General features: G+C 47.5%; 4 protein-coding genes across 4 annotated transcripts in view; 2 read left to right on the top strand and 2 right to left on the bottom strand.

Moving 5' to 3' along the window:
* The window catches only part of Znf12 (zinc finger protein 12), a 15,394-nt gene extending 13,974 nt beyond the window's left edge, over positions 1 to 1,420 (bottom strand). Inside the window, 2 exon segments of the mRNA XM_050124411.1 lie at positions 336 to 395; positions 1,176 to 1,420. Of these exon segments, the coding sequence (XP_049980368.1) occupies positions 336 to 350 (15 nt within the window). The 5' untranslated portion in view covers positions 351 to 395; positions 1,176 to 1,420.
* Positions 1,421 to 10,953: 9,533 nt separating this feature from the next.
* LOC126489835 (speedy protein E4A-like) lies at positions 10,954 to 16,755 on the top strand. The gene is made up of 7 exons (XM_050124408.1): positions 10,954 to 11,167; positions 11,611 to 11,829; positions 12,150 to 12,208; positions 12,731 to 12,816; positions 15,418 to 15,586; positions 15,764 to 15,866; positions 16,365 to 16,755. Exons 1-6 carry the CDS (start codon positions 10,954 to 10,956, stop codon positions 15,821 to 15,823), a joined length of 807 nt encoding a protein of 268 aa, XP_049980365.1. The 3' UTR covers positions 15,824 to 15,866; positions 16,365 to 16,755.
* A 6,801-nt stretch (positions 16,756 to 23,556) lies between these two features.
* Positions 23,557 to 39,763, bottom strand: LOC126489843 (speedy protein E4A-like). The gene is given in 11 exon segments (XM_050124415.1): positions 23,557 to 24,250; positions 26,829 to 26,930; positions 27,159 to 27,327; positions 29,789 to 29,874; positions 30,383 to 30,441; positions 31,161 to 31,379; positions 31,812 to 31,946; positions 31,949 to 32,021; positions 38,895 to 39,052; positions 39,224 to 39,543; positions 39,624 to 39,763. Coding segments are annotated over 10 exon segments (1,419 nt in total). The 3' UTR covers positions 23,557 to 24,250; positions 26,829 to 26,870.
* On the top strand, positions 39,107 to 56,745 carry Rbak (RB associated KRAB zinc finger). The gene is made up of 5 exons (XM_050124420.1): positions 39,107 to 39,338; positions 40,508 to 40,566; positions 49,259 to 49,385; positions 49,700 to 49,795; positions 50,294 to 56,745. The coding sequence occupies exons 2-5, from the start codon at positions 40,552 to 40,554 to the stop codon at positions 52,147 to 52,149; spliced, it is 2,094 nt and encodes a 697-aa protein (XP_049980377.1). The 5' UTR covers positions 39,107 to 39,338; positions 40,508 to 40,551; the 3' UTR covers positions 52,150 to 56,745.
* The last annotated feature ends 11,805 nt before the right edge of the window (positions 56,746 to 68,550 follow it).

The raw sequence follows: 68,550 nt of genomic DNA, 5'->3' as shown, positions 1-68,550 counted from the left end.
CACACACACACACACACACACGGGCACCCCCCCCACACACACAGGCACACACACACACACACGGGCACCCCCCCGCCCCTACACACAGAGGCATTCCCAGAGACCCATCTCCCACGTCTCTGAATCTGGTCAAGGTGACAACCATACCATCATAAGGACTCTTCAAGGGCCGTGCTACCTGCGCTATGAGCACAACAAAAACAGCTTACTACTGCTCAGTATGGTTTTGTCTGACTCTTTTATCTATTTTCCCTTTTAAAGCCTGAACTGTTCTTCGCCTCTCTGAGTGCATAGACCAAATGAGACCATAGAGAGGTGAAGAGAAAAAAACTCACCAAGGATGTCGTCATCTTCCGCTGCCGAAGGAAAAGTCTGGAGAAGTACTCGGATTGGGTCTGGGAAGGAGAAACAAAGCCATTATTAGTGGTATGACAAGAGGGAAGTCTATAGAGAAACCTACTAGAACATTCCAAGAAGGAAACTTTATGGGTGATGGTCTCGTGGGCTTTCAGAAGGAACTGGAGAGCTTTAACTATGTAGGGGGAATGGATGGACGGGACTGTCAAGGTGAACTAACACGAAATGCTGTTTAAATAATTTACATTGTTTAATAGGGATACAAAAGAATACTCACAGGCTGCTCTGAAAACAACACAGTTAACCTGGTGGTGACTATATTTGTATAAAATTAGGTGATATTGTGACTGCATCTTTAATACTGCAGAAGGAATGTCAGCCTGGGACTGAGCACTCCTACTGAAAACACCTCAGTGTGACCTCGGTTAAGTCACCACCATAGCAGACAGTCTCCCCACAAACTTTCTCAAAACTAAACCCTATGATGTTGCAGGGACAGACTCGGGGAAGCCAAGCAGACAGTGCACGGGTACCGATGGGTGCCGAATGACACCGTGAGAATCTGAAGCGGTGAGAGGAAGGGGTGTTGCGTGAGGCAGGAGTGTGGACAGCGCCTCTGCAGCTCAGGCCGCTACCCCCTGCTATGCCCGCACGCCTCGTCCTCTGACAACCCTGCCTTCAGCCTGACCATTGCGACCATCCCGGACCCCTAACACTGTGGAAGGAGGGAGCAGGGGCTTCGCGCAGGCGCTCACTGCTCAGCCCCTCGCCCCCCCCCCTCCGCCCCCAAGGCCCCGATCTGCATCCTCAGGCCTCACCTAGGAGGCCGCAGCGGGCCCGGGTCTTGACACCTCTGTCAGCCCGGCCCTCGGCCTCCCCGGCCTGCACAGCCGTGCCCGCCCGCTGCGGACCGGGACGCTCCGGCCTCGGACCCACAAGCTCCACTACTCCAACTCGCGCAAGGAAAAGCCGCGGGCTGCGGGAGCGAGGGCAGAAACACAGACCGTAGGAAGCCAGGGCGGAGCAGCGGTCGTGCGCACGCGCAAGCCCGCACGCAGGCCGAGGTGCGCACGCGCAGCCGCGTTCCCGAAGTGGCGGGGTCCCAGTGGTCTTCCTCTCACCCCGGCGTAGAGGGTGGACTCCCAGAAGTCTAGGCGCCCCTGGTTCTAGGGATCGTCGCACAAGTCTCTTCCTCATCTCACCAAGCTGGGAGCAACAGTAATTCGGGCCCCGCGGTCACTGTCGTTTTGGTCCCCACTCCCTTTGAGTCTCCAGAAATGGCCCGAGGGGTTATGTCTTCGAGGCACCACGCCCTCTCCTGGCCAGGGGCTTTTATATAAAAGGCGGATTCTGACAGATAACTGTGTGTCCTGCTCTGTTAACCGAAGTGCTAGAAGTTTCCATAAAGCACCAACTACAAGAAATGACCAGCAGTTCTTTCCAAAGAAGAGAGAGAAGACAAAAATAGTGATTTTTCTGGATCACACAACGAATGCATAAAAGTTCTAAAAGCAACCAGTGCGGACACACAGAAAGTCCTATTACAGATGCCTAGATGTTTGAAGTCAGCCGACAATAAATAACAATGTTCAAACATGATACCATATGGTCAATGATTTCCCCAATTCCACCCGCACTCCCTAACGCAACAGGGTTCTTGTCCTGTCTGTTTCCAAAGCTGTGTTCAGCGAGACCAGTTTTGACCCAGGCTTTTTCAGACCCAGGCCAGCTGGCCTTGGTGAGTTCCCAATCCCCATTGTCTCAGTGTATGGGTGCACCCCTCCCGGTCCTAAGTTCCTTGCTTGTGCTCTCTCTCCTTCTGCTCCTGATTTGGACCTTGAGATTTCAGTCCGGTGCTCCAATGTGGTTCTCTGTCTCTGTCTCCTTTCATCGCCTGATGAAGTTTAATATTCAGGAGAAATATTCAGGATTTTCTTTGGGTTCTCCTTCTTATGCTGATGGAGACTGAACGAAAGCTGCCAATGCAAAAATTCTCTACACAGTTGCAGAAAAGAAGTTTCACCATGAACGAAGCGCCCCAATCAACCTGCGGTGTCCATCGCAGGTGAAGCACTGGAGGCAGAAGCATCACGAAGCTAACCCGCTGCAGGGTGCCTGTGGTCTCAGGAGGAAGGGTGACTCTCTCTCCTCAGCTCTGCAAGACTGGCTGCCTCTCCTCCCAGGTCCCTTCTGACATCACCTGGTCACTGAAGTACTCATCTAAGCTGGCCTTATCTCACGAAGCTAAAGCTCCCACATCCCTGTGACAAGCAGGTAGTTACATCTCTGAACAGGGGCCCGGACTACACTCCCCGGGAGACAGGGAGATAGGAGCATTGCACAGAGGGGACTCGGGGCTTTCCGAAAAGGAATTCCTTCCTTGCATTGAGGATATTTCAAGCCTATATATTTTTGTATTAAGAAAAGATTTCCATGTGTACAGACAGAACAAGGGTCACCAGCCAGCAGGCCGAGGTCCTTCTACTCTGCTCAGTAGCATGGAGAAGCTTACCCAGTGCCTGCATCCCAGGTGTGCCCACGGGCTACTGGCTGGACCAGCAGGCCTACAGGCTTTCAGCTACAAGTTCTGACCTTGAGGTCTACTGTGTCCAGCTTTATAAACTAGAGACTTAATGTCCCAGTGGCCCTGGCCATGGCACGTGACAGCTGTTGTCATATATGGCCTCCAATAGCAGCAACAGGTAGCAGCTGTGCCTGCCGGTGCTACTGATCCTCAATGGACTTAGGTGTTATGTTACGGTTATTGAGTTCAAGGTGTTCCCTTAGCCTTAATGCTTGACAGCTCCCTGGTCCGCTGCCAGCTCCTGAGAGCTCACTGTCTGTCTGTGGCTCTCCATTGCCTTCTGTCCTGTTCAGCCTCAGCTCCCCTCATGCTGCTCATTTCTACTCCCATCCTCCCTTGGAGTCCGTGCTCGTTCTCTTAAGGCCGTCCTCCAATTGTCTCATGATCATATTCTCAGTTCAGCCCACTGAGCTGATGAGAAGGCTCACAAGTAGGCAAAGAGCCCTGGAGAGAAGCCCTTTATGGAGCCTCCTGTGGCGCCACGAGTTTCAGTGGCCGCCTCAGTTCGCCGAGGCTTGTGATCACAAAAGGGTTCCTTTAGAAAGCTGGGTAGGACGGTGGTGCACTGGAGAGGATGGACAAAAGGAGTGTGAGTTTGAGGCCAGCTTGGGCAGCACAGTGAAATCCTGGAGGGAGAGTAGGAGGGAAGAACAGGCAGATAAAGGGAGGGAGAGAGGGGAGGAGACAGAAGCTGTCTGGGGCAGTGGTGCCCAGGGAAGTGGAGACTCCTTTCAACAGCAACCATCGTGAATCTGTGCAGCTTCCTCAAGGGGGCTGGGGCACGCTCAAAGGAACTGAGCTTCTGAGCAGCCGTTCTGGCTGCCCCCCCCAGGCGGTCCACCAAACTGATTGGCTAATAGTCTTCTGCTTGGCACACCCAGGCAGAGACTAGCAGCTATCAATTAGGGGAGCAAATACTGAGCTTGTTTGAAGGAAAAATAAACATTAATATGGGTGCTTATAATAAAGGCTTATTGTTAACACTGACAATTATTCAATACTATTTAACAGTGTTCCATACTCTGCTAAGTACTCTTTAAGAGCTGGGCATTCTATTGACTCCAACTGTATTTCGAAGGTGTGTGTCTGTGTCCGTGTGTGTCTGTATTTGTGTCTGTGTGTTTAGGTATGTGTTTTTATGAGTATGTGCGTGCTCCAAGGTCTTCACTTGGAGTTCACCAGTTTGCTGACGGAAGTTGGCCAGTGAACTCTCTGAATCTGCCAGTCTCTGCCTCTCCGCACTGGGTACATACATACTGCACCCAGCTCTCACACGGGGGCCGGAGATCCAGACTCGGGGCTTCAGGCTTGTGCAGCAATCACTTTGCTTGTAGTCTAAGCCATTTCTCCAGCTCCCTGTTCCTCAAGTTATTAATTTCCCCACAAAAATGATAAAAACAGGAAGAGGGTCTGGAGAGATGTGTCAGCTGGTAAAAATGCTTGCCTAGCGAGCCCGACAACCTTGCTCTGAGCCACAGAACCTATGTAGATGGGAACGGAGAGAACCAACTCCACAAAGATGTTTTTTGAGCCACAGCGACATGCTGTGGCTTTTGCACGCTGTGGTCGTCACTCACCTGCATCCACACACGGACTTCACAGGCACACAAATGCAATTTTAATAGGTAAATCATTTGAAGATGTACTCACAAGACTATGTAAATAAGCGCTATCTGCTACGCCAAGGAAGGTAGAGAGATGTGCATGTGTGCATGTGTGTGTGTGTGTGTGTGTGTGTGTGTTAGTGGGGTTGAACTAGTTCTTTGCACATGCTAGGCAAGCCCTTGACCACTAAGCTACATCTAGCCCTTTTTTGTTTTCTTTCTGTTTTGAGGTGACTCACTCAGTAAGTTACCTGAGCTGGCTTGTGCCCACTCTGGAGTCCAGGCAGGCCTTGAGCCTGCAGTCCCGAGCGGCTGCCATGACAGTCTGACAGTCTTCACTAGCAGATCCAACTTCCTAAGGAATTTTCACAAACAGTTGACCTGGAGCAGGGTGGAGAGGTGGCTCAGCAGTTAAGAGCGGTGCACTGCTCTCCTTGAAGACCTGCGTGTGGCTCCCAGCTCTACTGTCTGTCAGATTGTCCCGCCTGGACCTCTCAGCTCAGGGTATCTGGTGCCTGTGTGTCCTTAAAGGTACACACACACACACACACACACACCAACACACACACAGGAGCCACATAATATTTTATCTTCAAAAAATTGCCCGGGAGGGTCAGCTAGATGCCTTGTAAGCCTGTAAACTTGACGTCAGTCCCAGAACACACAGTGGAAGGATAGAACTAACTCCCAAAAGTTGCCTTCTGATCTCCCAAGTGTGCCATGACATACTCACATAAAAAACAGCAGTCGTGAAACAAGGTAAAAAAATAAAACTACTAAAAAAAAATAAAACTACTGTGGACATCAATATAAACAAACACATCTGAAAGCCACATGTTCTTAAAGACAGGAAAAGCACAAATCTCACATACTCCAGCAGATTCGCTCAGTTGGTGCCTCTGTGTGCTACAAGGCCACTAAAGAAATCGTATAGTATTTATTTAGACTTCCTGTCCACCTAGAGACTCATGGCTCTAGGCTACAGGTAATGTTCACTCTCACCCCTTCCAGTTCAGCACCTGGCAGCCACCACTACCCACTCAGGTGGAATAAAGGTGAATCTTGTGTGTGTGTGTGTGTGTGTGTGTGTGTGTGTGTGTGTGTATGCTGTGTTGTTTTGTTTTGTTTTGGGGACAGGGTTTCTCTGTGTAGCCCTGGCTGTCCTGTAACTTGCTCTGTAGACCAGGCTAGCCTCAAAACTCAGAAATCTGCCTGCCTCTGCCTTGGAAGTGCCGGAATTAAAAGCGTACACCACGAAAAACCAGCTAAAATAGTAAGTGCACTTTTTATCATTAACAAGTGGAGAACGCTCCTCATGGTGGATCTGAATTGTCAACTTGATTAGATCTAGAGACACCTAAAATACTGCCTTAGTTTCTTTTCATGTCGCTTTGATAAAATACCCAACAAAAGCTACTTAAGAGAGAAAGGGCTTATTTTGGCTCACAGTTCAAAGAGGTCCATCATGGCAGGGAAGCCAAACAGACAGGAGCTTGAAGCAACTCGTCCTATCGCATCTACAGTTAGGAAGCAGAGAGGGCTGAGGAAACACTATGTTCAACTGTGCTTTCTCCTTTCATACAGTCTGTGATCTTAGCCCAGGGAAAGGGTGTCTGCGGAGTGGGACTCCCTCCCTTGCAAACCTAGTCGAGATAACTTTGCACAGGCTTGCCCAGAGGCCATTCCAACCTAGATAGTCCCTCATAGGTGTGCCTGTCTGACGGAGTTTCCTGAGAGGTTTTCTGAGGAAGACACACCTGAAATGGACAGTACCATCTCATGGGCATGGGGTCTTAGACTGAATAAAAAAGAAAAGGAGAACGTGAACTAAGCAACAGCCTCTCTCTCTCCCTCCCTCCCTTCCTCCTTCCCTTCCTCTCCTCTCTCTCTCTCTCCCTCCCTCTCTTTGTCACTTCCTTCCTCTTTCTTCTCTCTCCCTCCTTCTCTTTCTCCTCCCTCCTTCCCTCTCTCTCTCCCTCCCTCTTTCTCCCTACCTCCTTCTCTCTTTACCTCTCTCTCTCTCCTTCTTTCTCACCTTCCCCCCCTCCCCTTCTCTCTCCCCTCTCCCCCCCCTCTGCTTCCGGACTTGAGCAGCCTTCTCAGGCTCCTGCCACCACACCTGTCATGATGGACCGTAGCCTCTCCAACCGTGAGCTCAAATACCCATTCCCAGCCTGAAGCTGCTTTTGTCAAATGTTTTGTCCCTGCAGTGTTAAAGCCTATGTTCCTCACTAATGGCATTGTTTGGGGAGGTCCTGGAAACGTAAGGTATAGGACCTAGATGGAGGAAGCAGCTTCAGTGGTGGCAGGGAGGATTTATTGGGGCTATCTGGTCCCTTTCTGTCTCCCTGTTTACATTTCCTGTCTACCGTGCAAGCAGGAACAATCCTACCACTACGATGTCCTGCCTCACAGTGATCCCAGAACCACAGAGCCAAGGGACCCCTGAAATGATGAAGTCAAATAAAATGTCCATCTTTCAGGTGCCTGTTCTGAGAACAAAAGCAATTCATAAAGAGAACGGGTGCCAGGAAAATGGAAGCACGGTTGTGATAAAACTGACCTTATGGTTTCTAAACCTTCAGAGCTGACTTGAATGAAGAATTTGCAGATGTGTTTGGTTGCACAGTAGATAAGTTTTAGGATGTTGTAAACCTGACTTGGTGAGAGATCCCGGCGTGAGCTCAAGAGGTAAGAATCCCAGTAGACACTCAGACAGCGTAGACTGCACCCAGAGGTTTCATGCAAGAGTTGGAAATTGTGCGAGAGGCCATTTGTATTACATTCTGCCAAGGAATATTCAGCCAGGTAAATCCTTTGCCTGTGCCTTTGTTTCTCTTGTTTGTTTGGTTTGGTTTGGTTTTTGCATCTCTCAGAGGTCCTCACTCTGTGTCTTTGGTTTGGAACTCACTATACAGACCAGGCTGGCCTCCAGCTTGCAGAAGACTCTTTTGCTCTGCCATTTGAGTGCTAGGATGATAGACAGGAGCTACCATGCCCAGCTGCTCTGAGACTTCGCAGCTGCAGTGGTTATAGTTGTCACCTTGACTGAGTCTAGAATTATCTTACATTAATTGATGTCAGGAAACTCATCTTCATAGATGGAGAAAGGGAGCTGAACAGCCCTGTGTATCCGCCACTCTCTGCCTCCTCTGACTGTGGATGCAGTGTGACTAGCCACTTTCTTCAACCTCCTGCTACTGGACTTCCCTGCCACGATGGACTGTACCCTTGAACTGAAAGCCACAGTCAGTCCTTTCTCCCTTAAGTTGCTTTCTTTGAGGCATTTTTATTATAGCAACAGACAAAAAGACCAAGATAATAATATACTAACTAATGCTGTAAAGGAAGTTTTAGACAGTGTAGCATGTAAGATACGATATGGTTATTTCAGGCTGCTTTTAGTCAGGCTTAGAAGTAAGAATTAGTATCAAAAGCAGAGGGGGCTGGAGAGACAGCTCAGTGGTTAAAAGCACTGGCTGCCCTTCCAGAGGTGTTGAGTTCGATTCCCAGCTCACAACCATCTGTAATGATCTGGTGCCCTCTTCTGGCTGACGGGCACACATGGAGGCAGAATGTTGTATACATAAGAAATAAATAAATAAATCTTTAAAAAAAAAAAGAGCAGAAAGACTTGGGGAAAGTCTGTGCTTTGGTCAGAAACGCATGTATGAAGTTGAGAGCAAAGCAGAGGGGTTTCTGAAAAAGCAGCAGTGTGAGTGGGGACATCCTGCCCAGCGCTCGCTGCTGTTCAGCAGCTCCTACATTAGAATTCTCAGCAGTGGAGCCAAAGTGACAACGTCATGACCGTGCTCACACCCCCACATGTCACTGGAGTGTGCTTCCACATCAGCCAGAGGATGGGACTGTGATTGGACAGCTTGTGAGACAGGGTGGCATCAGCTGGGTCCCTGGCTACTAGCTGCACTGTACAATGGCTGCCCTCGGTCCAGGACTGGGTGTCCTTGGTACCGTCGTTCTTTTTAGTCCTCTATCCTGTGCCCTGCAGTAGGCTGCCCTCTCGGATACATCATTGGTTAACTTCAACTGTCAATTTGACACCATCTGGAATAATTCGAAAAGAGAGTTCCAGAGAGTGGATTGTCTGTGGGAGATCACCTTAACTGAGTTAATTGATGTGAGAAGAACCAGCCCACTGTGGGTGGTGCCCAAGTAGACGAGTGAGCGTGTGCGCAGTGGTCTCTCTGCAGGTGCGGTGTGACTAGCTGTTGGACACTGCCTTGACTTCTCCGCAATGACTGACTGTAACCTGAACTTACTTTTCTTTTTTTTAAAAATTTTTTTTAAAAATTTATTATGTATCTAATATTCTGTCTGTGTGTATCAGAAGAGGGTGCCAGACCTCATTACAGATGACTGTGAGCCACCATGTGGTTGCTGGGAATTGAACTCAGGACCTTTGGAAGAGCAGGCAATGCTCTTAACCGCTGAGCCATCTCTCCAGCCCCTTACTTTTCTTCACTCAGTTGTTCTTCATCAGGATATTTAATCACAGGCAGGGAAGACACTGAACGTCAACCCTTCTGTTAAGGGATGCTACCGTTCCACCCAGGATTATCCTTTCCTCCAGGGCCTGGGAGTGAGCCTCAGGGTTGGCCTCTCTCTCTCAGGGGTCTGAATCCAGAGACTGTCACTTCCTGTACTTTCCCCTCTTTGCAAACTTGATCCGCTGAAAGAGTCAATCTTGAATCCTGTGACTCAAACTGCATTGTGAGCACAGGTAGCAGAAACCCATCGTTAGCAGCCATCCTCTGCCCCCCACAGGTCTCACTAGATTTTAGGGGTCATAGCATTGGGAGATTGCTTCCAGGGTTAAAGACCATAGTCACCAGAGGACACAATGGGAAGATTAGAGGGGTGGGCCCAGCAAGGTTGTGGCAATGCTAAGGGTAGAAGCCCAGGTTCAATGTTGCTCTGAGGTCTTCCTCTTCATAGGGACACTCCATCTATGGGTACCACTCACCAGCCAGAAGCACTGGATCAAAGGTGCTGTCAGGTAAGCACCTTTGGCCTGACACCATCCTGCATGTCAGATCTCCATCACAAGTCCCCCACAGACTCTACCTTGCCGTGTTCATCAATAGTGGCCGTGCTTTCTGTAGAATCCCCATTGCATTCTTCAACTATGGATTTGCAAACCTGCACATCCGTCCTCGGAACTGGTAGACACGTCAATCCATCAGTTATGCATGTTGTCCTTCAAACCGGTTGCCGGGTTGGAAGGCTGATGACCTCACAGGCTTCCGCCCCTCCTGATTGGAAGGGCCAAACTCTGTGGAGCTAGGCAGCTTGGTGGTTAAAGTTACTTTTCTCCTCCACACTTAACTTCTCCAGAGACGACAGAAGAGAGAGTTAGGAGTGGATTCAGCCAGAGCCCAGGAGGATTGTGGGGGAGACAAGAGTCCAGGGTTTGTAGGAGAGAAGGAGGCGTCTCAGAGGATCATGGCTGCTGGTGACCCATCCTTGACACAGAAGGAGCAGTGTCCCCAGCTTAGCACCACGGTGTCATCACCAGTGGTGAGGTTACCAGGGTGAGAAGAGATGTGAGCAGGTGGCCATTAGGAGAAGGGGCATAGGAGAAAGAAAGGAGGGGCCCTGGAGGCCAGAGACTGGAGAAGGGGGGACGTGAATGTCACGTGGACATGAAATCTACAGAGCAAGGAAGGGGAATGAAGAATTATAAAAAGGAATTTCTCTCAGGAGGCAGAAGGGGCAGACATCTGAGTTGGAGCTAGCCTGGTCTACAGAACAAGTTCCAGGGTTGATAGAGAGAAACCCTGACTCAAAAATAAAATTTAAGGTCAGACAGTGGTGGTGTATGCCTGATTCAATCCCAGCACTCAGGAGGCAGAAGCAGGCAGATCTCTGTAAGTTCAAGGCCAGACTGGTCTACAGAGTGAGTTCCAGGACAGGCTCCAAGGTTATAGAAAAACTCTGTGTCAAAAAACAAAACAAAACCAAACCAAAAAGAATTTAATTATTAATTAATTAAAAATGAAATTGTTTCCTTTTTTACCAAGTGCAGAAAGAGTGTATAATGGGGAAGAAACTGAGTGAAGGGGAAGTTAAGATGTTTCCGGGAATATGAAAGGGCCGCACCCCCAGCATGTGCATTGCAAAGAGAACAGACATGGAAGATGGTTTTGAGATGGAATGAATGTAGGTCCACGGCAGGATGCAGAGGGGGCCCTAATCCTCAGAACAAGTAGACACATCAAGCTGTCAGTTACACATGTTTTATTTCAAACTGGTTGCCAGATTGGAAGGCTGATGACATCACAGGCGTCTGCCCCTCCTGATTGGAGGAGAAGCACTCCATGGTGGTGGGCAGCTCGGTGGACAACAGCATCTTCTTGGAGCTTTCCTCCACACCTCACCTCTCCTTCGATGGGGGAAGGGACGTCATGTGTGGATTCAGTGAAAGTCCAGGAGGAGGGCGGGATAGACCCAAGGCTGGGATTTGTGGAAGGAAGGAAACAGGTTGGGAGAATCGTGACCTCTGGCCAACTGTCATTGTGTTCTGAGCGACAGAGTCCTCAGCTTGGCATCACCAGGCCCTCACCTGGGGTGCTGACGCATGGGGAGATCTCAGGACCAGCAGGTGAGGGGACTGGGTGAGGAGAGATGAGAGGGTGATGGCAAGGAGGAAGGGCGCAGGAGGAAGGGCGCAGGAGGGAGGCCCGGGAGGCAGGACTGGGGGCCGGAGAACAGGGAGTCAGACACAGATGTCACATGGACTGAAAACCCGCAGTACAAGGAAGGGGTTAGGCACCAAGAGTCAGAGACAGGACAGAGAAGAGGGGACATAAGAAGAGACTTCCTTTGTATAGGGACAATTTGTCTCTGATGAGGAAGAGTCTTGAGGAACAGGGAGAGGGGATGGGGACAAGATGAGAGGCAGGTGGCCATCAGCCCAGAGGGAATCGGCACAATGGTTTGGGGAAAGGCAGTAGCTGAAGAGGTTTGGGGTGTTTGGGGTATCAAGGGGCAGGGTGAGATTCACCAAAGCATGAGCTTCACACTGGGTGTGGTTTCTTCACTTAGAACCAAGGGCAGAGGCCAACTTCCAGCCTCCGTTCACCAGCCTAAAGAGGAAGAGGAACTTGTCATCGGATTCTGAGGATGACCTGGCAGAGCTGCTGGACCCTGAGCCTGAGCTAGTGTGGTACGTGGAGACACTGTGTGGGCTCAGGATGACGCTGAGGAGGAGGCGCGCGTCTATGGTGAGGCCTGAACACCACAAGGTCTTCACCAGGCTGCTGGGTAGGTGACACCTGCATGGCTTAAGTGCTTCTGGCCTGTGTCGGTGTGCATTTGGTGCAATGAGAGGATGCTATGGTGTGTTGACACAGGCTGGGACAGGGATGGAGCTCAGAGGTGGGCTTCTGACCTGAGCCATTCCCCAGGGAGGCGGCTATCCTGGCTCTCCCCCAGGGAGGTGGTTCTCCTGGCTCTCCCCCAGGGAGGTGGTTCTCCTGGCTCTCTCCCAGGGATCTACACTGTCTCTCCCCCAGGGAGGCAGCTCTCCTGGCTCTTCCCAAGCTCTTCCCTTTCACACCATGACACATGCTCTTCCTTCACAGAGGATCCTGTGGTGAAAAAATTCCTGGCCTGGGACAAGACGCTGAGAGTGTCTGATAAGGTGCACCAAGCTGGGCTCCAGATCCTGTCCTGCCTAGGGAGGGACCTCCCTGACCACCATCCTCTGTCCCTCCCCAGAGCCACCAGAAGTCACACAGTCTTGACCCTCCATATCCTGCCAGTGCCTCTCTTCAGGGCCTGGCAGTGTCTTACAGAGTGGACAGGAGACCCTTGCCTCACTGGGGTCTGAGTCCCACAGTCACCATCTTACCCTGGGAATTGCTTCTTCTCTCCCACAGCTCTCTGGGACCCTTTGTTCCCACTGGGCAAAGACCTCCTTGTCCCGGTTGTCCTAAGTCCTCCCTCAGAACTGACCCGGAGCCAACCATGCTGGAACAAGGGCCTCCTGCCTCTGACCTGGCCTTCCTGAATGCCCCTCTCACCCTCCCTTCCCCACTCCAGCAGGCACCCAAACCTCGGGGCTCCTCTCTGAGCCTCACACCCCCTCAGCCCCTTTCCCCTGTGCCTATGGTCTTCCTCTCCAGGGTGTGACAGCTCCTCTCCTGTCTGCTCTCTCCTTCAGTACCTCCTGTCTATGGTCATAGCTTATTTCAGCCGCGCTGGGCTCTTCTCCTGGCAGTATAGGCCAATCCACTTCTTCCTGGCTCTGTGAGTATTTTGCCCCCTCCTGTTGGTCACTGTTCCTTCCCTTCATGTGGGGATCACAAAAAGTGGGCATCTGGTGTGTCCTTTTAGCAAAATGTCCTTAAACTTGTTTTGTGTGTGTGTGTGTTTGTGTGTGTGTGTGTATGTGTGTGTTTTGTTTTTCAAACTATTACCAGCTAGAAATTTAACAAGGGCCAGAGAGACGGCTCAGTTTGTAAAGCGCTTGCCATACAAGCACAAAGACTTGTTCAGATATTCAGAACTCACAGGAAATGGTGGGCCAGGTGCTTGCAACGTCGGTGCTAGCAGTCAGGTAAAGGAATATTACCTGGGGTTCAGTGCAGCCTCCTAACCTAACTGGTGTTACTGAGGTCTCAGTGAGGGACCCTGTCTCGTGAAACAAGGTAGACAGCTCCTAGGAAGAACCCAGGGTCGTGTTGGAACTGCATTTAAGTGCTCAATTGTGCACCCCCCTCCACACACGCATGGGCACACACACACACACACACACACACACACATGTGCCCTCACACACTCAAGGACACATGGAATAAACACCAGGAAGCGTAGAGCTCTTTGTAGAGTTTCAGTTCTTTCTACAAGCATTCAGGTGCGGCTGTGTCCCCTTCTTCACTCCCTCTCAGAGGCTTCTTTCCATGGTGGTTCTCGGGGGTGGCACATAAATAGTTAAAATTAGCCAGCCCTTACCTGCAGGCTCATTCCCAGGGTGAGCGCAGCCATCTTTCTACCCAGCCACCACCCGGTACTCCCTTCCTCCCTGTCTCCTTCCCAGGCAGTACCCTCTATTCTAATCATCTCGGGGTGCCTGGAGACAGTCACCTTCCTTCAAATTACTTCATCCTCTGAAATCTAACAGGACAAGGCAGAGCCTCCCTCTAGCCGAAATCCTTCAGGAAGCTGAGATATGATGATCCCTTGAGCCAAGTTTTTGAGGGCACCATAGCTACATAGCAGGGTGCCTCAAATCAACCTGATCACGAATGAAGCCTTTTATCTGCACTCTTTGATCTGCCAGCTTTTGCCTCCAGCAGAAGTGTGCTAAAATTCTATCAAGATGAAATTGTGGGTTTTGAGAGATGACTTATCAGCTAAGAGCTATAGGATTGAATTTCTGTTCTCAACATTCAAATCAGGCCGCTCACAGCACTGCAGGGGTCCAGCTCTCGCTATAGGCACCTGCACGCATTGTACATACTCACACATACCCATATCCATACCTAAAAGTGAAAAGTATATTTAAGGGACTGTAGACACAGCTCAGCAGTTAAGAAAGTACACTGGAGCCGGGCGGTGGTGGTGCATGCCTTTAATCCCAGCACTCGGGAGGCAGAGGCAGGCGGATCTCTGTGAGTTCGAGACCAGCCTGGTCTACAAGAGCTAGTTCCAGGACAGGCTCCAAAGCCACAGAGAAACCCTGTCTCGAAAAAAAACAAAAACAAAAACAAACAAACAAAAAAGTACACTGGACTCCTGTTCAAGGGGTATCTGATGCCCTCTTCTGGCCTCTGAGGCCACTTACATGCACGTGCACACACCCACATGCGTGTGCACACACCCACACTCACATGCACCCCCACATGCACGTGTACGCACCTACATGCATGTGCGCGCACACACCCACGTGCGCATGCACACATACACACACACAAATACTAGAAAACATGTAAGAGGTGGGTTGTAGCCTCTGGCGTCCTCTCCTCTTTCCCAGTTCCCTCACAGTGGACACTTGTAGAGAGCAGGATCTGGTCAAACACAGCCATTCTCCAGACACCTCGATTCTGTTTTATTCCAGAGGTGTTTCTGTTATAAACCCAGCCATGCACATCATCGGCGTATGTCCGCTTGTCTATCACTTCCATTCATTCATTCCCGCATCCAGCAATTCATCCAGCACATTCTGGACAGGGCCCTCTTCATGCCAAAATATGAGGTGACGCTGAGAGAGAGAGACCTCAGAAATGCTAGTTGACATTAAGGAGAGAAGTGATGTGGGAGTGTCATATCAATCTGTTGATTTCATTGGCTGAGCAATAAAGAAACTGCTTGGCTGGCCCTGATAGGTTAGAACATAGGTGGGAGGAATAAACAGAATAGGATGCTGGGCGGAAGAGGAAGTGAGGTCAGACTCTGCTCTGCTCCCGGAGACTCAACAGCTCTGCTCTCTGGAGCAGAGACACCATGATGGACGGAGGCTAGAATCTTCCCGGTAAGCGCACCTTGGGGTGCTTACACACATCATTAGAAATGGGCTAGTCCAGGTGAGAGAATTAGCCTGTAAGGGTTAGAGTTCATGGGCCCAGCAGTTCTTAAATGAATACAGTTTGTGTGTTGTTATTTCGGGCATAAGCTAGCCAAGCGGCCGGGGTGTTGGGGACGCAGCCCCGCCGCCGCTCTTATTTCAACAGAGAAGGAAGGGAGAGGGTAGTGGAGTCGGCTCACGGTGAGAGCTGCAGAGACAGCATCAGGTTCTGCCAGTGGCGTATCCTCATCTGCTCAGCTGATGTGATCCCGTGCTGAGGTGACTCCCGGGTCCTCTTCTGGGTCCTTCTGAGCCTTTCAGCAACACCCTGATTCCTTCCCCAGGTACCTGGCCAATGACATGGAGGAGGACAACCAGGCCCCTAAACAAGATATTTTTTACTTCCTCTACGGCAAGAGCTATGCCCAGCGCCCCATGTTCCACAAACTACGGTTCCAGTTCATTCGGTCCATGGGCTGGAGGATCTGGGTGTCCCGGGAGGAGTGTGAAGAGGTGGGTGGCTGTGGGGCACATGGGTGCAGAGGGATGGACTGGACAGACAGAGAGGAGTGTGGTTAAATGTGGGAGGTGGGGATTGGGGATTGAGAAACCTTGAGGATAAACAGGGCATGTAAGGATGTTGGGGGAGGGGCAGACTGGCATTGCTCAAGGATCTTATTCTCTCTGCAGATCCAGGCTTACAACCCAGAGCTGTGGGTGTGGGCACGAGATCGCACCAACCTCACCTAGAAACTTAGAACTGTAGAGGCCTGAGGTCATCGGCCTAAGGAAGGTTTGTTGATGTTCTCTGAGGTGTGGAGTCCCGTCTGTGGTCTGATAAGGAAAGCCACTAAGTCCCTGCCTAACCCACCCTCATCCCACACTCGACTCCATTCTTTGAAACAACCCATTTGCACAGCTTTATCAGTCCCATCACTGCACACACACGTATACACATGCATGCACACACACAATGCATACATGCGTGGCACATGCACACACAGGTACACACATATGCATGCACGCACACACACGTGTGCGCACACATACTTTTTTAAGAAAGGAATCTTATGTTAAATCCAGAGCTGCCCCATGATAGAGCCTCCATGTGTCAGCCTTAGCATCTGATCCTGAGCATCACAGAACAGACAGACAAATGAATGAAAGGTTCAAGATAAGTTCCCATTTGTCAAATGTTCTGACCTCTAGTTAGGATTAACGCGGACAAAGCTCTTGTTCATGCCTGAAGAACTGCATGTATAAAGTCTGGCATGGTTCCCTTTTCCCCCAGATCCCTGTGCCCGAGGGAAACACTCTATGCCAACATTAAGAACCGCTGGGAGAAATGAGAGAGGACGCCTTCCACAGGAACTAGAAGAACCCAGACTCTTCTAGAAGGATGGAATGGAATCACCACACCGTGCTCCTGAGCGGGAACATGTGTAGGGGCTCTGGTGGGGAAGCCAGACATCAGGATTCCTCCAGAGCCCACTCCACTCAGCGACACCATCTAAATGTCATCCGGATGTCCCCAGTCCCGTCTCCCCAAGGCAGCAACCCTGTGGGTCCCTATAACTGGTCTCCACAGGCTCGGGCCATTTGAAGGAGGCTCCTCAGGGCTCAGACGAGAAGGGAAATATCTACAAAGAACAGTATTTGATCTATATAATTGTAATAACTTTCACACGTCACAAATTTTATTATATTATTAGTACACATAGCAAGTTTTGTTGTATTATCAATAAATAAACGTTATTGTGTTATTCTATGCAGACTACAAAATAATTAGCATATTAGTTTTATGTTTTGAGAACACGCTGCTCCTATGTCTTATCATAGCTCTTATAATGTTTATACACACATGACTATTTTGACTCAATGGAGGGTTTTTAACCTTTAAAAATCTATTACACTTATGTGTGTATCTGTCTTCTATGTGAGTAGCAGAACCCTAGGTCTTTGTGAATACAAGTTTTCACTTATTTCATATTTATTCTCTTTGTTGAATGTCAACGTTTAGCTTTGATACTTTGACATGCTTGGACATGTTTTTATATTACTTTAAAAAGGGTGTGTGTTTGAAAGAGCATCCATGTCACAAGGTCCTTCCCCGGGGTCTCTCTCTATCTCTTTCTCTCTCTCCTTCTGTGTGAGTGTTATGAAGTCATGGATGTCTTCATGTTCACCTGTGTGTAAATCTGTGTATGTGTGAGGGCATATATGGGGGGGGTGCGGTTGATTTCTAATGTCTTCCTTGATGGCATACTACTTTATTCATTAAGGCAGAGTCTCTCTTGAGCCCAGAGCTCCCAATACACCGACTCTTTCCAGCTTGTTCTAAGGACACACATTGGCCCCCATCTCTGTTTTCCAAGAGCCAGAATTACAGGAGAGATGCTATGCCCACCCGACATTTACATGGCTTGGGGATCTGAACTCTGGTCTTCAAGCTTGAGGCTTGCATAGCAAATGCTTTAACCACTGAGCCACCTCCCATCCCGGCTACTACGATTTCTCAGATGCCTTTCTCTTGTGGACCGTCTGTCTGCGGTGACTGTGTCACATCACTGAAATTAGTGAAGAAAATGGAAAAGGACTGAAATTCCCTACAAGGGTGGAACAACACAGACATGCTAGCAAACGAAGAAAGATCTTGTGTGCACAACTGTGTGTGTGTTGTTTGCTTATGTTTATGTAGATTGTACACACGCCTGTGGGTGCAGGCACACACATGTGCATGTGTGTTGTTTGCTTATATTTATGCAGACTGTACACACGCCTGTGGGTGCAGGTACACACATGTGCATGTGTGTTGTTTGCTTATGATTATGTAGATTGTATACACGCCTGTGGGTGCAGGTACACACATGTGCATGTAGAGGGCAGAAGTTGGCATCACATCTTTTCCTCAGTTTTTCTACACATTATTCTTTAAAGGTATATTTATCTTTGTTTTATGTGTGTGAGTGTTTTGCCTGCACGAAAGTCTGAGCGCCATGGGTGGGCAGTGTCCAGAGAACTCAGAATTATACACTGGATCCCCTGGAGCTGGAGTTACAGATGGTGTGGACTGCCATGTGGGTGCTGGGAATCAAGTCCAGGTCCTCTGCAGGATCAGGAAGTGCTCTTAACTCCTGAGTCATCTCTCCATCTTTTTTTAAGACAGGGTTTTGTATTGAAGCTCGAGCTTATTAATTCAGCTAGACCAGCTGGGAACCAAATATTCAAACCTATGAGCCTATGGCGGCCATTCTCCTTCAAACACTGCAGGTTCCAAGGTTAAAGACAAGTATGAGGACTTCAGACAGCAGAAGCCATGGAAAGATCGGAACAATAGCGCACGTTTGTGACCCCGGGGCTCATATTGTGAGACCAGAGCTCACAGGCCTGGAATCACTGGTGTTAAGTAACAGAGAAAGCTTGCCTTGAGGGATGCTGGAGGTTACCCTCTGACCTCCATGCTTGCCATCACATGCGTGCGCCTGACCTTATACACACTAACTTGCGCACACACTCACATACATGTGCATCATATGCACAGATATTTAAAAATCAACTTGATTAAAGAATAAGTATTATCTGTACCAAAACTCATTCACTTTATTTTGATAATGCCTGGGAAATTTGTATGATCATTGTAATTAAATGTTAAGCTGGTACAACCTAGAATCGCATGGGAAGAGCGTCTCTATGAGGGATTGTCTACATGGAATTGTCTACATCGGCCTGTGAGCATGTCTGTAGGGGATTGTCTTAATTAAATTAATTGTTGTGGGAAGACCCAGCTCACTTTGAGCAGCGGCGCTCCCTAGGCAGGGCATTCTGAACTGTATGTTGCTATGGAACAATCTTTTTGTACACTATGAATATTTATTACTCTCCTTGGCTAATAAAGAGCTGATGGCCCATAGCCAGGCAGGATTTTGAGGGAGCAAGGACACTGGGAGGAGGGAGGGGATTCACAGGCGTCTCAGGAGTGGCAAGGAGATTCAGAGAAAACAGGAGATGAACACGCCCTACTGCGGTAAGGTACTGAGCCACATGATGGAAATTAGATAGAAATGTGGGTTAATTAAAGTTATAAGTGCTGGTTAGTAACAAGCCTAAGCTATTGATCCAGCATTTATAATTCATAATGACTCTCTGTATGGGTATTTGGGAGCTGGCTGGTGGGTCAGAGCTGACGGGTGGTCCTGAGGAAAAACTCTACCTGCATTAAATGAAAATACAGCTGAGCAGAAGCAAGCAGCTGAGCATGCGTGCATATACTCCTTTCTGTTGCGGACTGGCTGTGGGCTGATGCCATCTGAAGTTCCTACTGCTTGGACTTCCTTGCTATCAGTGACTGTCACTTGGAATTGTGGACTAAATGATACCCTTTTTCCCATAGTGGATTTTTTTTTTTTTTTGCCATGGTGGTTTATCTGCAACAGAAAACTAGAGAAGCCATGTAGTTGGCACTCTAATTGTGATGAACAGACCGTCCTGGGACTTTTCCCAAGCAATCCAACCCAAACCCATGCTCTAGGACACCTTTAATCCGATTTTGGATTAGAATTGTGTTTTCCTAGGTATCCTAAAATCAGAATTCTGTAGCATTAAATCTATAGTTTGTGGTCCACTTAAGTGCTCTGTTCAGATTTTTATTTTTTATTTCAAAATAATTACAGATTGCAAGAAAATTGCCAAGACAGTAACATAAGCTTCAGGTACCATTCATCCAAAACCTTTAATTATGATACCTTAATAAAATTTTAGATAAGCGCGTGTGTGTATGTGTGTGTGTGTATGTGTGTATATGTCTGTGCATGTGTATATGTCTGTGCAAGTGTGTGTATGTGTGTATATGTGTGTATGTGTGTGCATATGTGTCTGTGTGTGTATGTGTGCGCACATGCATGCACGTGTGTGTATATATGTGTGTGCATGTGTGTATGTATGTGTGCGTGTATGTATGGGTGTGTGTGTATGCAGAGCCCAGAGGTCAAGGTCGGGTGTCTGCTATAGATTTCTACTTTAATTTTTGAGGCAGGGTTTCTCCCTGAGTCTGAAGATGCTTTGACTAGGTCAGCTGGTCAGTGAGCTCCTGGGACCTCTGTCCCTCCACGCTGGGGTCACAGACACAATCGCCGTGCCTGGATTTATGAGGGGTCAGGAATTTGAACTCGGGTCCACTTGTTTCATGGCAAGTGCTGCTATCCATTAAACCATCCCTCCTCAGACCCAAACATGAGTGACCATGGCCCAGAAACATGGATTCCAGTTTCTCCAGATAATATATTCCAATATGGATCTGTCGTCAGTAGAAGGACAAGGTCACAGCTTCACACTGTTGCCTTCAGGAAACCTGAGTTAGGTAAAGCTGGGTCCTCGGCTTTGTGCAGTAAATGATTTCAGACTGAGTCTCTGTGGAGCAGAGTTGGAGGGTTTTTGTTTGATTTTTGTTTTGTTTTAAACACCAACTTTAGGGGCTAGAGAAACCGCTCGGAGGTTAAGAGCACTAGCTGCTCTTACAGAGGAGCACACAGTGGCTCACAGTCATCTATAACTGCAGGTCTAGGGGATCCGATGCCCTCTTCTGGCCTCCGTGGACACCTGGCACACATGTGGTGTGCAGAGCTACATGCAGCTGAAACAGTTATGCGCATACAATAAAACAAATCTAAAATAAAAACAACTTGAATTTTTATGTATTCTGAGTGTATGTGCATGAGTGTGTTTGTTTGTGTGTGTGTGTGTGTGTGTGTGCGCGCGCGCGCGCGCATGTACGCCCGTGTATGTTTTATTGGGAGCTGAAGCCAGGGCCTCCCACATGCCAAACAAGTCCTCTATCATTGAGCTAAACATCCAGCCTTGAGAAGGTTAATCTTGACTGACAATGTGATTCTATTTTATTGATTACATTATGTGTATGAGTGTGTTTGTGTGAGAGAACATGTACGTGACTGCAGGTATCCTTGGGATCCAGAAGGGGGCATCAGATCCTCTTGGCCTGGAGTTATAGACGGTTGTGGGATGCCATGTCAGTGCTAGGGACTGAATTTAGGTCCTCTGCAAGAGCAGCCAGTGCACTTAGCCTCGGGCATCTCTGTAGCCTGCACTTTCTGTTGTATAGGAGGTAGGGCTTTTCCCAGGATCCCATGGATTTTTTTTTTACTTTTCTTTTTTTTTAATATTAAAAACATACTTTGAGTTTTTTTTTGTTTTTGCACTCCTGAATTTCCTCCCTCGGTTGCTTCTTCTTATGTCTGGGTTCAAGTGACAGTCTCTTGCTGAACAGTGGTGGTGCACGCCTTTAATCCTAGCACTCGGAAGGCAGAGACAGGCAGATCTCTTGTGAGTTCAAGACCAGCCTGGTCTACAAGAGTTCAAGAACAGGCTCTAAAGCTACAGAGAAACCCTTCACAAAAAACCTACAGATAAACCCTGTCAAAAAATAAAAAGTTACAGTACCTTGTAGAACGTCTTCTGTTTTTCTTTTTTAAAAAAATATTGTTGCCAGGTGGTGGTGGCACACACCTTTAATCCCAGCACTGGGGGGGCAGAGGCAGGCAGATCCCTGTGAGTTCAAGGCCAGCCTGGTCTACAACAGCTAATTCCATGACAGGCTCCAAAGCTACAGAGAAACCTTGTCTAGAAAAAAAATAAAAAAATATTGTGTATATGTGTGTGTGTACCTGTGTATGTGACACTTGCTTGTGTACTGCATTTACATGTATGTACATATGTATGGTATTCACACGTGTGCCTGTGTATGAATGTACCTGTGCACTCGTGTGTGGGTGTGCTTGCAACTGTGCACCAAGGAGGATGTCAAGTACTGTCCCTTGACACCTGCCTTATTCCTATGAGACTGGATCCCCAAAGAACCCGCAGTTGTCTCCTGTTTCCACACATCACCCCCACCCCTGCACTGGGTTTGGGGTCATGCACAACCACACTCAACATCCATCTTTCTTCGGGGTGGTGGTGTTGAACGCATGTCTCTGTGCTGCTGTTTTAGCAGAAGCTCTGCTCACCGAGCCATCTCCCCAGCCTTCTTCAAAGCTTTTCGTCATGAAACAGTCTAATTCAGGGCAGAGGGGCCAGAAGTTCAAGGTTGTTCTCAGGTACATAGCCCATCTGAGGCCACCTTAGAATATCTGAGGACCCATCTCAGACAGATAGATAGATAGATAGATAGATAGATAGATAGATAGATAGATAGATAGATAGATAGATGGGGTAAATAAATTGGTCAGATGAGCAGAATTCTGCTAAACAGTATTGAGCAGCAAACAATTCAGACTGACAGGATTAGAAGGCTTGCAAACAGGAGATGGTCCATCCTTACTGTAGTCCCTTACAGAAAATGCTGCGTGGTTTCTTAAAACAAACAAACAAAAACATGACATAGAAAGGCTCACTGGGTAAGGGCACTTGCCACCAAGCCTGACAACCTGAGTTTGATCCCCGGGACTCACATGATGGGAGGAGGAAACCAACTCCTGATAACCCTGAAAACTGTCCTCTGACCTTCACATGAGTGCAGGGGCATATGCATGCATCACTCACACACACACACACACACACACACACACACACACGTACAGGGGCATATGCATGCATCACACACAAGTGCAGAGGCATATGCATGCATCACACACACGAGTGCAGAGGTGCATGCATGCATTATAAACACACACACAAGTGCAGAGGCATATGCATGCATCACACACACGAGTGCAGAGGTGCATGCATGCATTATAAACACACACACAAGTGCTGAGGCATATGCATGCATCATAAACACACACATGAGTGCAGAGGCATATGCATGCATCACACACACGAGTGGAGAGGTGCATGCATGCATTATAAACACACACACAAGTGCTGAGGCATATGCATGCATCATAAACACACACATGAGTGCAGAGGCATATGCATGCATCATAAACACACTGTGTATATGTATACATATGTGCAAAAATTAAAATACAATGCCTGAAGAAGATACTATTAGAACAAATAAATAAGGGGCTGGAGAGGTAGTTCAGCAGCTAAGAGCAATGGCTGCTCTTCCAGAGGACCTGGGTTCATTTCCCAGGATCCACTTGGTGGCTCACAACCGCCTGTAACTCTGGTTCCAGGGCATCCAATGTCCTGTCCTGGACTATGTGGGCACTGTGTGCATGCAATGCACAGACATCTATGCAGGCAAAACAGACATACACATAAAAGACAAAGGAAAAATGAATAAATAAATAACTCAGACTCTAAAAAGATGAGAGACTAGGTTGCTGACAAAAGAATATTTATTAAAATATGTGCTTTTTCAAAATACACATCATCTTTAAATCAAAGGAAGTTAAATAAGTTACCACTTGCTCACAGCTCAATAATAAAGAGCAAATTTCAAACAAGAATTTATATATACATGAAACAAGTATCTATAAGTAGAATCTAAAAACCCATAAGGTATAGAGGTGCACACCTTTAATCCCAGCGCTGTTGAGGCAGAGGCAGGAGATCTCTGTGAGTCTGAAGCCAACCTGGACCATGAAGCAAGTTCAAGGCCAGGCAGGGATACATAGTGAGGCTCTGTCTCAAAACAAAACAAAATGAATATATAAAAACCAAATCTTCTCTAGGAGCGAAACTATTTACACATATGAAAGTTATAACACCCATCACAAAACTGGGAGAACTGTACAATATCAAATCTACAATATATCAAAGCTATTCAAAATAAATAATTCTATGATGAACATCGCAGATTCCAATAAAATATGAAATATATTAAAGTTTTTATTACAAATATATGGCTCAAATGCTATAGTTTGAAGATATTTCCCTTCTCGTCTGAGCCCTGAGGAGCCTCCTTCAAATGGCCCGAGCCTGTGGAGACCAGTTATAGGAAACCACAGGGCTGCTGCCTTGAGGAGACGGGACTGGGGACATCCGGATGACATTTAGACAGTGTCGCTGAGTGGAGTGGGCCCTGGAGGAATCCTGGTGTCTGGCTTCCCCACCAGAGCCCCTACACGTGTTCCCGCTCAGGAGCACGGTGTGATGATTCCATTCCATCCTTCTAGAAGAGTCTGGGTTCTTCTAGTTCCTGTGGAAGGTGTCCTCTCTCATTTCTCCCAGCGGTTCTTAATGTTGGCATAGAGTGTCTCCCTCGGGCACAGGGATCTGGGGGAAGAGGGAGCCATGCCAGACTTTATACATGCAGTTCTTCAGGCATGAACAAGAGCTTTGTTCACGTTAATCCTAACTAGAGATCAGAACATTTGAAATGGGAACTTATCTCGAACCTTTCATTTGTCTGTTTGTTCTGTGGTGCCCAGGGTCAGACACCCAGGCTCCTGTCTGATGAGTGAGTGCTCTATCACAGAGCTACCCCAGCTTGCGACCCTTCATTCTTGGTAGTTGTCATTGTTTGGGAGAGCTTTTTAAAGTGTGTGCATTGGTGGTGGTGGTGGTGGGTTGTCCATGTGAGTGCAATGCCAGAGAAGGCCAGAAGAGGGCATCAGATTCCTGGTCACAACCCACTAATGTGCCATTGTTCGCAAGAACAGCAGGTGCTCTCTCCAGATGAGCTGTCTCTGAGCCCTGCTGCTGTTTTGGGGCGGGCATTCCTATGGCTGGCCTGGAGTGCACTACTCAGATCAGGTAGGTCTTGAACAGTTAGTGAGCCTCCTGCATCTGCCTCCCGGGTGCTGAGTTGACTCTTGGTTTTAACCCCTAAACTAGAAGTGTGATCTCCAGACCAGCTGACTGGGGTTCCCAGGGTCATCCAGCCGCCTACTGTGGGCCCAGGACTCTACATGACAGCAAGGGCCAGAGGAGCGTCTGTCGTGGTGTGGACTAGATTCTCGGAGTATGGTTCTGGATTAACCCACAGTCTGCTTCTCTTCACTCATTTACTTTAAACTTTTATCGCCATTTATTTATGGGGCAGGTGTGCACCACAGCGTGACTGTGGAGGTCAGAGGACAATCGGTGGGAGTTGGTTCTTTCCTTCTGCCATATGGTTCCCAGGGATAGAACTTACATGGTAGCAAGCGCCTTTATCTGCTGAGCTATCCTGCTGGCCATTGAGTCACGTGTGTGTGCACACACACATGAGGGGGGGGGTTCTCGGGTGCCATTCATTCACTTTTTCACTTTTTTTTTTAAAAGATTTGCTCATTTTTTATTTTATGTGCATGGGTGTTTCACCTGCACACATGTCTGTGCACCCTGGGCATTTACTGCTCTTAGAGACCATGTGAGGGCATTGGATCCTCTGGATTTGGAATTATAAATGGTTGGGAGGCACCTTGTGGGTTCTGGGAACCAAACTTGGGTCCCCTGAAAGAGTGAAAATGCCAAGCCACCTCCTCAGCCCCCAACTGATTTTTGGCGACTGTCTCTCATTGTCCTAGCTCTCAACAATTCCTCAGGCTGGTCATCCAGCCAGGCCAGAGATCTGCCCGTCTGCTCCCCAGTACTGGGGTTACAGGCACATGCCACAGTGCCAGGCTGTATTTGACATGGGCTCTGGGCATCAAGGTCTCCCTCACTCTTGCAGGGCAGGCGCTTTGCTGACTCATCTGAATCTCTCCACCTCGGCCTTTGAAAGTCAGACACCCTCATGCTCCAGTCCCTTGCTGCATCCTGGTCAACTCTTGGATGAACATCCTGACGCCATAGACAGAGCCACATGGTCATGCCTCACCCATCGTGATGCTCTGAAGCCATGGGACAAAATAAACCTCTTCTGTTCCTTCCACGAAGTATGACCGGAGTGTCCCCAAAGTAACTAACAAATGTGGCCCTGAAAACTTAACCACAAACTTGAGTGCAAAGGTGTAACTGGTGGCCAGGGCAATGTCTCAGTGGATGAACTTGCTACACCAGTATGGGGATGGAGTTTGGAACCCCAGAACCCACAGAAAAGTCAAGCATGCCTGGCAGCCAGCTGCAACCCTGATACACAGTAGGTACAGACAAGGATCTCTGGAGAACATGGCCTAAGGAGATTACTGCCAGTGGTGAGCTCTGGGTTCAACAAGACTCTGCTTCAATAAATAAAGAGGACAGCCATCGAGGAAGACACTCAGCATTAACAGCTGGCCCCCACCACAGATGTGCACCACACATACACACATACGCACAGCACACCACACATAAACACACTCAGAAAACATGAAAAACAAGTGCAAAGTATGGAGGTGTGGAACTGTGGAGCTGCAGAACACACATGGTGAACAGAAATCCACATTTCCTCAAACACATTCGGACGTAGTTGCTTGAAGTACAAGCATTTCTACCCATTTCAAGTCTGTGGGGAAAAACGGTCAATTCCAAGGGCAGCTGACTAGCCTCCGGTTCATACCCTGCCTCCCCAAGATCGTGCCTCCTGCTTGTCATCTCTGTGTTTGCAGTGATGGGGTGAGTCCCTGTGTGTGTGTGAGACTGGGTTTTCTCACAGTATGGAGGTAAGTGTGGGATGCAGTGTGTCAAGTGTGTGTGTGGATTCTGTACCTTACCTAACTAGACCACAGACAGATGGACACACTTTAAAAGACACCAAGGACAGGCCTGGTAGTGGTGGCACTTGCCTTTAATCCTAGCACTCAGGAGATTGAGGCAGGTGGATCTCTGTGAGTTCAAGGTCAGTCTGGTCTACAGAATAAGTTCTAGGTCAGCCAAAGCTACACAGAGAAACCCTGCCTTGAAAAACCAAACCAAACCAAATCAAAACACAAAGACATCAAGGACATACCTATGTCAGGTCAATGTCTCAGGCCTCCATGGTCCTAGAGTTCTAATATAGGTTGGTGCGATCTCGTACCCACACCCAGAGCTCTGGATTATAAGCCTGGATCTAGAAAAAAATAACAATGAAACCAAACAGTTCTGTGAGAAGTTCCAGATGCTGGCTCTCGTGGAAGACTCCGCCCTCACGTCCACACTCCAGATACTGGCTCTAGACTCCTCATCCTCAGGCTCACCTTCCAGCTCTCCCACTCCCCAATCCCAGCTCCCACATTTAACCACACTGCTCTCTGTCCAGCCCATCTCTCTGCACCCCACGTGCCCCACACCCACCCACCTCTTCACACTCCTCCCGGGACACCCAGATCCTCCAGCCCATGGACCGAATGAACTGGAATCGCAGTTTGTGGAACATGGGGCGCTGGGCATAGCTCTTGCCGTAGAGGAAGTAAAAAATATCTTGTTTAGGGACCTGGTTGTCCTCCTCCATGTCATTGGCCAGGTACCTGGGGAGGAATCAGAGTGCTGTAGGGCTCTTTACCAAGGCGGATCCAGAAGCGGGGCTGAGGGAGCATTTCATCACTGGACGGCATCAGCCCTGCCCAGTGTGAAGGAAGAGACAGTCCACTGCGGACAGGAGCCTGCCACATGGAGCAGAAGACCCAAGCATCTACAGAGCCCAATGCTGTCCTCGGCATTCTCGACACGAGATGGCCTCAGGATTCCCATCTCCATCCTTTCCCTCTTTCCCCGGCTTTTGTCCAATGGCTGACACAATCAACATTTCTGAGTTCTCTACTTCAATTGCCTTATGGTATAGACAACACACTTTGTAGGACTTGGATGAACTGGAGAGCAAATGAATGAATGAATGAACGAATGAACGAACGAACAAATGAAAGCGACAGTCAAGGCACGATCTAACACTGATAACTTCATTGACTGAGTAGCATAACCTAACCTCTCCCAACATAAACAGAATTAAGGTGTCCCAAGAATGACAGAATTTTGAGAAGCCCCCCTTCAACTGGTGCACTGTAGTAGGACTCGGGAAAAAGAGGGGGCAACATCAGAGACTATAACCCTAAATATCCTGCCATGGTAGGGTTCTATTGCAACACTGCTGGAGGCAAAACCAGAAGATTAAGGAAAGCAGCCAAAGGGTCTTTCGCCCACTTTTTGTTTGATTTGAAATGTCCTCCTATTTTGCCCAAGTTGGCCCCTAATGCCTGAGCTCAAGAGATCCTTCCACCCGAGTCTCCGGAGCTGCAGGAGGCTCCTCGTCACACTGATTGGTCTCAGGGTTTTGGAGTTTGGACCGATTTTAGAGGGGTGAAGTGTCTCCAGGCATACAACTGTGAGACACGCACACAGAAAACACAAAGTCAAAATAAGGACAGGGAATTGGGAAGGGGCCAGCCAGGAAGGGAGGGGGTATGAGGATGATGGGGGAGCCAAGTTGGAGAACATCTGGACAGAGTTCGGAGTTCACACTGGGCACTCCAGCCTCAGGAGGAGAGTGATTTCTGGTGCAGTTTTCTGGAAGCCTGGGAGGGAGTTGTCTGCATTTTCTTACAAAACAAACCCACTAGACTGGGACAGGCTGGCAAGGGAAAGCAGCAGGGGGCATCTTACTCGGGACTGGAGCTGTACCAGGAGGCCTGAGATGGACCATGGGATCCAGGGGAGAAGATGGGATGGTGTGTGGTGCTCAGCACAGAGGGATACAGTCAGTAAAGGAAGCACAGCACCTCAGCCCTTGGGGACACTTCTATTCCATCTTCCTCTCCCCCCAGGAGGGCTCTGTGTGTTAGAGTCATGCCCTCTCTTCTGTGCACACAGACACGAGCAAGCAGCCCTCTGAGAGGCCATCTTGAATCTCTAGCTGTCAAGTACCCAGAGTTTTCAGTTCTCCAAGTGAGGTTACAGGCTCTCTGCTGGTGGGTACACATCTCTAGGGCTACCCAGAGAAACACTGTCTTAAACGCCAAACCAAAACAAATGGGAAAAAAGAGGAGGAGGAGGAGGAGGAGAAACAGAAACAGCAGCAACCACTTCCAAATCACCTGCCCGCTTTGGGCTCCAAATCCCACATCTTTCACTGTTTCCTCTTGCTTTGTTGCATTATTTATTTTATTACTTTATCTGTGCATGGGTGTTTTCCCTGCTCGTATGCTTGTGTACCATGTGCATGCCCAGTGACCAAGGAGGCAAGAAGAAGGTTTCATAGCCCTTGGAACTACAGTTATAGACAGCTGTGAGCCGTCAGGTGAACCCTGGGAATCAAATCCAAGTCTTTAACTTCTGAGCCACCTCTCCAGCCTCTTATTCACTTTTTTAGAATGTGTGTGAACGTGCATACGTATGTGTGTATGTGTGGTGTGCATGTGTGTGAGCATATGAATGCATGCTGCATGGATACATGTGGGTATGTAGCTGCATGTTTGTGCATGTGTGCCTGTGTGAAGGCCAGAAGTGAACATAGGGTGTTGAACTATAGGAACCATCCACTTGTTTTTTATCTAGAGCCTCTCTCTGGGACACAAGTCTTGCCAATAAGTCTGGACTGTCTGGGGAGTGAGACCCAGGGATCCTGGCTCTTCATTTGGACTCTGGAGATCTGAACTCAGGTCCTTATGAATGTATGGCAAATGCTTTACCGACTGAGACATCTCTCCAGTCCCTTGCTCAGTTTTAAAAATAAACATTAGCTTCCCAGTCCCCACATGGCAGCTCACAACTGTCTGTGAATCTAGTTCCACAGGATCCAACACCCTCACACATATATGAAGGCAAAAACACCAATGTGTATAAAATAAATAAATAAATAAATAAATACATTAGCTTGTTTTCCCTCATAAAGCCACAAAACCAGGCATAAGAGAGATGAAAAGTCAAAGACCCACTTCTCTTGACCCACATCTAGGGCAGGGAACGGTGACCAACAGGAGGAGGCAAAATACTCACAGAGCCAGGAAGAAGTGGATTGGCCTATACTGCCAGGAGAAGAGCCCAGCGCGGCTGAAATAAGCTATGACCATAGACAGGAGGTACTGAAGGAGAGAGCAGACAGGAGAGGAGCTGTCACACCCTGGAGAGGAAGACCATAGGCACAGGGGAAAGGGGCTGAGGGGGTGTGAGGCTCAGAGAGGAGCCCCAAGGTTTGGGTACCTGCTGGAGTGGGGAAGGGAGGGTGAAAGGGGCATTCAGGAAGGCCAGGTCAGAGGCAGGAAGCCCTTGTTCCAGCATGGTTGGCTCCGGGTCAGTTCTGAGGGAGGACTTAGGACAACTGGGACAAGGAGGTCTTTGCCCAGCGGGAAAAAAGGGTCCCAGAGAGCTGTGGGAGAGAAGAAGCAATTCCCAGGGTAAGACTCAGACCCCAGTGAGGCAAGGGTCTCCTGTCCACTCTGTAAGACACTGCCAGGCCCTGAAGAAAGGCACTGGCAGGATATGGAGGGTCAAGACTGTGTGACTTCTGGTGGCTCTGGGGAGGGACAGAGGATGGTGGTCAGGGAGGCCCCTCCCCAGGCAGGACAGGATCTGGAGCCCAGCTTGGCGCACCTTATCAGACACTCTCAGCGTCTTGTCCCAGGCCAGGAATTTTTTCACCACAGGATCCTCTGTGAAGGAAGAGCATGTGTCATGGTGTGAAAGGGAAGAGCTTGGGGTGAGCCAGGAGAGCTGCCTCCCTGGGGGAGAGCCAGGAGAGCCGCCTCCCTGGGGGAGAGACAGTGTAGATCCCTGGGAGAGAGCCAGGAGAGCTGCCTCCCTGGGGGATGGCTCAGGTCAGATCCCATGAATAGACACAAGAGCAAAGGATGGAGCAGGCACATGTGCCGGAAGTCCCACCTGGACCTCCTGCGAGGAGATGCTGACAGAGGCTTAGAATACAGTGCCATGCATACATGCTTAGATGTCTTTTATGTATGTGTTGTTCGAGGATCAGTCCCAGGTCTTCTGTATGCTGGACAAGACTCCACCATGGAGCTCCATCCTCAGCCAAGGATCAAGATGTCTCAACAGCTGCTGTTCCCATCTGGTGTCTCAGGAGGTTATGAACATGGATGTGCTGAGCTTGTGTGGGCAAAGACACCCCAGCTCAGCAAAGTCGGAGCTAAATAATAGCTGGGGTGGTGGATTCTGGCTTCTCCCATACCCCTGGGGACACATGTCAACTCTAGCCTAAGCCCCTGCCACCTATGCGTCCCTGAGACTCAACTGAGCTTGAGCCTCCCAGGCTGACTGCTCTGGACTGGGAGGGAAGCTTTCCCACGGGGAAAAAGGTTGACTAGAAGCTTCCTCCTTCGCCTAAGGAGGGAGCCATGTAGGTGTCACCTACCCAGCAGCCTGGTGAAGACCTTGTGGTGTTCAGGCCTCACCATAGATGCGGGCCTCCTCCTCAGCGTCATCCTGAGCCCACACAGTGTCTCCACAGACCACACCGGCTCAGGCTCAGGGTCTAGAAGCTCTGCCAGGTCATCCTCAGAATCCGATGACAAGTTCCTCTTCCTCTTTGGGCTGGTGGAAGGAGGCTGGGAGTTGGCCTCCGCCCTTGGTTCTAAATGAAGAAACCACACCCCAGCATGTGTGAATCTCAGCCCTGCCCCTTGATACCCCAAACACCCCAAACCTCTTCAGCTACTGCCTTTCCCCAAACCATTGTGCCGATTCCCTCTGGGCTGATGGCCACCTGCCTCTCATCTTGTCCCCATCCCCTCTCCCTGTTCCTCAAGACTCTTCCTCATCAGAGACAAATTGTCCCTATACAAAGGAAGTCTCTTCTTATGTCCCCTCTTCTCCGTCCTGTCTCTGACTCTTGGTGCCTAACCCCTTCCTTGTACTGCGGGTTTTCAGTCCATGTGACATCTGTGTCTGACTCCCTGTTCTCCGGCCCCCAGTCCTGCCTCCCGGGCCTCCCTCCTGCGCCCTTCCTCCTGCGCCCTTCCTCCTTGCCATCACCCTCTCATCTCTCCTCACCCAGTCCCCTCACCTGCTGGTCCTGAGATCTCCCCATGCGTCAGCACCCCAGGTGAGGGCCTGGTGATGCCAAGCTGAGGACTCTGTCGCTCAGAACACAATGACAGTTGGCCAGAGGTCACGATTCTCCCTACCTGTTTCCTCCCACAAATCCTAGACTTTGGTCTATCCCACCCTCCTCCTGGACTCTCGCGGGATCTAGGCCTGATGCCCATTCCCTAGTCTGAGGAGATCTCAAGAGTGGAGCTCTGAGAAGACACTATCGTCATTTGGTTTGCCTAATTCCACGGAGTGTGTCCTTCATATGAGGAGTGCAGGAGCCCGTGACGTTGTCACCTTTTCAACCTGAAAACCAGCTTGAAAGAAAGCTTTGCAATTTATGGATTAATAAGTCCACTGTCTCTCACAATGTAGGGTTGACATGTCTCCTGCCACTGACCTAGACTCCTTCCATGAACAAAACCATCTTCCATGTCTGAGTTCTGCTTTCCCCTTTCTGTACTGGGGGAGGGATGCCTCGGTCATCGAGAGTGATTGGTGTGCAACCAAAAGAACCTGAGTTCAAATCTCAGCAACCACACAAGCCAGACACAGTGACCCAGGTGGTGTGGTGTGGTGTGTGTGTGCACGCGTGTGTGTGGTGCAGGAGGGAACAGCAGAGTACCTGGTTTTCGGCTGCTAGCCTAGCTAAGATATGAGAAATAAGGCACAGAGTGATAAAGTATACCCAGTGGCCCCCTGCCTCTTGCACACTCAAAGATATGCATAGGTGTGAATACACACACTCGTGAAGAGAGGAAGACATGCAATGTTGACTTGTGGCTTCCCCAGAAATACATATATTTGTGTTAAGCTTCTTGATTCTAATCGCTGGAGTTATCATTCTCATTCCCACACGTGCGTGACAAACGGTCAGATCCGGCCATGGGTTCCTTTGCCGATCGAGCCATCTCACCAATCCTCCACCTCATGTTTTTGAGACAGAGTTTCCTACTGAACCTGGAGCCTGATGACTCATCTAGACCCACTGGTCAGCAGCTGCAAGAGAGTCTCCTGACTCCACCTCCCCAGCTCAGATTACAGGCCCAGGCCACCCTACCTTCCGTCTTTCTGTTTTGTTTTGTTTTTCTGGACAGGGTTTCTCTGTGTAGCCTTGGCTTTCCTAGAACTCACTTTGTAGACCAGGCTGGCCTCAGACTCACAGAGATTCATCTGTCTCTCCCTCCTACATGCTGGGATTAAAGGCGTCCGCCATCACCGCCCAGTTCTTTTTTTTTTTTTTTTTTCTACATGGGTTCTGGGGATTTGAACTCAGATCCACAGGCTTGCATGACAAGCACTTTGCTCATCTTCCTAGCCCCTGGGAGAACACAGGAGCAGCCACCTCCTGGAAGTCACATGGAGAAGTTCCAATCATGTGCAGGAAGGATCCCGACAGTGGATGGACTGAGGAGCAAGAGAGATGGAGGAAGCCCAGTACTTACGATGGAAGAAAGCGAATTTAGATGGCATGACACGCAGAGGCAAGCTCCAGGACCCGACCATTCGTGTGGTTACCTGCAACAGAATAACAATTTAGTTTGTGGCCTTGCTGCTGTTCTAGAGCCAGAGCACAGGGGAAGCTGGTGAGGAGAGGCCAGGGGGTGATATGGTGACATTCCATTCTGGCCTGTCAGAATAACAATTTAGTTCGTGGCCTTGCTGCTGTTCTAGAGCCAGAGCACAGGGGAAGCTGGTGAGGAGAGGCCAGGGGGTGATATGGTGACATTCCATTCTGGCCTGTGACTGCAGGACCAAGTCCCCACATTCCTACCCTAAGCAAGTCACCCAAACAAGATTCAGAATCCAATTGACCATGATGACACACACCTGCAATCCCAAGGCCTGGGATGTTGAGGCAGGAGGGCTGTTGCAAGTTCCAGGCCAGCCTGGGCTAGAGAATGAGACCTGTTTCAAAAACAAACAAATCATATGGGGGGGGTGGGGAGACAGGCTTCTTCGTTGGTAAAGTCTTTACTGCCCAAATATAAGAACTTTAGCACCCACATTAAAAAAAAAAAAAGGAAAAGCCAGGTATAGCATTTGCCTGTAATCCCTTGCTGGGGAGAGAGAGGCAGGAAGATTCCCTAGGGTTCACTGGCTGGCCAGTCTAGCAGAATCAACAAGTTCCAAATTCAATGAGAGACCCTTTATTAAAAGATAAAGTGGAGAGTAATTGAGGAAGATATATGACCTCTGGTATACACACACGCACACATACACACACATACACACACACACACACACACACACACACGGGGGTGGGGAGTCAGTAATGAATTGATGGTAGTCAAATGAACATGTCTTTGTTAGTTTGTTTATTTTTATGTGTATGGGTGTTGTGTGTGGGTTTTTTATGTGTACGGGTGTTTTGTCTGAACACCAGAAGAGGTCATTCAGATCCTATACGAGTACAGTTATAGATGGTTGTGAGCCACAGTGTGGTTGCTGGGAACTGAACCCAGGACCTCTGGAAGAGCAGTCAGTACTCTTAACGACTGAGCCATCTCTCCAGCACCCAGTGGGCATGTTTTTTAAAAGCAGGATGCCAATGAAAATCACCGTGATACCCTTGACACCACGAGAATGACGGTGATAAATAAGTTGGAGAACAACAAGCGTTGGCAAGAATGCAATGAGCAGTCTACAGTGCCAGCAGGACTGCAAAATGGTGCCGTCAATGTGAAAAATGGGTTGGTGGCTCCTTGCGGCGTCAAACAAAGGATTACCAGATGATGTTTCAGTTCCACTGCGGGATGCTACCCGGTCGATCTCTACATAGGTACTCGTGCAGGAACTTGAACACGGGTGTTCACTGTGACTTAGTTCATCATAGGCAAAAAGTAGCAACCCTCCCAGGGTCTATCAGCAGGTCAGCAAGTATCTGTCGGCAGATTTGTGCGTAAACAAAATGCGATCTATCCACACAGTTAGAGAACCTTAGGATAAGACGAAGGGCTGGGGAGATGGCTCAGTAGGTAAAGCCATTCGCAGTGACAGCTAGATGACCTGAATCACAGCCCCAGAGCCAAGGTCAAAAACAAAACAAACAAGCAGAGGTGGTAGCTTGTCTGGAATCCCAGCACTCCAATAGCAAGATGGGGGAGATCAGAGGAGCCTGCCAGAAGTTCACAGACCTAGAATCTGCCCTCAGGAAGCTTGCTGGACAGCTAGTCCAGAGTACCTAGCACAACAACAACACAAGATCTGCCTTGGAACAAGTGGAGCAAGAGCGCCAGTTCCCCAAAGTTCTTTTCTTGACCATACATGCATCATGGCACATGCATGCTCATACACAAATGAAAAAAAATTAAAGATGAGTGAAATGTTAGTGCATACACATAATATCTACACAGCAGGTGCACACATCCATACCACGTATCTCCCCTTGCTGCCTCTCTACTCGAAGTGCACCCTCTTGGCTTGCTTCATGACCACTGAGTTGGTCCTTAAAAATCCCATTTATGGTCAGAACATAAGTTCTTGTGACTAGGAGATGCTGTGTGAAACAAGACAACTAATTACTCTCCAGGTTCCTCCTTTAATTGAGGTGACTGAAAGCCAGAAGACTGCCCAGTCACAGTGATAACTGACAGCTGGAGCTGAAGGCTGGATCTCCTGATGGGCCACTGCATCACCCACGATGGAGCATCCTTCCTAGGTGGCCTCCTCCCTTCACTCCCTCCGGGGTAAGAGCACACATTGGAATCCTTCATTCCAAGATGCAGTATCTTCCCCCTTCTTCCCTCTAGTCTGTGATTCTATCTTGGTTAACAACTCGCTCATTCCAATTTTTGACCGCAACGTGAAAGTCTGCCTTACTGAATTTCTGGGATGGGAGATCCATGGAACGTTCTGTTTGCTCAGGGAGCCCAGGGATGGGGTCCAGTGTCTGTCCCCCCAAAGAGAGGATGGTGGCAGGTGTTGCATCTGGAGAGGTTGATGCTTACGCATGACCTAGTGTCAAGAATCTTTACAGTCAAACAAGGGAGCTTGTTTGTAAGTTTATCTAACTTGCACAACATCACACATGTTCTCAGAATGCGCCCACCCAATTTTCCATGTATCCCCACGAAAAATGTTCTATTAGTCTATAAAGGCTTGTTACTGACCTTGTCTTTTAGAGCACATGACTTTGTTAGTATTTATTTTACTTCGCAACTTTCCTTTAAAGTATTTTGCATTGGTATGGAATATTTGTGTAAGTGGATTTATAATCCATATTCTCCGGCAACAGGGCATTACTTTCTGTCCTTGTAAAACATATTTTGTATACGGATATTTTTGCCCTCATGGTTGTCTGTGTAACATGAGCATGCAGTGCCCATAGTAGTCAGAAGAGGGCACCAGATCCCCTAGGACTGGCGTTATAGCCGGTTGGGCACCACTAGGTGGGTGCTGGTAATCCAGTCTGGGTCCTATAGGATAGCAGTCAGTGCTCTGCTGCTGAGTCATCTCTCCAGCCCCAAGAGCACATATTTACATCAAGGTATATCATGACTATTAGTCCCTCAACATTATTACTTCTGGTTCTATATTTTAGCATCTTCTTTGATGTTATTAACTTGTGTTACATGGTTTGGAAAAAAAGATTGGACTGGGCAATGTAGCTAGAATCCCCCAGTGAGGGGCTGGGGTGTGGCTCAGTGGTAGAGCACTTGCCTAGAATCCCCCAGTGAAGGGCTGGGGTGTGGCTCAGTGGTAGAGCCCCTGTTTAGAATCCCCCAGTGAGATGCTAGGGTGTGGCCTAGCAGTATTGCACTTGCCTAACATACAGGAAGGTTTGGGTTCTATGCTCAGCAATGAAGTATAAATAAAAGAACAAATTTTGCTTGTTGCAAATGGTAAAAATTTTTCCACCCTTCCCATTTTAAAGAGTGCTTTCTTGAGGATATTTACAGTAGAGATACATATTATCTCTTTGATACACATCTGGTTTTAAAATTATTATTATATAAGCTTTCTGCCCTCGTTTCAGGCAAGAACTTCCTTTTCTGAAAGACCTGAGAGTCCCTTCTTGTCAAGGTAAACCTCAATGAAAAAGAGCATCTCTATTTCCCTGTCACCTGGGGAATTTAATCAAGCTATGAGTCTGTCTTGGACTCAATAACCGTGACATAACACCTAAGTCCATTGAGGATCAGTAGCACCGGCAGGCACAGCTGCTACCTGTTGCTGCTATTGGAGGCCATATATGACAACAGCTGTCACGTGCCATGGCCAGGGCCACTGGGACATTAAGTCTCTAGTTTATAAAGCTGGACACAGTAGACCTCAAGGTCAGAACTTGTAGCTGAAAGCCTGTAGGTCCAGCCAGTAGCCCGTGGGCACACCTGGGATGCTGGCACTGGGTGAGCTTCTCCTTGCTACTGAGCAGAGTAGAAGGACCTCAGCCTGCTGGCTGGTGACCCTTGTTCTGTCTGTACACATGGAAATCTTTTCTTAATACAAAAATATATATGCTTGAAATATCCTCATTGCAAGGAAGGAATTCCTTTTCGGAAAGTCCCGAGTCCCCTCTGTGCAATGCTCCTATCTCCCTGTCTCCCGGGGAGTGTAGTCCGGGCCCCTGTTCAGAGATGTAACTACCTGCTTGTCACAGGGATGTGGGAGCTTTAGCTTCGTGAGATAAGTACCAGCTCAGATGAGCCCCTCAGATACCAGGTGACAGCAGAAGGGACTTGAGAGAAGAGGGAGCCAGCCTGGCAGTGGAGTCCTTCCAAGGCACCCTGCAGCATCTGATGCTTCTGTCTCTGGCTGGTTCCTCAATAGTTTACCTAAAAGTGGCACTTCAAGGTGGCTTGCTGCTGCTTCTGTGATAAAATTCTTTTACTTTCTGCATCAGAGAACTTTCTGAGTTGGCAGATTTTGTTATCAATTTTGACACCAATGTCTTTATGAAGGATTATGCCAAGAATCCTGCTGCATTCTTTCAGCAAGAAATTGATGAATTGTTCATCATATTGTACTATTTGTAGGGTAAAAGGCCCACCCTGGCCCTGAAACCAGAGCCAGTGAAAGAAATGCTTTAGCCTCAAACCCAGAACCAAAAAAAAAAAAAAAAATGCACCCTGGCTCTGAAACCAGTACCAAAGAAACACACTTTGTCCCTGGAATAGAACCAGAGTCAGTGAAAGAACTATGCCCTGGCCCCAAAACTGGAGCCAAAGAGCTTTAAAAAGCCAGTGAAAGAAACACAGCTTGGCTCTGAAATTCGCCATTTCTGCCCCTGACGAACTGAACTAACCAATCACTGAGCAGGAAAAACTAACCAATCCCTCTTCTTCCTGGGAAAATGCTGCCCCTAAGAAGCCTTATATAAGCCCAGTGCCTGGTCAGGTTCAGACTGCTCTTCTTCCACCCTGGCAAGATGGCCAATCTCCTGGATTCTTCCCTCCCAATAAGTCTCTTAAAGGAGGTTTGGGTGAAGACCTTTCCCCAAAGCAGAGATGGGGGAGAGCGGGACTCTAACACTTTGGCTGCGCAAGCCTTCCCCTAGCAGAGCGGTGTTGCTACACCAGAGCCGAACTCTAACAACTTCAGTGGGGAAGCCCTTCCCTGCTGGAGCAGAGCTGCTACTTTGGGGAAACCTTCCCTAGAGCAGGGCTGTAATCTGCTCTGCTAACTGTGGTCTGTACTGTTCCCTGACTCCGACTGCCAGAGCACTCTTCCACCTAACACTCAATATTCCTGGCTCCTGATCGCCAGGATCCCTTTCCTTCTGAGCTGTGACACTTCACCATTTTTGAGAACTTGTCATCATTGCCTGACCCCAGATACCGCATTACTGTTTTGCTCTTTCCACGTGTTCTTTTCTGGTTCTGTTTGTAGCGTTTTATGCATTAGTCGTGCGATCTAGAAAACCCACCAGTTGTGTTTTCTCTTCCTTCTCTGTACAGCATTGCTGGGTATTTCTTGTGCCTAGTATTTCAAGAAAGTTTGGTTAATTGAGAAGACACAATTCCTTTTCCTTACTTCAGAATCTTCTTCCTTCTATTTTAAGAGTCCCAGGCCTGGAAAAGATTTGAGTCTTAAACCCGCAGGCCGTTTCTCCTGCCTCAAAGGGAGTGAGGACAAACACGAAGGTGAGAGCAGGCCTGGGGGCGGCCATTGCTCTCAGAGCGCCATCTTCAAGCGGCTGGGAGGAGGTATATTCTTGCGCGACGGTCCCTAGATGCGCGAAGACTTCTGGGAGATAGAGTTTCTGCTCTACTCCTAGGGAGAAAGGAGATCCCTGGAACTCGGGCTTCCGGTAAGATGCTGCCCATGCGCGCGTCTCAACCTATGCGCGTGCTCGTGCATGCGCACGGCCTCCGCGCCGCCCTGATTTCCTGCAGGTCCTGGGTCGAAGCTCCCTTCCCTCCTGTAGCTTTTGCTTTCGCTAACTTGGAGTCGCAGATCCTGTGAGGGCCGAGGCCGGATTTTTCCGGTCTGCAACCGGAGGGCCCAGCGGGAGCGCGGCGTGGAGGCCGAGGACAGGGGCGGCGGGACTGTCAGCTCGGTGAGGCCCGTGGGCGCAGTTTGGGGGCCGCGAGAGGGAGGCTGGGCCTGGCCGGTCGCTCGCCGAGGTCCTACCGATCTGCGTCAGCCTGGGCTCCCCGCTGTCCCGTGCGGAGCCCAGGAGGGACGCAATGGTCGGGGCTGACAGCAGAGCAGCTGCACGGCTTTGGGGTGCATGGACGGTCCGAGGACGAGGTGTGCAGGCACTGGGAGGGTCAGCGGTTCCAGATTCCCACGGTGTCACTCAGCGCCCATCAGCACCAGTGCTCCGTCCGCTGGTTCCTACCTTTGTAGCACTTTGTCTACCCTTGTAGCATCATAACGGTCTAGTGCAGGAAGTCTGCTTTTGCTTCGGCTCGTGGAGGAATCAGTGCGATGGTGTGACTTAACTAAGGTCGTGCAAGGGTTTGGGGATAAGCGTGCCATTGTTTTCCAGTTTCTCTCGTATTCCTTTTTAAAATGGGCAGCAGTAAGCAAGTTTAGTTGAATAGTTTGAAAAGAAACCACGCTTTATTACTGTTTATACGACGTCTGCCCATCTGGACCACTTTTCCTTTTTACATTTTTGTTTTTGAAACGTGATCTCCCTGTGTTACCCAGGTTGTTCTGGCACTCGGTGATCCTCCTGTCTCAGCCTCCAGTACTCCAGAGAACTGGGAGTACGTGTATGTCACCCCATGGAACATTACTTCCAAGTGTACAGAGCTCAAAATTCTTCATTCACATGACATAGTTTCACCAATTTGAACAGGAAATAGAAATAGGAAACAGGAAAAATAAAAAATAACCTTTTTTGCACCTTTACATCTAATGCCCAGGGTCTGAAAAAAGAAGCAGTTTTGAGTTCATTGTGTAGCCCAGCTGGGTGGTGATGGCACAAACCTTTAGTTCCAGGACTTGGGAGGCAGAGGCAAGCAGGTCTCTGAGTTCGAGGCCACCCTGGTCTACAGATTGAGTTCCAGGACAGCCAGGGCTACACAGAGAAACCCTGTCTTGAAGAAAGAAAGTGTAGCCCATCCAACTGTTACCTGTTGGAGTTACTGGTTCCTCCTGTCACCCGTGTTACCTCTTCAGAATGTTTGTAGATTGTGACTTCATTTGGCGGTTCCCAGGCAGGAGATGTGTCCCTGTGTAGACCAGTTAACACCTGGTTTCCTTTTCCTCCCCTAGGTCTGCCATCGGCAGCGTCTGCGCTTTTCCAAGAGCAGCAGAAAATGAGCCGATCGAGGGTGAGTTTTTCCGTGTGTAAAGAGCCTTTTCTCGTTTGTAATGTATTAGGGAGACTGACAAAGGACTCTTCTTTAAAATGCTGTGGAGGTGGAAGACTATAAAGGCGATTACAATATAAAATATAGCCTGAGCGGCAGGATTGCCATGGCCTGTTGTGTAGGCAGTGTGAAAATTTTAGGCTAATGGAGTTACTTGACACTGTGAGAAAAAGGAGGGTCGCATCCTTTCCATCACCTGCCTGCAGGTACTGTTGGGAGATGCCACTTCTGGTTGCTTATGGGTAGTGAAAATTTCCTAGGACTTGGCAAGTTTTCTTTATTCAGGTTGGTGTGAGCATTAATGACATTCGTAATAACAACCTTGGAGTCCTGTGTAAGCAGAGGCCCCGCTGCCCATGAACTTGTTGCAGGCCATTTTTCCAGGGACCATATGTGACGGGCCAGTGTGATCCGTTTCCATCTTTCCTTTCTAGTTGTAGAGTTTGAGGAAACTCTTTGAATAATGGTTCTTTTAAAATGCCTCTTAGATTTAAAAAAAAAAAAAAGGGCTGGAGAGATGGCTCAGTGGTTAATAGCATTGCCTGCTCTTCCAAAGGTCCTGAGTTCAATTCCCAGCAACCACATGGTGGCTCACAACCATCTGGAATGAGATCTGGTGCCCTCTTCTGGCCTGCAGACATACACACAGACAGAACATTGTATACATAATAAATAAATAAATAAATAAATAAATATTTTTTAAAAAAATGCCTCTTACGGTTTTAGGGGGTTTTTTTTTGCTGCCTCCTCCCCCCAGAAACAGGATGGTTTATTTGTTGTTTCACAGTTTGGAAATTTGTTGCCATTGTCTTTACCTTTAAAGTAGTTGGAAAAAGTCCTTGCTTTCCATGTGAGATTGCTTCTTTGCTCAGAAAGATTAGTCGGAGTGTGTCCATTCATTTTTGTTGTTGTTGTTTTGAGCCAGGGCCTCACGTAGCTCAGGCTGGCCTCATGTAGCTCAGGCTGGCGTCGTATAGCTCAGGCTGGCCTCATGTAGCTCAGGCTGGCCTCGTGTAGCTCAGGCTGGCCTCATGTAGCTTAGGCTGGCGTCATGTAGCTCAGGCTGGCCTCATGTAGCTTAGGCTGGCGTCATGTAGCTCAGGCTGGCCTCCTGAGTGCTATTGTAGCCTGAGAATGACCTTGATCCTGGTGAACTCCTGATCCTCCTGCCTCCACATCTAAGGGCTGGGATCACAGGTGTGCACCACCTTGTCCATTACTTTTCTATCTGCATGTTGAAAATTACCTTGACAAAAGCCACTTAAGGAAGAAAGGTTTTATTTGGGTTCACGGTTCTGGAATACAGTCTGTCTGGCGGGGAGGGGCCTATATTAATGTCTTGTCTGAAGTCAGGGAGGAAAAGGGACAGCATGCTGCTGCGCGCCTCCCTTTTGTCGGCAGGCCAGCATCCCAGCCGGGCACGGTGACATCCACAGCGGTAGGGTCTTCCAGCGCCACTGTGTAATCAAGACAGTCCCCATAGGCCCGTCTCCCAGGTGACCTATCCCATTGACAGCACTGACATCAAAACTGTTGTACAAGGCATTTGTGAGCTTCCTTCTAGAAACCTCTGTGATGTTCCTGTCTCCGCTGTTGTGAGCTTAGCGGTTGTGCAGTAATGCTGTTGTCACCGTCTGCAAAGGTCTTAGGGAAGGCTGAGTGGTAGCTCACTCTTCGTACCATTTTCTCCTCATTTGTTTACTGAATACTGTTGTGAACGCGAACTCGCCATTTTGGCTGCATAGCTCCTGTGGGAAGACAGATTAGAACTACCGGGTGGGCGTCTGAGCAGCGCGCTTCTTGCTTTGAAATGTTTCAAGTGTCTCAGCACGTTGATGGTGAGCAACCTTGATAGTCAGATCTTGAGTTTGGAGACCAGATAATTCCTTTAAGGTATTTTTTGAGTTCTTGGGAAACACTTCTTAAATATTTGACAGCATTTGTTTTTTATTCAACATTTTATTTTGAAGTAATTTCAGATTCATAGAAAAGTTGCAAAGAGGGGCTAGAGAGATGGCTTAGTGGTTCAGCCAAATGGCTGGCTGCTCTCCCAGAGGTCCTGAGTTCAATGTCCAGCAACCCCGTGGTGGCCCACAAGCATCTATAATGAGATCTGGCTCCCTCTTCTGACCTACAGGCACCCATGCATGCAGAACACCATATACATAATAATTTTTTTTTAAACAAAAGAAAGGTTGCAAAGAAACAGAAGAATGATACAAAGAAACCTTACATTCCTTTTACTCTAAGGTACCAATTCCTTTTAAAAAAAACAACTTTTTAAATATTTTATATGTGCCTACATGTGTGTGATGGGGCAATATGTAGCATTTCCATAGTGTCTCTACATGGATTCTGGGGATGGACCCCAGATCATCCGGCTGTGTGGCGAGTGCTTTACCCACTGAGCCATCTCACTAGCCCACCCTGCCAGCGTTACTCAAGAGAGCAGAATGGCTAATCGACAGTGTGCACTCTACAGCACCGGATGTAATAAAACCACTTCACAATGACAGAGTGATTGCTGAATCTAGAGAACATACAAACGCTTGAGGATTTTGTTTCGCCTTTTTTTTTTTAGGGGATCCAACTGGGAGAGTCTCATCCATAGAATTATAGAGTCATACATAGAATCAGGGTCTTATATAGAGAGTTATAGAGTCAAATATAAAACCATAGTATTGCCTGGCGATGGTGGCGCACGCCTTTAATCCCAGCACTCAGGAGGCAGAGGCAGGTGGATCTCTGCGAGTTCGAGACCAGCCTGGTCTACAGAGCTAGTTCCAGGACAGGCTTCAAAGCCACAGAGAAACCCTGTCTCGAAAAATAACAACAACAATAATAATAAAAAAAAAATCCATAGTATTATAGACTCTCGTGCATGGAATCCTAGACTTTCATACATCATAGAGTTGTATCAGGTCTTTTCTTTTGAGCCACAAGCCAGCTCCCAAATCACGACATAGAGACTCAATATCTGTTGTAAATGCTCAGCCTCATCTTAGCTCTTATTTGAATCTGTTTCTCTCTGTCTACGTTTTGCCTCAGGGCTTTTTACCTTTCTTTCTGTAAGTCCTGCCCTGTGTTTGCTGGCTGGCAGCTGCCTGACTAGCCCCTCATGTCTTCCTCTTCCCCTCCCTCATTCTCTCCTCCTCTCTTCTTAGTGGGGCTAGATTTCTCTTCCTACATATTCTCTCTGCCTGCATGTCTTGCTATCCCTCTTCTGCCTAGCTGTTGGCTGTTCAGCTGTTGATTAACCAATCAGGTACCTTAGGCAGGCAAGGCAAAACAGCAACACATCTTTTCATAATTAAACAAGTGCAACAGGAACAAATGTAACACACCTTCACACAGTTAAATATTCCACAACATAAACATAACACACCTTCACACAGTTAAATATTCCACAACATAAACAAACGTAACACACCTTCACACAGGTAAATATTCCACAACATAAACAAATATAACACACCTTCACACAGTTAAATATTCCACAACATAAACAAATATAACACACCTTCACACAGTTAAATATTCCACAACATAAACAAAATGTAACACACCTTCACACGGTTAAATATTCCACAGCATTGAGTCTCAATACAAAAATTGTAGACAGATTTAACAATCCTAGGCATTGGCATGGTACAGTTCCTGACAGAACTGTGGAGAAAGAGACAGAGGCTCAGCTTCCACCGCCCCCTCCCAGTCATAGGACACAGCAGAACGCTGCATGTATGTGGGCACTTGCGCACTGGAGGGTACAGCCTGCTGCAGTCACCTGTCACTGCTGAGAGCGGAAGCCCTCAGTTCTACATTTGTAGTCATTTTTAGAAGATTACAAAGACAATCCCTTTATTTTTTCCTATTTGGCTTCACTTGTTTTTACGTTTAGATTACTGATTCAGTGGGTGTTCATTCTGTGCCAGCAAAGGCTTGTGGGTGGTTTTCCTTGTTCAGTTATCTCCTGCTCTTACAGCCTTGCGTCACCACAGTGGAATACCAGAGCCAGCAAACTTTCAGGGAAAACTGTCGTTTGCCCAGTTTTCGAGCCGGTAAGCAGCATTCCCACGCGGCCTCTGCGTCAGTTCCCACCTTCGGATTCCTGCCCTGAGGTGCTGCCTTGGTTGCTCTTGACGAAGGTCTATGACCCTGAAGCCAAATGAACCCGTTCACCTTCAAGTTGTTTTTGCTCAGTGTTGGTCACAGCCGCAGAGATGCAAATGAGACATTTCCTATTTTACTTCTTTTTATTCATAGCCAGTAACAAACTCTTTAAATCTTTGGTTCTGGGTATTGAACTTGGGGCCTCTTCTATGCTAAGCACACACTCCACCTACTTACATCTGAGCCATGGAGTCTACATTTGTAATCTGGTAATTCCCACTAGTACTGGAGCTGAACCCAGGGACACACTGTGCTAGGCAAGTACTCTTACCACTGAGTTAGGTCTCTTACACATGCCTGCATGCACATACGCGTACACACACACTTGTTGAAACAGAAGCCTGCCCAATAATCTCAGGTGGCCTTGAACTCATGATTTTCCTGCCTCAGCTTCCCAGGTGCTGAGATTACAGGTGTGTGTCATCTTGCCCAGTTTATTCTTGTTTTGTGGTATGGAATCTTACTATGTAGCCCAGCCTTGCCTTGAACTAAGGACCTCCTGTCTCCGTCTCCCAAGTGCAGGGATTTCAGATGCACATACCACTCCTGGCTGTGTGTGTTCATTTTATATCCTTTTACTTTACATTTATTTTATAGGGTGGGGTGGTTTCTCTATCAGTTCTCTGAATTGTCACGTCATCCGCAAAGAGGAATAGATTTTCCTGGCCCCATTGCCCCCTGAAGGTAACAGTGAGCATTGGGGTGGCGCAGGCTTTTCTTCTTAGCTGGGTATAGTAGTGCACCACACTGTGCTTTAGAAACCAAGTCAACCATTTAGACTCCCACGTTTAAGTCATTTCTAACACCTGTTTAGCCATACACTCTTATTTTATGGAAGTAATATCATAATTTATTAGAAAACGAAAATAGGAGTCGGGCCAGCAAGATGGCCCAGCAGATAAAAGTGCCTGAGGATATGAGTTTATCTTCAGACCCATGTGAAGGTGGAAAAGAACATATTCACAAAGCTGTGCCCTGGCCCCACATGTGCTGTGGCTTAAGTGTGCATACATGCATGTACACAGTGCTTTTTAAATATAAGTCAATAGATAAAATTTAGTTTCTCTGTGCTGAAGAGAAGGAAGGCTCAGTGGTTAAGAGCCCTAGCTGCTCTTCCAGAGGATCTGCGTTCAAAGTCTGGCCTCTGTGGGTACCAGGCATGCATATGGTGTGCAGACATGTGCGCCAGCAAAACACCCATACATGTGACAGAAACGAAGTCCTTTTTCGTGTGTGAATTTAGTTTTGTTAGTGTTGAGTTGTTCGTCTTGATGTCCATCCTTTTGTTTATGTAGTTTCCTTAGCTGATGGTTCTTTGGTTTGGTTTGGTTTGGTTTTACCAGATGGGGTTTCTTTATGTAGCCTCAACTTTCCTGGAACTAGTCGTGTAGACCAGGCTGGCCTCGAACTCACAGAGATCCACCTGCCTCTGCCTCCCAAGTACTGGGATTAAAGGTGTGCGCCACCACTGCCCAGCTATCTGATTATTCTTAATATTATGATTAAATTTTGGGAGAATTTTTCTTATTTGAGGTACTGGAAGTTGAGTCTAGATTCTCCACTCTAGGCAAGGAAAGAGAATTTTTTCCCCCAAGATGGGGGTTTCTCTGTAGCTTAGGAGCCTGTCCTGGAACTAGCTCTTGTAGACCAGGCTGGCCTTGAACTCAGAGATCCGCCTGCCTCTGCCTCTGCTGGGATTAAAGGTGTGCACCACAACTGCTAAGGGAAATTATTAACAGCCAATGCAGATGGACTCCAGTGCCACCTGCTTGGCTCACCTCTTTACCGGGCGGGCGATGGCTGCAGAGTCTGGAAGTGAGTAGAGAGGGTACTAATGGCTTAGTCACCTTTCCTGCTACTGTGACGCGGCTCGAGCAATGGCTCAGCAGTTAACACTGGCTGCTCTCCCGGAGGTCCTAGGGTTGATCCCAGCACCCCATGGTGGCTCACCACCACGTGTATCCCCAGTTACAGGCAATCCAATAAATACCCTCTTCTGGCCACAGACAATATGCATATGTGTACATATATACATATGTACGTACATACAGGAGAAGCGGTCATACATATGAAATAATGATATCTTTAAAAATTGCTCTGATGGAAACAGTTTAAGATAGCTCACAGTTCCCGTCACAGTCCATCCAGCAGGGACGTCAGCAGCAGGCGCATCCACCATCAGAAAGCAGGAAACCATGATTGCTCATGGTCAGCTCACTTTTGTCTGTCTGTACAGTCCAAGATCTAAGCCAGGGAGTGAAGCCACGCGTGGTGGGCAGGCCTTCCTGCCTCAGCTAACCTAATCAAGATGATCCGCGTGGGAATGATGAGAGCCTGTCTCTGCAGTGATTCGGGGTCTTAAGGTGATCCCTGTGGTTAACCATCACACCTAATTGAAAGGGCCTTGGGCCATTTTCTAGTGGTGGCATGTTCACAGAGGAGATTAATTTGCTCAAATTAATTCACATTGAAACGGTTCTCTGAAAGTTTTCATTTAGGGAAACCAAACGCCTGTCCACTGTGGCTAGTCGGGTGTATGTCCTGTTTGATCTGATACAGTTTTGGATTGGATCTGTATTCCTGATAATCCCATGCAGCTAGAGTATCATTTATCTCACATAGAACAGTACATGTGTGGTTATATGATGATGGAGGTCTGAAATCTTGTATCCTCTGCTGTCTCTGGCAGCACCGCCAAAGCCACCAGCTTCGAATCCGATTCAGCAGTCACTCGACTGTCCTGTCCCTGCAGCCATTCCACACTGCTGTCCAGGGAGTTCTGTGGTTTATTCCTCAGGCAGCCAGCTCCTCCGTGGTCCCCATCCTGGGACTCTATGAGGGCTCTGCTGGAGAGTTCAGACCAGTGACCCCTACGTAAAGTTGCTTGACACATGGCTCTAGCTTCTCTTGTCCAGAGCGCTTCTCTGTACCTGAAAGGTATCATGGAGACAACCCTGTGGTTAGGACCCGGATTCCAGTGCTCTTAGAAGAATGGAATGTGTTTTCTGTTTCTTTTAAAGATATGTCTAAGTATGTATTGTTCTTTGTTAATATGTGTGTGAGAGAGAGTTTACGTGTACCGTGTGCATGTAGGAGCCCACAGGCCAGAAGAAGTGCCAACTCTCTAGAACTGGTATTAGCAGGCAGTTGTAATCTGTCGGACACGGCGCTGGGAACTGAACTCCAGTCCTCTGCAAGAGCAGTAAACCTTTAACTACTGAGCCATCTCTCTAGCCCTGGACTTGGGTTTTTGAATCAGGAAGATAATCGTGTTTGGTTGGTTTACTCCTACTCTAAAACTGGCCCTCCCTGTCAAAAGCTGTCCTAGGAAAGCGCATGCTTGGTGTCTCTCCGCCTGCTCTCCGCCCAGCCCTTCTGTGCTGGTGCTGCTCAGTCTGTGCTCTTAGCCCCTCCCTCTGTATCTCACTCTAGTAAGATTCTCTTTTATCATTATCAATGTTGTGTATTACTGCAAGAAAGAAATGTTTGCAGTGAAACTTGAAATAACCTCCAGTGTGTGAGTAGCCCACGCAGTTGGCTATGCAGATGAAATATGTAGAAGTCAAAGAGCTGAAACACGGGGCTGGCAGGATGCGTGCAGGTCCGCGCCACCAGACCTGACAGCTGGAGTTTCATATCCAGAGCGCGCGTGTGCAAGGAGAGAAGAGCCTGACAGTTTTCCTCTCCCCCATATTTACTTCTGCGCGCATGCTGAAAGCTTTTGTTTGTTTATTTTTCGAGGCAGGGTTTTATTGCATGGCCCTGGCTGTCCTGGAACTCGCTCTGTGGACCATGCTGGCCTCCATCTCACAGAGATCGGCTGCCTCTGCCTCCAGTGTGTGCCGCCACTAACCCAGTTGTTTCCCACGTTTTCTGGCCTCTCCAGTTTACACAGTCCAGTTGCAAATGGGAACTGAACTGTCGTAGGGGCTCAGCTTCATCTCACTGGCTGTAATAAACTGCCTTGAGAGAGGCAGCCTGAGGGAGAAGGGCCTGTGTGGCTCAGGATTCCAGGTTGTGGTCCATTATCCTGGGGAAATCAAGGCAGCAGAAATGCTAAGCATCTGCGCTTATTACATCTGCAGTCGAGAGCGAAGAGCACGGAATTAATGCCTGCTGCTAGCACTCAGCTGGCTTTGTCCGCTCTTATAGAATGCAAGATCTCTGCCCCAAGGAATGAGGCCACCCCTCTTGGACAGGTCTTCCTACTGCAGCTAGCCTAATACAGACACACCCTCATGGGCCAGCCTAATTAGACAGGTGGTTCTAGATCATGTCGGGTTGATAGTTAACTGCTACATTCGAGTTTTGCTTTTGCTTTTGTTTCCCGAGACAACGTGTTACGATATGGTTTGTTTCCCTTCCAGGCTCTGTGGCGCTGAGGTGTGGAATGTTGGTGGCTCACTGCACTAGTTGGTTAGGAAAAGCTTGTTCTTTCTGGCCTTTTCTATATCCCCTAATTCTGATCACAGTGCCATTGCAGGGCCCACTGTCCTTCGGGGACGTGGCTGTGGCCTTCACCCAGGAGGAGTGGCAGCGGCTGGGCTCAGAGGAGAAGACGACGTACAGGGACGTGATGCTGGAGACCTACAGCAACCTCGTCTCCGTGGGTGAGCACCCGTTGCTTTCTAGATGCTGCGAGTTCAGTGATTGTCTCCAGGGCTCCTTAGTCCTTCTGCGTAGACATGAAGTCTGTCTTTTCAATGAAGTAGGCTCCATTGAAAGAGTCTACTTTTTGTCCCCTTGTGGCTCTGGATATTGAACCCAGCTCCTATATGTTAAGTGCTCTGCCTCTTAGCTGCATCCCTGTACAAAAAATGGTAAGAAATGAGAGGGGTGTGGTGTAACTTGTGACGCAGCTTCCTGTGTCGGAATGATTTTTGCGGCCCGGTAGTCCCAGCCCTTCCCTTTTTCTTGTTAACAGGGTATGATGTCACCAAGCCGAACGTGATTATTAAGTTGGAGCAGGGAGAAGAACCGTGGACAGTGGAAGGCGACTGCCATGTGCAGAGTCGTGTGGGTGAGTGACGGGAGGGTGAAATGTTACAAGGCGGTCACTCCGGTTGATACTGTAGGGGGAGCTTTTGAAACTTGGTGCTGTTTACCAGGTGAAACCCAGAAACATGGGGGTTTATTTGTATTCAGAGTTAAGAAAAAAATATAACTTGAAAGGAAATGAAAAGCTGGACGTAGTGAACTTTGCCATGAGTCCCACTTCTGTCTCAGTCTATCACCCTTTCGGGAACCGGGCTTTCTGCTCATCATTCTTAGGTCATTTTCATTTTCTTCTTTCAAAGTTGGTTTGTAAAGTACAGTGCTTGTTTTCAATATAAATTTACTGTCTTCCCACTTCTTATCCCCCCACACATACACAAATATATATTACATATTGTAAATCAAAACAGACCTATACACTCATGATAATTTTACTCATAGATTGCCCACAGATAGGACATTTAGGTACTGCTCCTTCTGTATCCTGTATATTCAACATTTGTTCAATCTTACTCCTTTTTAGAAATCAGTAAAGTAGATGACACCGTAGAGAAAATCCAAGAAAGCGAAGGCCAACGTATGAGGCGAGCTGAGGATCTCAGCAGCCGAAGAGCAGAGAAGGAGGACGCGATTGATAAAACGTGTCGCCTGGAACCGCGCCTCGATCCCCGCTGTGTGTCTTGTGGGCAGACCCTGGAACCCGTGGCAGCACTGATTAGTAGTGATGGACGGTATGCACCGGAGAAGCCCGACAAGTGTGCTGATTGTGGGACAGCATGCGGAGAGAAAGCGGGCGACTTTAATCAAAATGGGGATACTTCTGCTCAACCTGATGGAAGCATTCTGCAGAAAATCACGGTTGTGGAGAAGCCCTTTGATTATGAGTGCATGGAAGCCTTAGACAGCGAAGCTGTTTTCATGGCTCACGAGAGAGCTTACATGGGGGAGAAACCCTATGAATGGGATGATGATTCTGGACCAGACTTCATCCAGATGTCAGATTTCAGTGCGTATCAGAGATCACAACTGGAAATGAAGCCCTTCGAATGTACACAGTGTGGGAAGTCCTTCTGTAAAAAGTCCAAATTCATCATACATCAGAGAGCTCACACGGGGGAGAAACCGTATGCGTGTAATGTGTGTGGAAAGTCCTTCAGTCAGAAGGGGACCCTCACTGTCCATCGGAGGTCACACTTAGAGGAGAAGCCCTATAAGTGTACTGAGTGTGGGAAAACCTTCTGTCAGAAGTTACATCTCACACAGCATCTGAGAACTCACTCAGGAGAGAAGCCCTATGAGTGCAGTGAATGTGGGAAGACCTTCTGCCAGAAGACGCACCTCACTCTCCACCAGAGGAACCATTCCGGGGAGAGGCCCTATCCGTGCAACGAGTGTGGGAAATCCTTCTCCCGGAAGTCTGCCCTCAATGACCATCAGAGAACACACACCGGAGAGAAGCTGTATAAGTGTAACGAGTGTGGGAAATCCTACTACCGAAAGTCCACTCTGATTACACACCAGCGGACGCACACGGGGGAGAAGCCGTACCAGTGTAGCGAGTGCGGGAAGTTCTTCTCCCGGGTGTCGTACCTCACCATCCATTACAGGAGCCATTTAGAGGAGAAGCCGTACGAGTGTGCGGAGTGCGGGAAGACCTTCAATCTGAACTCAGCCTTCATTCGCCATCGGAAGGTGCATTCGGAGGACAGAGTCCTTGAGTGTAGTGAATGTGGGAAGTTCTCCCAACTGCAGTGTCTCCCTGATCGCATGAATGACTTAGGACAGAAACACTATGAATGCAGTGAGTGTGGGAAGACCTTCCATGAAAGCTCTGCCTTCAGTGGGCCCCAGTCCGTTCCAGAAGCGGAGAAGACGTACGACTGTAATATATGTGGGAAGTCGTTCTCTGATCTGTCGTGCTACACTGTACATTACAGAGGGCATTCCGAAGAGAAGCCCTTCGGGTGCAGTGAGTGTGGGAAAACCTTCTCTCATAATTCATCCCTCTTTAGACACCAGAGAGTGCACACAGGTGAAAAGCCTTATGAATGTTGTGAGTGCGGGAAGTTCTTCTCGCAGAAGTCCTACCTCACCATCCACCACCGCATCCACTCGGGGGAGAAGCCCTACGAGTGCAGCAAGTGTGGGAAGGTCTTCTCCCGGATGTCCAACCTCACCGTGCACTACAGAAGCCACTCGGGAGAGAAGCCCTACGAGTGTAACGAGTGTGGGAAGGTCTTCTCTCAGAAGTCCTACCTCACTGTCCATTACCGGACTCATTCGGGAGAGAAGCCTTATGAATGTAATGAGTGTGGGAAGAAGTTCCACCACAGATCAGCCTTCAATAGCCATCAGAGAATTCATAAAAGGGGGATATAAGTGCACTCGGTGTGGAAAAATCTCTGACATCTCAATTTAAAACAGACATTTGGTTATAATGAACATTGGAAGTTTAATGGGGAGTCAAGTATGGATTTTCCCCCTAATTTTTATATTTGTGGTGCTGGGATTGAATACAGGGCTTTTTGCATGCTATAGATGCTCTAAATCGAGCTGCACCCCAATGATTCATGAGTAGAGCATCCATGCTCCATGTGAGAAGCCCTAAAACAAAGTCCATCTTAACCTGAATTTTCAGAAAAGAATCTGTAGAAATTCAGCAAGAAACAAACCATGACCATATCACTAATGGGACACTAGATAATATTTACAGGAGTGAAACTTTCAAAGTATTTAATATTTATTTCTGATTTAAATTGTATTTACAAATCAGGGAATCTTGCTAAGAAACATCAGTAAGGTGATGTAACACACTTTGGAAACTTATTAAAAGCCATATTTGTGATATAAAAACAGGTGTTTATAGAAAATATGCAAGAAGTTATCTGTTCTGAATAAACTTATAAAAAGGAAGTTATAAAGTTGGGAGTTGATCCTAAAGCTGACCAAATATGTGGCATCTCTGATGTTTTAGAAATGCAAATTAATAGTAATTCTATGCAATCTTTCGCAACCATGGCTGTGAATAATTTTGAAAACATGATATTGAGCATTAGAATGGCAAGTGTTACAATGGGATTTATTGGTGAAATTGTTATATAATGGGAAAGCACATAATTTTTTTGTGAATGCTTACCAGTAGACTGGTTTTGTTAAAAATTTTCAACTGGAATTGAGCAATTTTTTAAAAATACTATTTTGATAAACTTTGCTGTCTTAGTGTTGTATTGCTATGAAGAGACACCATGATCATAGCAAATCTTTTAATTTTTTATTAATTAAATATTTATCTTACATCCCAACCCTCCCTTTTCTCCCTCGTCTTACATGGCAGTTCTTACAAAGGAAAACATTTAATTGGGCTGCTCACAGTTCAGAGGTCCAGTCCACTATTGTCATGGTGGAAAGCATGGTGGCATGCAGGCAGACAAGGTGCTGGAGTAGTAGCTCAGAGTTCTAATCCATCTGCAGCAGGCAGCCGGAACAGAGAGACGTGGCCTGGCTTGAGCATTTGCAACCCCAGCCCACCCCCAGTAACACACGCCCTCCAGCAGGGCCGCACCCATCCCAACAAGGTCACACCAAGTACTACTCCTTGATGACCAGGATTCAGATGAGCCTGTGGGGCCGTTCCTATTCAAAGCACCACATAGGCAAACATACTTTGGAGTTGCTCATGACAATTTCACTAAAAAGAGTGTTACATAATATAAATATGGTATCATTTTTATTTATCGTCCACTATTCTCGGGGTTTTAGAATGAAATATGCTTCTGGTAGACATTTTCTGGTTGATACTTTCTGGCATTATTCCCTGCTAAAAGAATTTGCCTACCATTTCTCCAGGTGAGAATTGAGAGCAAGCAGTTTAAATCAATAATCATGATAGTCCTCTGATTGCTTGTTCAATAACCTCTCGCTGCCCTCAGTAGATCTGCCCCAAGACCTCTAGTCAATACCTGCAGCAAGATAGCCCCAAGCCATGCATACTGTGGTTCTACAGTACTTTATGTGATCACCAAGATACCTGCTTAGTGATGGGCAGGTAGTGACTACAGTGTGGAATCACTGGACAGGAGGGTGATTGACATTCCAGTGAGATTTCTTCAACACTCCATAAAATGATGTGCAGTTTAAACCTTAGGGATTGAGGGCTGGGAATATAGTTCAGTAGAAAGGCACTTGCCTAGCATGCAGGAGACTCTCTCTTTGATTCTCAATACTGCCCACCCCCAAAATATTGTAAGTTGCTTCCACTTAGTGTATTTGAGCTGTGACTGACAGCCCACCCCACAGATCCTTAAGACTACAGAAAGTCAGACTTGCCGTTAAGAGGAGATGCCACTATGACTTAATTATATGACCTGAATCCAGACAAACCAAGTGGAGATGCTTGTTCTGCAGATGGTGATCAGACCCGCCCTACCCCAAGAAGAGAGATGGTTGGCTGTTCCCAAAGCTAACAGACACATGAAGAAAAGGCAAGTGAAAAAAATATTTATCATCGTAGGAAGCTAGGGAGAAGAACCTCCTTAATTGGAGAAAGGGTGACTTCAGCTACGGCAAGACCATTCAAAAGAGGGCCATATTGACAGTTTCTCCCCAGGTAAAATAGGGCACCAGTCATCTGATGCAACGCCGCACAGGACACAGCCAGAGTAAACGAGGGAAAAACAAGAAAGGAATAAGTCATTAAAGGAGCAGGACTTCTATCTGGCATAACCTTGCCCAAAGCACATTCCGGGGATATTCCAATATATGAGTTATAAATAATAAGGAAATTAAACAAGATTCTTGCATCAAGGTCATTTTATAACACTAGGGTTTTTTTTTTTTAAACATTGACTATTTTGAGAGTGATACCCTTTACAAAAACCTTCAAATGTATAAGGAAAAATATTTCAAGAATTTTGTCTAAACACAAAAATTTTATCTAGAAAAAAATACGTTGCCACAGAGTAGGAAACCTTGTGGTTTCCAGGAGACGCAAGCTCAAAGGGATATCAGTTTCCCCAAAGTTAGCCCACAAGTAGTGGAGTCTCAAATTTTAGTTATCTGTTGGAAATGAACGAGCTGAATCTGAAGTGTACACAAACAACCGTTAATAATTACAGAAGCTAACTTGTAAAACTGCTGCGTGTGGAGGCTGGAGAGATGGCTCAGCAGTCACAAGTGTGCTGCTCCTACAGACGACCTGGGCTTGGTCCAGCACCCACATGGGGCGGCTTACAACAACCAGTAACTCCAACTCCAGGGGGTGAAACACCCTCTTCTCACCTCTATGGACTCATGCAGTCCTGTGCGCACACACAATACACATAATTTAAAAATATTTTTTCATGTTGTCTGTGCTGACTTAAAGCCTGCAATCCCAGCACTCAGGATACAGTAGCAGGCAGAAGTACCATGACTTCAAGACTTGGGTGACAAGATGTGTACAGAGGGAGACCCTGAATCAAAACAGAATAAAACCCCCTCTATTCGTCAATACTAAGACCTGTTAGAAAGTCACAGAAGTTATGGCATAGAAGTAGGTTGCCCATGAGAACAGAATAGAATGTTCTACAGGTCCCCGAAATGTGGGGCACCTGACTCAGCAGGTGACACCAAAGTAGGGGGAGAAGATGTCGCTTCCATTTGATGCACTATCTACTATAACAAAAACCAGGAAAACCAAATTAAGACGGTTTATGAAATGTAACAACGTTTTATGAAAACAGAAGGGGCAGGTTTGGTGACCACTCCTACTGTTCCAGCACTCAAGGGCAGAGGCAAGTGGAGGTCAGCTTGATCCACACAGCAAGTCCCAGGCCAGCCAGGACTACACGATGAGAACTTGTCTCAGAATTATTAGATTTTATGTGTTTGGTGTAAGCAATGTTCCAAGCAAGATCAAAAAAGGCATTAAGGCATAGAAGTTTATTTTGGGTTATACTAAAATTTGGACATCCACAACCACCTGTAGCTCCAGGTCCAGAGCCAACACCTACTCTGGTCTTTGCGCTCACTCACACTTACACATAGATATGGGTTAGAGTGAGCAGGATGGGCTGGAGAGAGGGCTCAGCAATTTGGAGTGCTTGTTGCTCCTGCAGAGGACCTGAGAGAAGTTCCCTGCACCCACAATGGCTGACAACCATCTTTAACTCACCTCCAAGGGATCTCATGCCACTTTCTAGCCCCCGTGGGCACCTGTACTCACATGTGCAAAACACACAAAATAAGGAATAAATCTTTTTATTGTATATTTTTATTGATTTTTGTTGAGCTCTACATTTTTCTCTGCTCTCCTCTCTGCCTCTCCCCTCCCCTTTTGCCCTCTTCCAAGATCCCCATGCTCCCAGTTTACTCAGGAGATCTTGTCTTTTTCTACTTTCTACTTCCCATGTAGATTAGATCTGTGTAAGTCTCTCTTAGGGTCCTCATGGTTGTCTAGCTTCTCTGGGATTGTGATTTGTAGGCTGGCTTTCTTTGCTTTATGTTTAAAAGCCACCTATGAGTGAATACATGTGATAATTGTCTTTCTGTGTCTGGGTTACCTCACTCAATATGATGTTTTTTAGCTCCATCCATTTGCTTGCAAATTTCAAGATGTCATTATTTTTTTCTGCTGTGTAGTACTCCATTGTGTAAATGTACTACATTTTCCTTATCCATTTTTCGGTCGATGGGTATTTAGGTTGTTTTCAGGTTCTGGCTATGACAAACAATGCTGCTATGAACATAGTTGAACACATCCCCTTGTGGCACGATTGAGCATCCTTTGGATAGATACCCAAATGTGGTATTACTGAGTCTTGAGGAAGGTTGTTTCCTAATTTTCTGAGAAATCTCCACACTGACATCCAAAGAAGCTGTACCAGCTTGCGTTCCCACCAGCAATGCAGTAGTGTTCCCTTTACCCCACATCCTCTCCAGCATAAGTTGTCATCAGTGTTCTTTATCTTGGCCATTCTTACAGGTATAAGATGGAATCTCAGAGTTGTTTTGATTTGCATTTCTCTGATGGCTAAGGATGTTGAGCATTTCCTTAAGTGTCTCAGCCATTTTAGATTCCTCTGTTGAGAGTTCTCTTTTTAGGTCTGTACTCCATTTTTTATTGGATTATTTGTTCTTTTGATGACCAATTTCTTGAGTTCTTTGTATATTTTGGAGATCAGACCTCTGATGTGGGGCTGGTGAAGATCTTTTTCCATTCTGTAGGCTGCTGTTTCTTTGACCATGTCCTTTGCTTTACAGAAGGTTTTCAGTTTCAGGAGGTCCCATTTATTAATTGTTGCTCAATGTCTGTGCTACTGGGGTTATATCTAGGAATATAATATGCCAATACATTCAAGCACACTTTCCGTTTTCTATGAGATTCAGTGTGGCTGGCTTTATGTTGAGGTCTTTGATCCATTTGGACTTGAGTTTTGTGTGTAATGATAGATATGAGTATTTTTATTCTTCTACATATTGATATCCAGTTATGCCAGCACCATTTGTTAAATATGCTTTCTTTTTTTCCATTTTATATTTTTTGCTTCTTTGTCAAAAATCAGGTGTTCAAAGGTGTGTGGTTTGATATCTGGGTCTTATCTGGGTCTTTGATTTGGTTCTGTTGGTCCTCATGTCTGTTTTTATGCCAATACCAGGCTTTTGTCAGTACTGTAGCTCTGTAGTAGAGTTTGAAGTCAGGGATTGTGATGCATCCAGAAGTCCTTTTATTGTACAGGATTGTTTTGGCTATCCTGGTTTTTTTGCTTTTCCATATGAAGTTGAGTATCATTCTTTTGAGGTCTTGTAAAGAATTTTGCTGGGATTTTGATGGGCATTGCATTGAATCTGTAGATTACTTTTGGAAAGATTGCCATTTTTACTATGTTCATTCTACCTAAACAAGAGCATGAGAGATCATTTCATTTTCTGGCGTCTTCTTCAATTTCTTTCTTCAAAGGTTTAAAGTTCTTGTCATACAAGTCTTCCACTTGATGGTTAGAGTTACTCTGAGATATTCTATTTGTGGCTCAGGCCTACTCCCTCAGAGGTGCCAGACTCTTGCCCAGACCCACAGAGGTCCTGGCTGCCGTCTACTCCCTTGAAGATTCCAGATTTAGGCCTGGACCTGCAGTGGTCTCTGGCTCTTGCTCACTCACTCAGCAGTTGCTCCCCTGTACCTGCTCCTGTGGAATTCGCTGTCTTAACTCAGCTCAAGCCCAGGCCACTGGCTCAGTCCGACCTCCGCAAATGTCCCTGGTCTGGATCCGATCCTGCTCCCTTGGAGTTCACCATCCCAGGCCAGCTCTGTCTCAGGTCACTGGCTCAGTCTTGCTTCTGTGGAGTTCACTGCCTCAGACCTGCTCTAAGAATAAATCTTTTTTTTTTAAGTGATTTTGGAAGACAAAGTTTCCTGAACAGAAAGGTTGACCATTCTTGCAGTTCATACAGGAAGGTGTAGAAAGGAGCAGCGGGTTGTGTTCCTGCCACCCAGCTCCTGGCCACCTGGCTAGCTTATGCCCCAAAATAACACACAAACTGTATTCATATAAACACTGCCTGGCCCATTATATCTAGCCTCTTCTTGGCTAACTCTCATATCTTGCTTAATCCATATTTAGTAATCTGTGTAGCACCATAAGGTGGTGTCTTACCAGGAAGATTCTAGTGTATGTCCGTCTTGGGCTGGAGCTTCATTGCGTCTGCCCTGGAGAGGAGCGTCATGGCGTCTGAGCTCACTTCCCTTCTTCCCAGCATTCTGTTCTGTCTACTTCACCCACCTAAGGGCTGGCCTATCAAATGGGCCAAGGCAGTTTCTTTATTAACCAATGAAATCAACAGATTGACATATGACCTTCCCACATCAGGAAGGGAAAGGCATTGGTAAACTTTTCCCGTAAAGAGCCAGTTGGTTAACCCTGTAGCATTAGGCCCTTCCCAGCTACCTGCCTTTCCTCTTATAATAGACAGACAACCCCATAGAGTATACAGACAAGTGTGCATGGCTATTTCCTACTGAGCCGTTATTTACAAGTACTGAGGCAGTCAAAATCTGGCCTTGAAACTTCTGGTTTTCTGGTGCTTTATCTAGAATATGTAAAGAACACCTCCTCATCAATAAGAGGAGAACATAAGCAAAAGACGTGGCTTTTCACATCACTAAAGGAAACTAAAGTCTACATAGCTATGCATAGCAAGTCTAAGAAAAAATGTCTTAGCTTATTAATAATCAAGGGAATGTAGGTTTAAAACCCAGCCACCAAGGACTGTGAGATGGTTGCATAATTCCCATGACCTGAACCTGTGGTGGAAGGAAGAAACCAGCTCCTGAAAGGTCCCGTCTGAACCGCACACACTGGCATGTGCGTGCCCAGACTCACACAGCATACACGGTCATTTTTAAAATCTACTCACTGAAGCAGTTAAAATGGAAGCACAAAAAGCATCAGGTATTTGTAAGTATGTATCCAACAGGAACATTTAAAAAAAGATGCTCATTTTTAATTTGTGTGTGTGCTTGTGTGTGTGTGTGTGTGTGTGCAACATGTGTGCTGGTGCCTTTAGAGGCCAGAAGGTGACATTGAAACCACTGGAACAGGAATTCCAGGCAGTCGTGAGGCTCCACACATGAGTGCTGAGCCAAACTCCATTCCTCTTCCCTTATTGTATGAACTGCAAGAACAGTTGTCAATTGCCTCACCATCCCTCCTGCCCTGTAACAGGATCTTGTGCCTTAGAGAACAACTGATTACACACTTGGGAAAACTGACGCTTTCAGTCCAGCGTATATATACCCTTTTACTCAAACCACGCAGAAACACACATAGACACTGCACATACACAGAGTCACACATGATTGCACTAGAGATGTACATAAGGTGAAACTTAAAAAAAAAATCCCAGAACTCTCAAGGCTCACGTATGTAGTAGAAAGGGTGTGTTTCCACTGTGGAATCCTTTTGGACAGTGTGAAGGGAAGATGTTGAAGGCCAGCTACAGGTAGGTACACAGTGTGATTCTGTGTGAAGGATGAACACAGGCGAAGCATCCATGGGGTCTGTCAATCAGTACACCATTTAGTTTTAGCTGAGGCTTGCAGAGGCTACTTATCTGATTTCTGCCATTGCCTATTTTTAATCTGGTGCTAAACACTCTGGTGTGTTCTGCACTGTGTATTTCTGTGCATGTGTGTGACCTCTTGATAGAGGATTTTAAAATCCACCACTGGCTAGCACCTGCTAACATGCCCCTCGCCCTACTTCTCTGATGTCTAGCAATACACTATATATCTAGTCCTTGTAACTCTGCTCAGAGCTCCTTCTTATGGTCACATCAGCTTTGGGGGCACCTACTATGACTTCTTTCACCACAACCTTGAAGCTTACCGCTATGGTATGTTTTGAGTAAAATATTTGAAAAGGTAGAAGAGCCCCCACATTTTTACATATACAAATGTGTTGGTACTTTTTTTTTTTTTTGAGACAGAGTCTAATTATGTAGCTCTAGCTGTTCTGGAATCCATTATGAAAACAAGGCCGACCCCAAACTCACAGAGATTCACCTGCCTCTGCTTTCCAAAGGCTGAGTTTGAAGGTGTTTGCCACCATAATGTTCATATTTATTATTACATTTATTTTGTGTGTGTGTGGTGTGTATGTATCTGGATGTGAATCACTTCTCATATTTCCCAACTTTGAGAACTTTATATTTCTAAATTTAAGATTTAAATTCCTTTGGGGTGAATATAAAATGTGCTTAATTTGATGAAGGATCATACTTAAGAAATGTTCAGGAGGCCTGAAACATGGTTCAGCCAGTAAAGATCCCAGCTGCCCAACCTGATAACCCGGAACTCCTCACATGGTGGAAGGAAAAAAACAACTTCTGCAAGCTGTCTTCTGACCTCCACACTCATGCCATGACACATGCATGCCCCCCATACATATAGGTACAAAATAAGTTAACATATCTTAGCCGTTCTCAGGCAACCAGTGTTCTCCCACACCTGCCTGTGATCCCGGAGTTGAGCTGGATGGAGACCGGAGAATGGCCGGGGCTTGCTGACTTGCTGGTTCAGGCAGAGACCCTGCCCAAGGGAAAAGATGGAGCGTGATAGAGAAAGGTATTTGAATCCGTCTGCTGGTCACTTAGGAACACGTAGCAGACGGACAGAAGTAAAAAGGTTGTTCAACAAAAACCTGAGCAGCTCTGCCGAGATGTATTTCTCAGCGGGAGGATGTGACCAGCCAGTGCAGAAAGACTTTAAGGAGTGGATGTGGCTAAGTCTTTAGGGATGGGCAGTGTATAAGGAAACAGTTCTGGGTGGGTGTGCAAGGCCTGGGCTAAAAGGTGTGGCTGGAGTGGGTGGCTCAGTTCAGACTTAAGGGGCGTGGCTCTGGATGAGGGGTGTGGCCAGGACTTGTGAGCAGGCTCGAGGAGACCCGTAGTTCCAGAGACGCGCTGGATCACAACTGTCCGCCTCTGACAGTTCTTGGAGAGCTGAAGACCGTTGATCAGGTTGAGGGCTGACACAGGGCACCTCGGAAGTGAGAAGGCGGGCCTTCCAGGACCACAGATGGGTGGGCTTGACGTGCAGAAGAGGGAGGGACTAGAGGACGGCTGGGCAGGGAGGGCCTCTGACTGATTGATAACCCACTCCTTTGCAGCGCCCTGTCCGGGCATCATGTGGCCACCACTGGTGTTGCTGTTCCTGCTACTTCCTGCGGCCCATGGCGCCCCTCACCCGGCTGTCGACCTCCAGGAACGCTTTCCAAGCGTACTCGAAGGTTTCCAACGCCCTGTAGTGGGTTGGTGGGTGTGGGGAGAGAGGAATTTGGGGGCCTGCAGAGAGGTAAAGAGGCAGGCGTAGGAAGAGATCCACACAGCGACAGAATAACGACAAGGATGCAGAGAATCGGGTGGGCTGTAGAAAGGAAGTCAGTTCGATGGGCGTGGTCTAGTCCTGGATGCCCAACCCTTTGAACTCCCAAGGAGACCCGCTAGGCAAAGAGGACAGCTGATCTCCACTCTTTAGCGCCTCCCTAGGCGTGGCCACAGCATAGGGACCCTGGCTGGGGAACTGTCCCCTTTCCTTGACAGCATCACCAAGCTAAACTTGTCGCTCTTCATCAGAAATCCCCACTGAAGGAGATAGAGGCTTGTGGAGGGAAGACAACCCGTTTACTGGCCCCCGCTGTCCGCCTGGCTCGTGAGGGGCCCGCTGTGTGGTCCAGAAGCTGGGGAGGAGGACCTGTGGCCTCATGAGGGCCTACCAGTCGCAGGATTGGGGGCTCCCCACTCCTGTTCCCAAGACCCACTTCTTGTCCTCTCCAGGGCTCTTCAGCTGCTGGAGGGGCTGGGGGTTGACAGCAGTATCCCAGCGGGGACAGATGCGGACCTCACCAGACCCACATTCAGCATCATTTAAAAATAAAAGTTATTTCCTCAAGCTAATAGTGCTCTTTGCTTTGGAGATCCTGGCCAAAGAGTTGAAATTTCTCCGGCCCCAGACCCTGACGTCACCAGGCCCACCTGTGAATTCGGTCTATGACTCTATCTCGGGCCACTGCAGCTGGTGATTGGCCCTACCTTCCCCGCAGTGGGAGGCTCAGCTTTTCTCAGGACCTAGGAAGGGGGTGCTGAGTTAGATATGGTAGGAATTTCTTGCATTTTGGGGTTTTGAGACAGGACCTTGTGATGTACCCCAGGTTGGCCTGGAACTCTCCATCCTGTCTCAGCCTCGTGTTGAGATTGCAGGTGTTCACCTCCATGACAAAATCACAGATGGCCTCACAAAGTGACACTATGGCTGAGTTTCTGTTTACAGTCCTTAAAAAAATTAGTGTGTGTGTGTGTGTGTGTGTGTGTGTGTGTGTGTGTAAAGCATTAAACATACAATCTCCTGCATGGTAGGCAGGTGCTCTACCACTGAGCCACACCCCAGTCCCTCACTGGGGGATTCTAGGCAGGGGCTCTACCATTAAGCTGTACCCTGAGCTCTCTCTTTCTTATTTCAAGATGGTCTCACTGAGTTGTTCAGTCTTGCCATAAATATGTCATCCTCCTGCCTCAAGCCTCTCGAGTAGCCTATACCACCAGGCCCAGCTCTTATGAGATACCTGATAGAGAATATGAAGAGTGGACTGGACTCCATGGAACAAGCTGTCACTGATATCATCCAGCCTGTAAATCGGGCTCCTCATTCCAATAGCAGATGGTCCATGAGGCTTTAGGGGTACTGAGTTAGCTACTGTCTATGGCCTGAGTTCACCTCTCTGTGAGCTCCTGGCCCCAGATTCTGTCTGGGGCTGAGAGGTCTCATACAGACAGGTGGATAAGGTGGTGATGGCTTGGGGACAAACCCACAGAAAATCCTGGGTGGGCCAGTGAAGTCTCAACAACAGTCATGGTATGGGCTATTCATGTGGAAACCAGTCTCTCCATAGGACACTCCCAACCGGCCCCAAACTTATATGTGTGAAGTCTGTGCTTGGCGGAGTAGAAGAGTCTTTGAAGTCATGTAAGAGGTTCTATAACAGCTCATCTTCAGGACCTGTCTCCAAGACCTAGAATCCAGTAGGACCTTGGTGGAAGAAGAGGACCCACAAAGACAGATGCCAGACACCAGCCTCAGAACAAGCACAAGCTGTAGGCAGGTTGTCTTCATTTCTACTCCTTATGATAAAACTCCTTGAAAAAAAGCAACTCAGAGAAGAAAGGTTTTGGTTTATCTCATAGTTCCAGGTCATAGTCCATCACAGTAGGGAAACCCCTGTGGCAGGAGTTAGTCATATCACAACCATAATCAAGAACAGAAAGCAGTGAATGCATACATGCGTGCATGCATGGGCTCTGTTCACTTTCTCCACTCTTCCTGTATTTCCTGCATAGGGAATGGTGCCACCCACAGTGGGCAGGTCTTCACACCTCAGTGAACATAGTTCAGACAATACCCTGCATACATGCTCACAGGCCAACCTAACCTAGATAACCCCTCATTGAGACTGCCATATTTAAAAAAATTATGTGTGTCGAGGGAGAGAGGGCCTGCTTTTGGTCCAGGCCGCCCTGCTAGCTTACACCCAAAATAATCACACAGAAACTGTTTTCATTTAAACACTGCCTGGCCCATTATCTCTAGCCTCTTATTGGCTAACTCTCACATCTTGATTTAACCCATTTCTGTTAATCTGTGTTCACCACGAGGTCGTGGCTTACCGGGAAAGATTTGGCATGTCTGACCTGGCATTTCCATGGAGGCTCTCTCTCTGCTTTCTTCTTCCCAGAATTCAGTTCTGTCTTCTCCACCTACCTAAGTTCTGCCCTATCAGGCTAAGCAGTTTCTTTATTGATTAACCAATGAAAGCAATGCATAAACAGAAGTACCTCCTACACCATATGTGTACAAGTGTTTTGCCTATATGTATGTGTGCCGTATGTGTAGTGCCTGGAAAGGACAAAAGGGGGTGCTAGATTCCCCTGGGACTGGGGTTACAGGTGGTTGTAAGTCACCATATTATTCCTGGAGACTGAATCTAGGTTCTCTGCAAGACCAACAAGTACTCTTAACTTCTGAGCCATCTCTCCAGACCCTGAGCCTCTTCTGGTGTGATTCTAGGTGGATATCAAGTTAGCAATTAAAACTAACCATCACTTGGGTATTTTCAGAGATGAGGCCATCACCAAGCGCACACTTGTGACTGCTCTGTAAATTCTATTTCACACTATCCATGATTCCTGTGCTCTTGAGATGGACCGTGTCCCCCCAGTTATCAGTATTGACACCTACTCCCAATAGAGTGGTGTCCAGAGGGGGAGACTTTGAGATATGATCAGGTCATGAGGGTGGGGCCATCGGGAATAAGATCACTGTCTTTGTAAGAAGCTCAGGGATGGAGAGATAGCTGAGCAGGTTAAGGGGCTTGCACCCAAACCTGCAACCTGAGCTCAATCCCTGGTATACACTAGGAGGATAGAACTAACTTGTGAAAGTTGTCCTCTGAGCTCTGCAGGCACGCATATGCATGCACGTGTACAGAAACACATACTCATATATATAAATAAATAGTATACACATGCACACACAAAATAAAGCAACAGTTGAGCAAATATTTAAAATAACAGCTGTAGAAAAAAACCTTCACCCAAATTTTGTAATATAAAGAGACAAGCATCTTTCTTCTCTTCTTCCCCCTAGGATAAGTTGCATTAGAGAGAAGCCAGATCCTCTGGAGGGATAGCTAGGACTAGGAGCCCAGTGGAGGAGCTGGGACACTCTACACACCCACACATGCCAGAAGATTGACTGGAGCGCACAGATCAGAAGTGACTCAAAGAGGGACTGGTTCCCTCTAGAGGAGTCTGTCACTGAGATGCTGCAGTAAAGTGCATAGGTTTGGAAGGACGGTTTGGAGGAGGCTTTGTCTCTGTGGGATGCTGTAGTGAAGTGCATAGGTTTGGATGGACCGTCTCAAGGATGCTTTGTCACTATGAGATGTTGTGGTAAAGTGCATAGGTTTGAATGGACCGTCTCAAGAAGGTTTTGTCACTGTGGGATGCTGTAATGAAGAATGTAGGTTTGGCGGGATATAAACATTTCTTCCTAACACCTGGGTGTGTGAGGTCAGAGCACAGCACAGTCAGCTTCTGGTGAAAGCTTCCACAGTGCAGATCATGTGTTGTATGTGCCTGAGCATGAGCGCATGTGTGCAGGTGCCTGGAAGTAGAAGAGGAAGCATCGGACTACCCGGAGCTCAACTTAAAGGTGATTGTTAGCAACCCAATGTGGATGCTGGGAACTGAATTTGGGTCCTCTGGAAGAGTAGCAAGCACTCTTAATCACTGAGCCAGAAAACTGCTTTTATGAGACCATTAATACCATTCATGAGGGTCCCACCCTCCTCACCTAATCACATCTCAAGACTCCACTCACCGCACAGGAGCTGGGAGAAATCTCAGTGGGTTAGTCTTGCGGCAATAATGTGAGGAGCTGAGTTCAAATACCCAGAGCCCATATGTGTACCGTATTACATCTGTAATCTTAGTGTGGGGGCGGGCGGGAAGGGGGCGTTGTGAGGCGTCAGGAGACTACCGGAAGTTTACTGTCTAGCTAGCCTGGTGTTTGCTGCAGAAAACAAAAGAGCCTCTACTTCAAACGAGGTAGACTCAAACGAAGTGGAAGGTGGGGGGTCAACACTGGAGGTTTTCCTCTGTCCTCCACAGGAGCGCCATCTGCATGCGTTTACCAACGCGCGCGCTCGCACGCACTTTGCTCCGAGCTGAGACTGCATTCCCCTCTCTGTGATTGGAAAAAGAAAGACTGATTTCCACAGGAGGATTCCCGAAGCCTTGAGCTGTCATGTTTGGCTCAGACAAGTGGAGTCTAAGCTTGTAAAGAAAGATCATTCCAGGTCTCGCACTCCCAGAGGCTGCTATGAAAGGGTCCTGGAGGAGACACCCCGAGGAAAGTCCCTCCAGTGTCCAGGACCCTGGGATAGAGCGCTGCCCTCTAGTGGCGACTCACAGCGGCATTTCGTTATCCCCAGCGCTCCCTCTCCTCGGTGGCCACTGGAGCAGACAGATGCCCTAAAATAGAAGACCTGAAGGTTAAGGAAGAATCATCAACTTTTGAGTGTGTGAAAGGTGGACTCTGACACACAAAGAACCTTTGTAAAAGACTGAAAAACTTATTGCCTTAAGTATTTAGGAATTTTTTTCTAGTCATTGCCCGGAAGGTAAATAAGGAGAGACAAAGCCAAGGTAGAAGAAGGCAGTAAAATCATGCCAGTCACTAACAGATTCTTCGCTATCCTGTACGCGATCTTTTCACTAGACTTCCATCCCCTTGGCCCTACAGAGGAAGAGAGACCCAGCCTGAACTTCCTGAGGTCCCATTTGTCTACTGTCAGCCTTAGTTCCCCAGTGATCTGAGTCTTTTTTTTTGTTGTTGTTGTTATTGTTTGTTTTTATTGAGCTATATATTTTTCTCCTTTTTCCCTCTTCCTCTCCCCTCCCCTTCTGCCCTCTCCCATGGTCCCCAGGCTCCCAATTTACTCTGGAGACCTTGTCTTTTTCTGTGTCCCATGTAGATTAGATTCATGTCTCTCTTAGGGTCCTCTTTGTTGCCTAGGTTCTCTGGGATTGTGAATTGTAGGCTGGTTTTCCTTTGCTTTATGTCTAAAAGCCACTTATGAGTGAGTACATATGATATTTGTCTTTCTGGGTCTGGGTTACCTCTCTCAATATGATGTTTTCTAGATCCATCCATTTGCCTGCAAATTTCAAGATGTCATTGTCTTTTTCTGCTGTGTAGTACTTTGTTGTGTAAATGTATCACATTTTCCTTATCCATTTTTCAGTCGAGGGGCATTTTAGGTTGTTTCCAGGTTCTGCTATGACAAAGAATGCTGTTATGATCATGGTTGAGCACATGTCCTTGTGGCATGATTGAGCATCCTTTGGATATATACCCAAAAGTGGTATTACTGGGTCTTGAGGTAGGTTGTTTCCTAATTTTCTGGGAAATCACCATACTGACATCCAAAGCAGCTGTAGTACCAGTTTGCACTCCCACCAGCAATGTAGAAGTGTTTGTTTTACCCCACAACCTCTCCAGCATTAGTTGTCATCAGTGTTTTTGATCTTGGCCATTCTTTTTTTTCTTTTCTTTTCTTTTTATTTTTATTGAGCTCTACATTCTTCTCTGCTCCCTTCCCTTCCTCTCCCCTCGTTTCTACCCTCCCCCAAAAATCCCATGTTCCCAATTTACTCAGGAGGTCTTGTCTTTTTCTACTACCCATGTATATTAGATCTATGTATGTCTCTCTTAGGTTCCTCATTGTTGTCTGAGTTCTCTGGGATTGTGATTTGTAGGCTGGGTTTTTTTATTTTTAAAAGCCACTTATGAGTGAGAACATGTGATAATTGTCTTTCTGTGTCTGGGTTAACTCACTCAAAACAATGTTTTTTAGCTCCGTCCATATTTCTACAAAATTCAAGATGTCATTTTTTTCTGCTGTGTAGTACTCCATTGTGTAAATGTACCACATTTTCCTTATCCATTCTTCAGTCGATGGGCATTTAGGTTGTTTCTAGTTTCTGGCTATAACAAACAAAGTTGTCAGCAATCGCCACCAGAACAGGTCTAACTCCAAGCCAGGGACTTCTGCAGCAGGAGATCCAGAACAAGACTTACAGAAACCGATCAAAGCCAGCAGTCTAGGTCAAAGTAGAGACAGCAAACTCCAAGGGAGCAGACCAAAGCACAGGAGCACTGAGCTACCCCCAGGAACAAGAATAACCAACAGTGTAACTAGAACTGTGGCAATGACTGTACCACGAGGTACAACCATCTTAGCTTTGAATTCACTGGCACCAAGAAGATTATTCAACAGAATCTCAGAGAGCCCCAACCACACCTATTAGAGGAAAAGATAAGTAGAAAAGGTAAAATCACATGTTAGACCACAAAGAGCAACACAACACCAGTAAAACCTAAAGACCCTACAACAGCAAGACCTGAACAACCAAATATGGATGAACCAGAAGAAAATGATCTAAAAAATAACCCCAAGAGAATGTTTGAGACTCTTAAAGATGAAATGAGAAATTCCCTTAAAGAAATGGAGGAAAAAACAAACAAAAAATTGGAAGATATCAGCAAATCACTTAAAGAAAACCAAGAAGCCGGGCGATGGTGGCGCACGCCTTTAATCCCAGCACTCGGGAGGCAGAGGCAAGCGGATCTCTGTGAGTTCGAGACCAGCCTGGTCTACAGAGCTAGTTCCAGGACAGGCTCCAAAGCCA

Source organism: Alexandromys fortis, unplaced genomic scaffold (genome assembly GCF_014885135.2).
Source record: "Alexandromys fortis isolate MF-2015 unplaced genomic scaffold, M_Fortis_MF-2015_v1.1 scaffold_227, whole genome shotgun sequence".
Classification (NCBI taxonomy): Eukaryota; Metazoa; Chordata; class Mammalia; order Rodentia; family Cricetidae; genus Alexandromys; species Alexandromys fortis.
The sequence above is the reverse complement of the archived record's forward strand: the minus strand, read 5'-3'. Positions and strand labels throughout refer to the sequence as shown.

Coding starts and splice junctions, on each gene's coding strand:
- LOC126489835 (XM_050124408.1), top strand. CDS start 10,954: ATGGGGGAAGGGACGTCATGTGTGGATTCAGTGAAAGTCCAGGAGGAG. Junction 11,168..11,610: donor GGAGATCTCAGGACCAGCAG/GTGAGGGGACTG, acceptor TTCTTCACTTAG/AACCAAGGGCAGAGGCCAAC. Junction 11,830..12,149: donor GGTCTTCACCAGGCTGCTGG/GTAGGTGACACC, acceptor CTTCCTTCACAG/AGGATCCTGTGGTGAAAAAA.
- Rbak (XM_050124420.1), top strand. Junction 49,386..49,699: donor CAGCAACCTCGTCTCCGTGG/GTGAGCACCCGT, acceptor TCTTGTTAACAG/GGTATGATGTCACCAAGCCG. Junction 49,796..50,293: donor CCATGTGCAGAGTCGTGTGG/GTGAGTGACGGG, acceptor ACTCCTTTTTAG/AAATCAGTAAAGTAGATGAC.